This window comes from Thalassophryne amazonica, chromosome 18, assembly GCF_902500255.1.
Source record: "Thalassophryne amazonica chromosome 18, fThaAma1.1, whole genome shotgun sequence".
Classification (NCBI taxonomy): Eukaryota; Metazoa; Chordata; class Actinopteri; order Batrachoidiformes; family Batrachoididae; genus Thalassophryne; species Thalassophryne amazonica.
Window position 1 is genome coordinate 26,296,649 of NC_047120.1, and position 72,089 is coordinate 26,368,737.

The window sequence follows — 72,089 nt, forward strand, 5'->3', positions numbered from 1 at the left end:
GAATTGATGGTCCTCAACATTCTGGAAAAGGAAATCTCATAGAGCTTTTCACTGGTAGTGACGAGAAAGTTTGCCAAAACCCTGGATTATCTAACAGAAAAGCACTAGAGTCTTGTTTTTTAGATTAGAGATTAGATTGGATAGAATTTTATTAATCCCTTGGGAAGACTCCCTCAGGGAAATTGAGGTTCCAGCAGCATTGTATAGCATCACACAGGGTAAGAAGCACAGAGTATCAAAAATGAAAGTAAAAAGAAAACAGTTTGCAGTCTAAATACACAATATAAGGGTGATTCTTAGACTACGGGCACTTTTATGTCCCTTGATCACATTTTATGAAAAAAAGAAAAAAGGGGAAATTTCACACTTCTATAGTTATCTTTTCAATGAAAGTGTTTTACGAAATTTGTCCTAGTAGTCTATGATGACTTTTTCACCTTTTTTCAGCATCATTATATGCAAATATTGCCGTTTTGTGCTTGTCCCACACCCAGACTTATGATCTTCAATGATAAAAATGAATAGTAAACAAACGTTTTTTCTAATGTTTTAAAATATCTCTGAATAAAATATCAGTAAAATAATCAAAACATAATTGGGGTATTCAATGTCATACAACTGTTGTGATTTTTTTAAATGAAATGTAGTTGTCCCACACTATTGCCGTAATTTCCACCACAACAATAATGTCCCTTTAAAAAGTTTGTATGAAAGATTGTGTGGGTAGTTTCTATGGAGATAAACAGTAACATCAGAGCACATGTATATAGCACCAAATCACAACAAACAGTTGCCCCAAGGCGCTTTATATTGTAAGGCAATGGTGTGGTGGAAATTACATTTACAAGGCCAATAGTGCCCGTAGTTAAAGAATCACCCATAAATGCCAGAAATACTGCTTGCTACTGGTTTACTGGCTACTACTGTTCCTCTCATTCCCATCCTCTGTCTTCCTGTTCCTCCTCCTCCCCCTGAGTGAGGAGTTGTACAGTCTGATGGCCTGAGGGACGAAGGAGTTTTTCAGTCAGTTGGTCCTGCACTTGGGAAGGAGCAGTCTGTGGCTGAAGAGGCTCCTGTGGTTACCGACGACGGTGGACAGAGGATGGGCAGGGAGAGTTCCCATGGGATAAAAAAGCTTTTTAACCTACCACCCCTGGTTCTCAAGACCAGGCACCTAAGTGGCTCTACTCTACTCTTTTCTACTCCCCTATTTTACGCTTCCTTTTTAGATATACCTTTGTATACTGGCATAGTTCCACCTTATAATTGGAATATATTATATAAGAAATACCTTACTGAATTTTCATCCGCAGGAGTTTCCTGCAGATGTTAAATGTTAACAGCATAATATTCTTTTTCTCTTCACTTTCTGGAAAGTAATGACAAATTTGATACATTTTTGTTCATGTTTTGATTTGGAGTAGAATGTTCAGTGTTCTCTGTGCATTTGTGTGTCTGGAAATAAAAGCTATTATAAGGACTTTGAGTTTTACTCACTTTTTTAAAACAGTGGTGTCATTTTGAGCACAACTGTCTGTCTTTTGTCTGCATCAACAAACAGCCTATGAATTTAAAATGGAATGGGATCATAAAAAAGGTAGACAGGGAAGAGCGTAGTGTGGTTAAGTGGACAATGTAGTGTGGAAGTTGGGGAAAGACTGCTGGGATAGGCTGTGGCTCCCCGTGACCCGATCTTAGATAAGCAGTTGAAGATGAGTGAGTTGGGAAAAGTATTGAGTATACTGGATTATTAGTAGTGAATATATCATGCCATTGGCCTGTGGTTTCAAAAACTTTAATTGTTGTTTATTTCGGAAGTGAAGTGCCATGCCAATTTTCATAAAAGCATGAAATTTGGTATATGAGGTCTATTAGACAATAAACCGACCCTTTTATTTTTTTTAACTATATGGATTTGAATGACATGCGATTACACCAATCATGCTTGAACCCTCGTGCGCATGCGTGAGTTTTTTCACGCATGTCGGTGACGTCATTTCCCTGTGGGCAGGCCTTGAGTGAGATGTGGTCCCGCCCTCTCGGCTGAATTTCTTTGTTTCACATGCTGCTCGAGGCGGCGCGCGTTGCTTTATCAACATTTTTTCTGGACCTGTGAGGAATATCCGAGTGGACACTATTCGAGAAATTAAGCTGGTTTTCGGTGAAAAGTTTAACAGCTGATGAGAGATTATGGGGTGTTTCTGTCGGTGTAAGGACTTCCCCCGGAGCGGGACGTTGCGCAGCGCTTCCAGGCGCCGTCGTCGGCCTGTTTCGACCTAAAACATCCTAATTTAAGGCTTAATTCACCCAGGACGTCGTGAGAGAACAGAGAAGATTCAGAAGAGGCCGGCATGAGGACTTTATGTGGACATTCCACTTTAAGGACATTTTATAATGAAAGACGTACGCGCAAATTCGCCGAGTCGTTTCCGTGACGACTCGCCAAATCTGTGTGCGTCGCGACAGGAAAAACACCTCCGTGTTGAAAACCATTTGTAAAATTCAGGCGGCTTTTGATGGCTTTCAACAAGTGAGTAACTGAGAAATTGTTTAACAGCTTGGGCATGTTCCAACTTGCCCGTTAAGGTTTCCAACGGAGGTGTTTTTCCTGTCGCGACCCCCCGGGTCCAGCCCGACATGCGACTCTGCCCGCACGTTCTTTCATTACAAAATGTCCGTTAACAATGGAATGTCCAAATAAACTCCTCATGCGGACTTCTTCTGAAAGTTCTCTGTTCTCTGATGACTTACTGGGTCAACAGAGCCTGAAATGTGGAAGTTTTCAAATTGAAATGGCGAGACGCTGCCGCCTCGAAGCACAGATCGCCGTCAGGCGCCGTGGGCCGTCCTTACGGCGACACTACCAGACAAAAATCTTTCATCAGCCGTTAAAATTTTTACCGAAAACCAGCTGAATTTATCAAATGGTGTCCACTCAGTTGTGCCTTACAGTTTTTGAAAAAAATTTTATCAAACAAAGCAGCAGTCTCTGAGCCATTCCTAAACAATGAAAAACGACGAGAGGGTGGGCCACTCCTCACTCAAAGACTGCCCACAGGCGAATGACGTAACCGACAGGCGTGAAAAAACTCTCGCATGCCCACGGGGGTTCAAGCATGTCTGATGTAATCACACGTGATTCAAATCCATATGGTTTTTGAAAAAAATAATAAGGTCGGATACTTTTCTAATACACCTCGTACATATAGTTAAAGGTATTCCAAATAAAACTGGATGTGGGGCCACCATGAATTTTCAGTATGTCACCAATGACATCCAGTTTTCAAAATGAAAATAGAAAAATGCTCCAATCATATTGAAAAATTCACCACATTGTTGGTTGTGCTAATAGGATTAATAAATGGCATAGTTTTGACTGTGCTGAATGTTTGGACTCCAAAGTAAAGGTCAAACAAGGTTGACGTCCATTGGATTCTATGACATGTGACATATGTTAACGCATAATGTAATAACTAAGCACAACCCATGGTGCAAACTATTCCTTTTTAAAACCCTATTAACTAAAACAATTTGCATCACTTTTTACTAAAATTGGAGCAACTTTAACTTTTAACCTTTATATAAACTGAAAGTGACCTTTGTCATTCTTTTTTGTTGTTTTTACCCCATAAATCCATAATTTACATTCATAAATATTCCAAACTGTACCTTTTTGGAAAGAGAACACTGGACAAACTGCTGGACATTATAGATGATGCCAGTCACCCTCTGTACACTGTCATGGCCATGGAAAACATGATGAAATTTCACAATAGCACAATATCCAGATTTTCCTGTATTACAACCCCAATTCCAATGAAGTTGGGACGTTGTGTAAAATGTAAATAAAAACAGAATGCAATGCTTTGCAAATTCTCTTCAACCTATATTCAGTTGAATACACCACAAAGCCAAGATATTTAATGTTCAAACTGATAAACTTGATTGTTTTTGTACAAATATTTGCTTATTTTTAAATGGATGCCTGCAACACATTTCAAAAAAGCTGGGACAGTGGTATGTTTACCACTGTGTTACATCACCTTTCCTTCTAACAACACTCAATAAGCGTTTGGGAACTGAGGACACTAATTGTTGAAGCTTTGTAGGTGGAATTCCTTCCCGTTCTTGATGTACGACTTCAGTTGTTCAACAGTCCGGGGTCTCAGTTGTCATATTTTGCGCTTCATAATGCACCACATATTTTCAATGAGTGACAAGTCTGGACTGCAGGCAGGCCAGTCTAGTACCTGTACTCTTTTACTACGAAGCCAAGCTGTTGTAACGTGCAGAATGTGGCTTGGCATTGTCTTGCTGAAATAAGCAGGGACGTCCCTGAAAAAGACGTTGCTTGGATGGCAGCATGTGTTGCTCCAAAACCTGGATGTACCTTCCAGCATTGATGGTGCCATCACAGATGTGTAAGTTACCCATGCCATGGGCACTAACACACCCCATACCATCACAGATGTTGGCTTTTGAACTTTGCACTGGCAGCAATCTGGATGGTCTTTTTCCTCTTTTGTCCAGAGGACATGACGTCCATGATTTCCATAAACAATTTGAAACATGGACTCATCAGAACACAGCACACTTTTCCACTTTGTGTCTGTCCATTTCAATGAGCTAGGGCCCAGAGAAGGTGGTGGTGTTTCTGGATGTTGTTGATATATGGCTTTTGTTTTGCATGGTAGAGTTTTAACTTGTACTTGTAGATGCAGCGACAAACTGTTAACTGACAATGGTTTTCTGAAGTGTTCCTGAGCCCACGTGGTAAGATCCTTTACACAACAATGTCGGTTTTTAATGCAGTGCCTGCCACCTGACGGATGGAAGGTCACAGGCATTCAATGTTGGTTTTCGGCTTTGTCGCTTACGTGTAGAAAGTTCTCCAGAGTCTCTGAATCTTCTGATTATATTATGGACTGTAGATGATGGAATCTCTAAATTCCTTGCAATTAAACATTGAGAAACATTGTTCTTAAACTGTTGGACTATTTTTTCACGCAGTTGTTCACAAAGTGGTGATCCTCACCCCATCTTTGCTTGTGAACGGCTGAGACTTTTGGGGATGCTCCTTTTATACCTAATCATGACACTCACCAGTTTCCAATTAGGTGTTCTTTGAGCATTCATCAACTTTCCCAGTCTTTTGGTGGCCCGTCCAAACGTTTTTGAAATGTGCTACAGTCATCCATTTCAAAATGAGCAAATATTTGCACAAAAAGTTTATCAGTTTGAACATTAAATATCTTGTCTTTGTGGTGTATTCAATTGAATATAGGTTGAAGAGGATTTGCAAATCATTGTATTCTTTTATTTATTTACATTTTACACAACATCCCAACTTCATTGGTATTGGGGTTGTATGTTTGGGTATAGCTGTGCCAAATTTGAGGCTTTTATCACCAAATGCACATTTTTTAATGGAAAACAATTATTCCACCCCAAGAAAAGACAAAAGTCAAATCAGTGGAATACAAATAGACAATTTGTGTGTAGAATAGAGAATCAAAGAAGGCTCAGTATAATCTATCAGTCATAGTGATCTTTGACCCACCACCCTCTGATAATTTCCTTGTTTCTCATTTTCCTTTGAAGCCCAAAAGTGAAAATGGTATCTGCCTTGTTATTATTGTGTCATACCCACACAGTTTCCAGGGAATTCCCTTTGGCAACAGAATGTATCAAAGCTACAGGACTCCAGCCGGGCTTTCACATCATAACAATGAGGGGTTTCCCATAATGGACACCAGCATTCTGAAGAGTTTGATTTTAATTCTGCTAGAAAAAGGCTAATTATGCCAAATGTACATGGAATTATTTGCTATAACTTTGGTGAATGATCCTGTAAGTATCATTTGTTCTGTTTGTCAAGAAATTTGAGGAATTTGTCACTCAAAAGGGGTCAAAATGACGAAATTCTGTGATGCTTGAAGTGTCTGACATTTTGCAATCCAACTATGTGGACTGAGAACTGGAGTAAATAAACAGCCTGTGTGCACATTTTCACCTTTTTGATGCAAAGAAACAGTGGCTCTACTCAGAGTCCCTCCTGGACATTCAAGCTTCTCCCTTTGTCGCTGTGTGTTGGGTTTTCAAATTCACAGGGAACTTTCTTGGGACACAGACCTTGGACAATTTCAAAGCTGGTTAATCTTGACCTATTCTAAGAGATCAAAAGGTCACATTCTGTTTCCTATTTTTATGCTCATATGGCTGTGGGTATTTTAGCATTGCATTATATTTTTTCCCTCTATTCAGTAGAATTGCTAACTGGGTAAGGCTGATCTCCCACTGCAGATTTCTGGCCCCACATTTCCATCTCTATTCCCCCCCCCCAAAAAATGAAATTGGCCACAATTTATTACAATGACAGTCAAAATTTCTGTTTCATAGTATTGATATGGAGACTAACCGGATCATGTTGACTACACCCAAATACAAATGTGGCCCATGACAAGTCCACAAGATGGAGCCAAATGCACACAAATACTTCATGGGTGATTCTTTAACTATGGGCACTATTGGCCTTGTAAATGTAATTTCCGCCACACCATTGCCTTACAATATAAAGCGCCTTGGGGCAACTGTTTGTTGTGATTTGGCACTATATACATGTGCTCTGATGTCACTGTTTATCTCCATAGAAACTACCCAAACAATCTTTCATACAAACTGTTTAAAGGGACATTAGTGTTGTGGTGGAAATTACGGCAATAGTGTGGGACAACTACATTTTGTTTAAAAAAATAATAGTTGTATGACATTGAATACCCCAATTATGTTTTGATTATTTTACTGATATTTTATTCAGAGATATTTTAAAACATTAGAAAAAAACGTTTACCATTCATTTTTATCGTTGAAGATTAAAAGTCTGGGTGTGGGACAAGCACAAAACGGCAATATTTATATATAATGATGTTGAAAAAGTCATCATAGACTACTAGAACAAATTTAACACACTTTCATTGTAAAGATAACTATAAAAGTGTGAAATTTCCCCTTTTTTCTGTTTTTCATACAATATGATCAAAGGACATAAGTGCCCGTAGTTTAAGAATAACCCTGAAATGTTAACATATTAAAAGTGGCAAGAGTCCAACATGCTTTTTATGGGCTTTATAACCCCTGGCAAAAATTATGGAATCACCGGCCTCGGAGGATGTTCATTCAGTTGTTTAATTTTGTAGAAAAAAAAGCAGATCACAGACATGACAAAACTAAAGTCATTTCAAATGGCAACTTTTTGGCTTTAAGAAACACTATAAGAAATCAAGGAAAAAGATTGTGGCAGTCAGTAATGGTTACTTTTTTTAGACCAAGCAGAGGAAAAAAATATGGAATCGCCCTGTAAATTTTCATCTCCAAAACTAACACCTGCATCATATCAGATCTGCTCGTTAGTCTGCATCTAAAAAGGAGTGAACACACCTTGGAGAGCTGTTGCACCAAGTGGACTGACATGAATCATGGCTCCAACACGAGAGATGTCAATTGAAACAAAGGAGAGGATTATCAAACTATTAAAAGAGAGTAAATCATCACGCAATGTTGCAAAAGATGTTGGTTGTTCAGTCAGCTGTGTCTAAACTCTGGACCAAATACAAACATGGGAAGGTTGTTAAAGGCAAACATACTGGTAGACCAAGGAAGACATCAAAGCGTCAAGACAGAAAACTTAAAGCAATATGTCTCAAAAATCGAAGAATGTACAACAAAACAAATGAGGAACGAATGGGAGGAAAATGGAGTCATCTGTGACCGAACTGTAAGAAACCGCCTAAAGGAAATGGGATGTACATACAGAAAAGCTAAATGAAAGGCATCATTAACACCTAAACAGAAAAAAACAAGGTTACAATGGGTTAAGGAAAAGCAATTGTGGACTGTGGATGAAAGTCATCGAATCTGCATTGGGCAAGGTGATGATGCTGGAACTTTTGTTTGGTGCCGTTCCAATGAGATTTATAAAGATGACTGTATTATGTGGGGGCGCAAGTTAAAAGGGCGATCCAAGGCCCGACTGAACCCAGCCTAAAATAACTAGAAGCAGTTCCAAAGAAACAAATTTATTGATCCCCCTGTCGTGCTGTACATAAACGTCAAGATAAAATACATCTGGTGGTGGCTAAACAGGCGGCGCGCGCTCTCTGCGCCTGGACTGACCGGAGCCCGAACGTTCAAGACTCAGGATCTCCGCCGACACCCCCCCCCCCCCCCCCCAGGTGGCCTTTCCCGGACTATACTCAGTGAGGAGGAAAAAGGTGATATCCTTCAATATAAATATCAGAAAAATATTAGAGGCTTACTTATCAGCAACACGTTCAGTTTGATCTCAGCGTTATTTAAAAGAACAGCTGAATGAACATCCTCCGAGGCCGGTGATTCCATAATTTTTGCCAGGGGTTGTATGTTGCAGAGAAGAATCAGGCGTCTGCTCAGAGAACACTAGGTCCCCATCACTGTATGTCCAGTCATCTTTCCACACCGAGAACACACACACACTTGGGCGATTCTTAGACTACGGGCACTTATGTCCTTTGATCATACTGTATGAAAAACAGAAAAAGGGGAAATTTCACACTTTTATAGTTATCTTTACAATGAAAGTGTGTTAAGAAATTTGTTCTAGTATTCTGATGACTTTCACCTTTTTTCAGCATCATTATATGCAAATATTGCCGTTTTGTGCTTGTCCCACACCCAGACTTTTGATCTTCAATGATTTAAAAAAAAAAAAAAAAAAACCAAAACATTTTTTCCTAATGTTTTAAAATCTCTGAATAAAATATCAGTAAAATAATCAAAACATAATTGGGGTATTCAATGTCATACAACTGTTGTGATTTTTTTTTTTTTTTTTTTTTTTTTTAAACAAAATGTAGTTGTCCCACACTATTGCCATAATTTCCACCACAACACTGTAATGTCCCTAAACAGTTTGTATGAAAGATTGTTTGGGTAGTTTCTATGGAGATAGACAGTGACAGAGCACATGTATTTAGCACCAAATCACAAACAGTTGCCCCAAGGCGCTTTATATTGTAAGGCAATGGTGTGGTGGAAGTTACATTTACAAGGCCACTAGTGCCCGTAGTTAAAGAATCACCCTTATACAATGTCCACAGACCAGAGTGAAATTTTTTTTATGTTCACATTCTTTAAACAAAAACTCGTGCTTTTGTGTTCCTGACACAAACAGTACCCCATTTTTGTGATACTTGTTGCCATTTATAATCCTTGCCCTTCACCCAACCATAATGCAAGTGTCTACCCTCCCCTAATGAAAAGTACCCCATTTTCATTCCCCTGTCCCAAACCAATAGATTAGTGTACTTTATGTAATGCCATTGAGACTGATTATTTCTGCAATGGATGAGAATTTACACACCCCATTTTCATTATTTCAGAAGTAATGATGATGCAATGTTTAGTTATTTACAGACAGAATGAGGTTTGTTGAATTTTGACGTCATCCAGTACCAAAAGTACCAGCAAAGGGAAAGTAAGTTGACTGTTGTCACGGCCAACTACAGTGCAATAACGAGAGGGAAAAAACCAAATAGAGTACAACAATTTTTAATATGCAACATGGAAAAATACACATTGCTTCAGGTGTTCACATTAATGATTTATCATTTTTCTAAAAAAAAAAATCCGAACAGTCATCTGTCTCAACATAGACAGTAAACGACTGTGCAAAATCATAACTAACCTACTGCTGCCACCTTGTGTCCTTTAGGTGAACATCTTAGCAGATCAGTTTTGACCATCTATGATCACATTAATGTTGCATACAGAAAGTGAATTATAAAGTCACTGCCTCATAACATTTAACAGTGAACAATTTGGACATCCTTACTTTAGTTCAGGCAAACATTTTTTAAATGATTGGTTAAAAACATGGTGGTATAAACAGGAATAGTCCATCACTGCAGGTTATTAAAGTAATTCAAGCTTAAAACAGTAAAATAGCCTTAGCTATAAAATTTACATAACTCAAATAAAAGAGCCAGTTCACCCACTGCACAATAGTATGGATAAATAAGTTCACATTTACCGTCTACATCCAGCTGTGCAGATGGTTTTGATTCAAGTACTTCATGAGGAAACTTCTGAGGTTATCCTGAGTAATGAGACTCGTCAAGAAAAACTGATTTTATGCATAAAAGCAATTAAACTTCATTACTGCCACAGTCACTGAATCTTACAAAAAAAAAAAAAAAAAAAGTGCTCAACTACATTTCCATGAAAGATGTGAAAGTTAATAATTTAGTGCAAAACCTTTTAGGAGTTTTGATGTGAAATTATGAACCTAAAGAACAATGTGTTTTGAACCAAGAAAATACAGTGCAATCACATAAACACAAGAACGTGCTAAGTGACTTTTGGCAGTAGCATTTTGTCAACGTGAAGCTTTTCTCAGCAAATTCAGTGAAAAGGATCAACATTAAACCATGGTACTGGTCCCATTACTCAAATGGGTACTGAATGACAAAACCAAGGAATAATTACTAACCAACACTTCACATTACATTCATTTGTGTTTGGCAACAATTTACCATTAAAAAGAGTTTCACTGACAGTCTTTTCCTCTTTGTTAAAACAGTTTTTGTGTTCAATAATGAGCAGAGACTCATCCAGAGGGTTGAGCATCACCTGCAATGAAAGAAAGCAAACAATCATAGTCACACCCAGTGAGGTGGCTTCATGGAGCCAAAGGTTTATTTCCAGTTTCTATTAATAGTCGCTAAACATGACAGACTCACAACTTTGGGAAACCCACAATACAAGTTAATGGTTTGTCACAGAAACAAAGTTCATGAGGAATGGACTACATTTAACATGCCCCCTTTTTTTTTTTTTTTTTTTTTTTTTTTTAAATTAAGCCTTACAGATACGTCTGTGCATAGTTATTTCTAGTTAGAGTTGAAGTTATACTGCCAGTCTGTTAGGACAAACTGAGGCAAATTTCTTTCTCACGTGTCAACCTGTTCTGAATGACAAGTGCACCTCACACTTCGCCCATTTACAAAAGCAAAAAAAAAAAAAAAAAAAAAAAAAGAGGAAAAAAGAAAAACCACGCATTTCTAAACATCCTAGTATTATTTTGGATGTGCAGATTTTAGTTTGCACACAAACTAAAATAGTATCAGGGGCGTTAATAACTTTGACCCTGGTAGTTTGTGTGCGCTAACAGTCAAGTGCCTTTTGTTGGCTAACACCTGCAGTCCTTTGTTGTAGTTTAACAAGTCTTGGACGTGTCTCTTGAGCAATCCCAGCCCTGTTCTTTGGCGAATCTCAAACTCCTCCAGATTTAATGGTCCTCTGGCATGGACCTTGGTCCTCAGTTCACTCCACAGAGGTTCAACGGGATTCAAGTCAGGGCTTTGAGCAGGCAAGTCAGTAACTGTCACGTTGACCTTTTGGAGCTCATTCAACATAAGCGACATGTTTTGGGTTGTCATCGTGTTGGATGATAGTTAGGTTCTTCTGTTAAAAGCAGGCAACAGGCTGATTCTTATGTATTTTGACCTGAGTTCAAAAATTGTTGCATCTTTACCCTTTCACCTTTAATTTGCAGAAAACAAAATGGCCGCCATTTTGTCAAATCTCCCACAGGTTTACTTGCATTTGATTATAAACAAAAATGAAATTTGTATTCTTACATATTTTGACCTGCAGAATTCAAATATTGTTGTTAGCATGCCGTATCGCTACTCCTTCACTTCCAAATTTGCATAAGACAAAATGGGCACCTGGTTTTCCATGTTTTCTCAATGTTTGCTTGGTTTTTGCAAAAGAAAGGCAATGAAAACACTCATCTTTGTGTTATTTGAACTGCTGAGTTCATAGTTACTCATTTGCAAGATGCATCTAATCTCCATCCCTACTTAGACTGGCCTGTTGAAAAGTCTCTCCTATGGATTAAAAAAACAAAAACAAAATGCAATATTCATTCCTTGATGGCATGTGAGTGACTTTTGTATCCCACCATCACAGATGCTAAATAATACTATGTGAAAACCTAGATAACTGGCTCAGTACAGCACAAATAATGTATACAGCTTCAACACTGGAGGGCAAGAAGCCAAAATTCATACCAGTCAAAGATGTCATCCAAACCAATGCCCTGAATGATGAGGATGTCTTGCTACCTTCATGCAGTCACTGGAAGGGACTCAACTTCCTACTTAGCTGAACACAGTAAGGAGACTGCTCTGAAAGTATTCAGAGAGCACAAGAATTTCCACCAAATCCTGGACAGGACCTCCAAGGCAAATACTGAGAAGTTCATACGTCTTGTGTATAGCACTTCTGATGACACCACCGACAGTGCAAGGGTCACCCTGTTCAAGAGGAGAGTGAAGCAAGAGCTTTTTCCAAACAACAACAACTGATGCTGCACAGCATCACATCAAAAGGAGCGTCAGCCAACAACTTGGCTGCAAACACAAAGCATTTCCTCAAGTTCCCCCAGCAGTTGGCAGGGCTGGGAGCAGAGAGACAGTTAGTGCCAACTCTGCTCACATTACACCCCCATACCAGAGTCCTGCTTGCACATCTGACTGTTCCTCTCGTCCCTGCAAATGCCTTGCTAACTGCTGCAATGTGGATGCATCATAGACTGAGTAGGGATAAACCTTTGTGTTTTAGTATGTTTCTAAAAAATGTAGAAATTGATGTATAAGACTGTGAAGTCTTCATATTACTGTAGTTTAACCTCTTAAGCCTATTTCACCAAAATCACATACATTATGATTTACACTCAAAAATATAAACGCAACACTTTTGGTTTTGCTCCCATTTTGTATGAGATGAACGCAAAGATCTAAAACTTTTTCCACATACACAATATCACCATTTCCCTCAAATATTGTTCACAAACCAGTCTAAATCTGTGAGTGCAGTTTTATCACACAGCACAATGCCACAGATGTTGCAAGATTTGAGGGAGCGTGCAATTGGCATGCTGACAGCAGGAATGTCAACCAGAGCTGTTGCTCTTGTATTGAATGTTCATTTCTCTACCTTAAGCCATCTCCAAAGGCGTTTCAGAGAATTTGGCAGTACATCCAACCAGCCTCACAGCCACAGACCACATGTAACCACACCAGCCCAGGACCTCCACATCCAGCATGTTCACCTCCAAGATCGTCTGAGACCAGCCACTCGGACAGCTGCTGAAACAATCGGTTTGCATAACCAAAGAATTTCTGCACAAACTGTCAGAAACCGTCTCAGGGAAGCTCATCTGCATGCTCATCGTCCTCATCGGGGTCTCGACCTGACTCCAGTTTGTCTTTGTAACCGACTTGAGTGGGCAAATGCTCACATTCGCTGGCGTTTGGCATGTTGGAGAGGTGTTCTCTTCACGGATGAATCCCGGTTCACACTGTCCAGGGCAGATGGCAGACAGCATGTGTGGTGTCGTGTGGGTGAGCGGTTTTCTGATGTCAGTGTTGCGGATCGAGTGGCCCATGGTGGCGGTGGGGTTATGGTATGGGCAGGCGTCTGTTATGGACGAAGAACACAGGTGCATTTTATTGATGGCATTTTGAATGCACAGAGATACCGTGACGAGATCCTGAGGTCCATTGTTGTGCCACATCCAAGAACATCACCTCACGTTGCAGCAGGATAATGCACGGCCCCATGTTGCAAGGATCTGTACACAATTCTTGGAAGCTGAAAATGTCCCAGTTCTTGCATGGCCGGCATACTCACCGGACATGTCACCCATTGAGCATGTTTGGGATGCTCTGGACCGGCGTATACGACAGTGTGTACCAGTTCCTGCCAATATCCAGCAACTTCGCACAGCCATTGAAGAGGAGTGGACCAACATTCCACAGGCCACAAATGACAACCTGATCAACTCTATGCGAAGGAGATGTGTTGCACTGCATGAGGCAAATGGTGGTCACACCAGAAACTGACTGGTATCCCCCCCCAATAAAACAAAACTGCACCTTTCAGAGTGGCCTTTTATTGTGGGCAGTCTAAGGCACACCTGTGCACTAATCATGGTGTCTAATCAGCATCTTGATATGGCACACCTGTGAGGTGGGATGGATTATCTCAGCAAAGGAGAAGTGCTCACTATCACAGATTTAGACTGGTTTGTGAACAATATTTGAGGGAAATGGTGATTGTGTATGTGGAAAAAGTTTTAGATCTTTGAGTTCATCTCATACAAAATGGGAGCAAAACCAGAAGTGTTGCGTTTATATTTTTGTTGTGTATTTCTCAGCTTGTACAAGGTCAAAAATGCAAAAGTTTGGATCAGCTAAAAGACAGGTCCTAGTGGGTGTTGTGGATGCAAAAAAAAAAAAAAAATTGAAAGGAAATAATGCATCCCCCCCCCCCCCCCCCCAAAAAATGAATTCTAATTTATGTCTTTATTTTCTTGGTGTTTCAGCTGTAGTTAGTTGATATGTGACAAGTGGATACTTTTGTAAAGGAGACTTTGTTTGACATTTTGATGTCTAATAAGTGTATGTTGGTGTCAGCATTGGTTAATTATGAGTGTTCAAATGTTCCAAAACAGGGCAAGTCCCCAAATTTGGGGACTCTAGGGTTTAAAAGGTTAAGCAACCATACTATTACTAGATAGTTTGAAATGAAACATTTAATATCACTTTATTTTGCTAATTTTCTTAGTCAAAAAGATTACTTTTTACTGTAATACCATGCAGTCACTAAATTTTTTGGTAATTATGGGGTGAAGGAGTACGGCTACAGCTTTCCAACAATATTCAAGTTCAGCTGGTCAAATTAAATAGAAATAAGTTATATTATGCAAACAAGCAGACTTTTGAAAAGCTTCATGAAATGAGCGACCATTCAGTTTTATGCAAATTAGGGGAGAAGGAGTAAAGATACAACTTAATATTTGAGTTCAGCAGGTCAAGCGACAAAGTATGTCTCGTTTGCTTTTATAGTGTGTATATATATACACACATATATACACACACAATTGTGGAAATTGATGTAAATGGCAGCCATTTTGCTTCATGTAATTTAGGGGTGAAGATACTGCATGCCAACAGCAATTTTTGAACTTGGCAGGTCACAGTGTGTAGGTAGGAATAAGTCTGTTGATTCCATCTGAACAGATGGAAATCAGTGAAATCACCTGGTGGAGTGTTGCAATGAAAACTTTCACCCTCTTGGCCCTTTCTGGAATCAGGTTGAGACCTCTGCCTTAAATGACCTGAAATTAGAGCTACAACCCCAAACAGACCCAGTTATGCCTTCACTTACATGTACAGCTTCAAATCCCACTTTATTTATGCAGAAGAGTTTTAAGTAACATTTTATATTGATAATCAATTCCACTTACTGCAGACCTGTAGTAAAACCTGGCCTAGAGTAATACTGATTAAACATTATTAGTAGTAAAAATCATCTAAAAAATTGGAGCTTTACTTTAAGGGTGCTGTTGCATCCTCTTTCCATGTGAATAAACTCCTGGTTTGTGCAGAAAGAATTAAGACCTGGCACATTTATGAAAGTGCAACCCAACTGACAGGTAAAAAGGTTTTAATCCATGCCACCCTGAGAGACTTTAGGTATATTTGAAAAGGGGGGATTAAACTTTCTGCAAGTTTACAGCTCAGTTTTTCGCCATGCTAACACAGCCAGAGGATGTGCACAGACAGAAAAGAGCATAAATAGGTTTGTAAAACAGAGAGACAAAGAACTGTTTTACAACTCTAAGGTGCTGCACAAAACAGCAGATTAACTGCTTGTAATAGACTATATGGGGATGAGTATTGGCTTGAAGGTGCCTCTTCTGCAGAAGCACAGTTTTTCCTTGATTTGCAACCTTGCAGTCCATTCCTGTCCAGGGCTCGGGTGATGGTCTTCTTTGAGACCAATTCCTGACTTTGCTACATCATTCACTAGATGTTCTGGGGTCGGGTACATCACTAGTTTTCTTTCCAGAGTCTTTGTAATCTTTCACTTCCTACCTCTGCCAGACTTGCTCTGTACTGTGTGGCTCTTTGACTTTGTTGATACATCTCACTGAAGTTCTTCACTCTTTGAAACACGGTGATAACCTGCGTTGTGAGCATCAGTTCCTTTTCTCAAGGGACAGCTCAAACCCTTACTGAAGTTTTTAACACTATGTATTCTGGATGATCACCCTCAGCTTAAGCATGAATGCACAACAGAGGTTTGTTCTGTGGTTCAACAAAAAGGCCAGTTCTTAAGGGGGCTAATAATTTTGACCTTGATTTTTTGTTTGTGTGTGAAGTAAAACTAGAACATTTAGAAGTGTGTTGAAAATTCCTTCCGCCGTTATGAGTCATCAGGAGAGGACACATCCTCCCTGGTCCCCAGAAATCATAATACATAGTTCAGATGTGCCAACAAGGGTGACAATGACAGTATCTTGATCTTACTGTGACATTAGCTCCTGAACAGAAATTGTTGTGCCATGTACGTATAATTGAGTCATTTCAGGATTTCCAATAATTTGGTGTCAGTGTTTGTTTACCAGTTGTGGCGCAGGTACATCATGAAGCCAAAATGATACATTTGCACACTGATGTAAACTGAAGAACTGTCACACACTGGGGTATTTTTTGGAATTATGTGCCACTTGTTTTGTGGATTTGGTGCAAAACAATGTGGTTAAAGAAACATTCTGCACAAACGTGCAAGTTTAAAGTTGTCCTTCAAATAATTTATAGCACAAAGCACCTTCTTTCAGTTGCTCCCGTTAGGGAGCGCCACAGCAGGTCAACGGTTTCCATCTCACCCTGTCCTCTGTCACACCAGCCGCATGCATGTCTCAGCACATCTGTAAACCTCTTTGGTCTCCTCCTGCCTGGTGGCTCCATCCTCCTCCCTATATAACTTGGGTCCCTCCTCTGCACTTGTCCAAACCATCCGAGTCTCACCATGTGCTGTCCATTCTTATCATTCCCAAAGAGAATCAAACATCTTCAGCTCTGCCTCCTTTCTTTGTTAGTGTCACCATCTATAAGCTGTACAACATAGCTAGAGTCACTACAGTCTTGTAAACTTTCCTCTTCACTCTTGCAGATGTTTGGTCACAAATGGATCACTCCTGCCACCTTTCTCCACTCATTTACCTCTCTACCACACTCCATTACTCTGGATAACTGACCCCAAGTATTTAAACTCCCCTATGTTCATTCACTTGCACATACTGTCTTGCTCATATCAACTTTCACTCCTTCTCTTCAGAGCATGTCTCCAGGCTAGACTTAACCTGCTGTTACTACAGATCACAAGGTCATTGCAAATGTTAGTCTATGGAGACTCCTGTCTGAGCTCATCTGTCAGTCATTGCACACTAGTCTTTGACCCAATCCAGTGGTGTCCAAAGACATGCCAGAAAGGGACAAGATGGTGCATGCTTTGTTTGCAACCACTGACTCCACCAGGTGATGTCACTGATTGACAACTTTGGGCAGATGGGATGAGTTTGTCAGTGAAACCACCAGGTTAAGACAGTAGCATACATTTCCCCAGACAAACCATGGCTTGAAGCAGAACATACCAATTTTGATATAAAAAATATAAAATTGTTCACAGACTGGCATCTCCCTAAGTAAACCCTACGTACCGGCCTGGGCTCTGTTGTCAGGGTGCAGGACTACTTTGTGTCTCCAAAAAAAAAAAAAAAAAAAAAAAAAAAAAACAAAAAAAAAAAAACACACAACTGTAGGTCACAGCTGTCTCTGATCATGCCCCTGTTCTGTGGAATGATCTCCCTGCATATTAAAAAGAGTCACTGTTGAGAATTTCAAGTCCAGACTTAAGTGCCGCACTTATTTTCCCTTTTTGTATGGCTAGCATGTTACTATGCTTTTTACCCTTTAAAATTCATTTTATTAGGAAATGGAGCAGGCTGTGGCCTCAACTTTAAAGTCTGAGTCTTTTAGTGAAGCTTGGGGCTAGTGGCCAGCAAACCCCTTAGTATTTCTTGTTGCTTAATGCTGACAAATTATACTGTATTTGTTGGCTTTCCGATGCCTGATTTGTTTTTTCTACGTTTGAGGTGCGACTCCATCCAGAGATGGGTGTGGCGTCTACTTCTGCAACCCTCACGTCCTGTATATTTATTTTGTAATTTGTGCCGCTAGCGTGGCCCAAGCAGAGGCTCGCCCCTTTGAGTCTCGTCTGCTTTAGGTTTCTTCCTCAAATCAGAGGGAGTTTTTCCCCCCTTACCACTGTCACCTGTGTGCTAGCTCAGATTAGACCTTACTTGTGTGAAGTCCCTTGAACGCTGTTGTGATCTGGCGCGATATAAATTAAAATAAATTAACAGCTTTACAGCTCATGTTACTTACCTCTGTTGAGTGTCAGACTGCTGTTTGGCTACATTCAAAAATTCATGAAGGGCACTGCCCAAACATTCTCAGGATATAACTCTAGAGGCGTTGGCGGCTTTACGTCAATCACTACTTTGCGCTCCCGTAACACTTCCAGGCTGGACTCCGTCACATGGCTGCAGTGTTTCACCATCAGGGAACACAGTTTAGGACAGTACTCTGCCAGCCTCCTGTGAACACAGAAGAGTATCTTACAGGCAACAAGAGAAACAGTCACAGGTGAAGTTGTGCATGCAAGAGAATTTTACACCATATTAAACAGGTTACAGTGGTGGAGAAGACTAGAAAAGAGATACAGCCACACACGGGGGATGACACAGTACCTGATGGCCCGGTCACCAACCCTCCGGCAACCTGAAATGTTCAGCTTCTCCAGATTAATGCAGTTCTTGGCCATTTCTTCCACAGACTTGTCAGTGACATGGTCATTGTCTGCCACAGAGACAAATTTCAGGTTTGGACACTTCCTGGCCAGATAACAGATGGTATCATGATCGACCTGGCTGCAGGCGGTGAGGTCAAATGTCTGCAGATCCCTGCAATGGTCAATGAAAGTGCGCAGGCACAAGTTGTCCACCCAGTCACAGTAGGCCAGGCTGACGTACTGCAAACGCCCACAGTTCAAGGCCACGGCGATCAGGGTGTGGTGGGTGAGCTTAGTGCAGCCGGTCATCACCAGCCTGCGCAGGTGGTGATTCTGACTGATTACAGGCAGCACATCCCCATCAGTCAGCCAGTGGGAACAATTCTGGAGAGACAGGTTCTGGAGAACATGGTTGTCTTTTAATATGGAGCAAAATGCTTCCTTAGGAACTTTTGTTTTAGTCTGAAAAAGACAGCAGATGTTGGACTTAATGCAAATATGCAGTTAAAATATACTTGTGAAGAGTTATCACAAATAATACTGTAGTTAAGAGTTTTTAATATATATAATTACATCTGGCAAGCAATAAGAAAACAATCTTCATGATAATCACTTACCCGAGTCATCTCAAAAGTCTTGCACTTGGACAAACAAATCTGCATGAGTGTGTAGAAATCTGTGCTGACTCTCTGTAGTCTGACGAGCTGTTGCAGAGTAAAGTAGCAAAATACATGTGGAACTAAAACATCCTCCCACGGCAAATCCAGAAGGTAACAACTGCCCCCCCACCCCCCCCACCCAAAAAAAAAAAAAAAAAAAAAGTAAAGTTAAAATATTGCATGCATTAAACAACTAAAGTTTGCAACAAAATAAAACTGTCGTGTTGTCACAGAAACACATCATCAGTTAACCTACATTTCTTACTGACACTCTCAAGTTAAAACAATACTAACTATCTGCTGTCGTGTAGATATAATGTCTCATTAAAAGCACCTTTGCTCTGTCGCCTCCTCAACCGGTTGGTGTCTGCTGCGGAAAAATCTGAGTAGCCGCCGTGCCATAGCTGCCAAGGTGAACGTGAACACACCACGCCTCAGCGGAGTGAACTAATGCTGCGTTCAAGGCAATCGGACCTATTTATATCCTGATCATCACCGAGGCACAAGCAAAAAAAAAAAAAAAAAGCTAATTTAATACAGCTGAAGGTACGAGTGATTAACGGGTGATTCTTTAACTACGGGCACTATTGGCCTTGTAAATGTAATTTCCACCACAGCATTGCCTTACAATATAAAGCGCCTTGGGGCAACTGTTTGTTGTGATTTGGTGCTATATACATGTGCTCTGATGTCACTGTTTATCTCCATAGAAACTACCCAAACAATCTTTCATACAAACTGTTTAAAGGGACATTATAGTGTTGTGGTGGAAATTACAGCAATAGTGTGGGACAACTACATTTTGTTTAAAAAAAAATCACAACAGTTGTATGACAATGAATAGCCCAATTATGTTTTGATTATTTTACTGATATTTTATTGAGATATTTTCAAACATTAGAAAAAACGTTTCTTTACCATTCATTTTTATCATTGAAGATCAAAAGTCTGGCTGTGGGACAAGCACAAAACGGCAATATTTGCATATAATGATGCTGAAAAAAGGTGAAAAAGTCATCATAGACTACTAGAACAAATTTCTTAACACACTTTCATTGTAAAGATAACTATAAAAGTGTGAAATTTCCCCTTTTTTTCTGTTTTTCATACAGTATGATCAAAGGACATAATAAGTGCCCGTAGTCTAAGAATCACCCTAACATGTGAAGCAGCAGGACCTTCGTGGCCGGGACGACGGTGGGGGATCGAACCCACGCAGCTCGCACCAAAAGACCGTTCCTCTTCCAGGTCAGCCAAAAGGGAACACCCCGTTAGCCAAGGTAGCGGGAACGTCTTTTCAATTGGGACCCGGGACTTTCATCCCGCTACACATGTTTGACAACACAACCACCCGCTGGTCTACACTTTATTTTGTGTACAGGGGCGTAGCTACATTTTTCTGATGGGGAGTATGTTGTCAAATTTCCCAGCAGACAAAATGATGTTGATCTAAAGTTGATTTATGTTGAAGTCTAACATTGAATTAACGCAGAAAGTGGATTTGAAAATGGAATCAAAATAAAAATATAACGTTGGGGGGCAAGGGTGGTGGCCAAGCAGTAAAGTCCAGCCCCCTGCCCATTCTTGAAGTATTATGGAGTTGTGTTAGGTGTAAAACTTGTGCCAAATCAACATGCAAATCCACCTCGGATCTGCTATGGTGACCCCGGATGAAAACAAGGGAGAAGTTGAAGGGACTTACTGTGGAAATCTAACGTTGGATCAATGTAGATATTCACTGTAGCTATTCAATATAATCAAATTAATTTAATAAAATATTAAAATCAAGAAGTAACACATCTGCTGTTTTGTGTAAATAAATAAAAACTCTTCCCACAGGTTTTGAGAGAAATTAAAACTAAATAAAAGTACCAGTCAGAAACCTATGACCACTTTTTGACATGGTATAGTGTCATATTCTGACATTGTTACAAAATCAGGAGACTGACGTTGAAATGACTTCGGTATCACACTGTTTCACATCAAAATGTAATAATTTAGAAGAAGCAACAATGCTGATCAAGCATTGTGTCCACTGGAATAATTACTCTAACCATATTTTTTTCTTCATTTTTTTTAAACTTTGAAAGCTATTGTTTTACTTTGTTAGGAATTAATGTAACAGAAGGAAAAAAGAGAACATTTGACAGAGAAAAACTGAAAGGTGATCAATAATTTCTTTTTATTCTTGAATATTTTTAATAATTTGTGGCATTTAATTAAAAAATATATTTGTCATTAAATTTTAATGATTTAAACTCAAACCCCAATTTAACACTTTCATCTTTTGATAGAGAATAGAAGATAAATTTGCAACTTTGGATGATAATATGGATGGTTTATGGGCTGAATGATTACTGCAATATAAATAATCTTATAATAGTCACAATATAATAATTATTTTTTAAGTATAACCAAAATAATTGACTCTTTGGAGCATCCTGGAGTATAACCTGCATAAATTCTGATTGACTTGGAAGCTGCTTTCTGTTTTGTTTGTTTTTAATGCACATTGAATTTTTGTGAGATCAGAATCTGAGACGCTCACTCATTTTTATTCAAACAAGCCACTTTAAAATACATATTCTGATTCCAAACCTTGGCTCGTCTGGACATATTGCGGCAGACTGACATGGTCACTGTTTGGATTTAATTTAATTAATTCTAATTGGCTGATGACAAACACAGTTGTCTCATCTGCAGCCACTTAACCTGACGTGTGTTTGTTTCTTGTGTTTGCTCACTTTGTAGATGGATGTTCCAAATATTACAGAGTCACGGCCATACTCGGACTGATAATCTGTGATTTTGGGCATTTGCCCGGTGGGCCGCTGCACGTTTTCACGTGCGTGAGCCGGCCCTCCCATATTTATAGAGATTATGGAAATACAGTGTTCTTGAACCGCGCGCTGCTGTCAACACGAGGAAAGTCCGTGATCGGTGAAGCTACAGCATTTAATCGGCGCAGCTGCAGAACCACGTCCTGAATTTGTGTCAAAATAAAAGTTCTGTAGTGTTTCATACACGGCGCAGTCTTATTCTAGATTTCAGTTTTGTTTCCGTTTGATCACACAACGGTGACTTACATCGAGCACAATGATTGACATGACCAACAGCCAATGACATTTGGAGAAGCATACAGGTGGCCAATCAAATTGCAGGAAGAGCAGGCGGCCGCTCCCGCCCCTGCAGTGTTGCCAGATGTACGATAATTATCGTATTTGTACGATAGTTTTACCCTCTGTACGATGTACGATCAATAATGGGAAAAAATCCACAATGTACGATAATTTCAGTTGGTTGCCCAAACACGCAGCTCTCTCTGACACCCAAGAATCATTTTGCAGGTGTTGCACTCAGGCGGCATCAAAGACACAACACACACAGGGCTGCTGCTGGCTTTGGGCGACCGGGACAACGTCATTTGAAAGCCCGCCCCCTCTCATACAAAGTAATGAGTTCCCACCCAATCTGTGCAGGACAGGAAGATTCCCCAACCAACACCTTTTTTTTCGAAACTTTATTTCAACAAATGCAATAACAAACGAACAAAACACAAGAGCAAAGAGATATACAAGAAAAAAAAAAAAAAAAGTTCAAGTTCCTTATGGAGGTGTCAACATTTTTTCTGTGTTGAACAAAATCTGCACGTGGCCATGGCAACGGATGACGACAGCCACCTCGAGGTTGAATTCGACTCTTTCTAGTTTGGTAATTAACACATTTGTGTCCCTTCACAGAAAAAAAAAAATTTCTAGCAGTGCGTTCTAGTTTCCCCATTATTATAATTGCTGTTTAAAAATGTGACATAAAATTCTTTGGAAATAAAAAAAAAAACAAAAAAACAAAACGCTAAAATAGCTGCGTTTTATGCGTTTTGATTGTGTACGATCATTTCTCCCAAAATACGATAATTTTGAGGTTTTGGTACGATAGTTTCATATTTCATATCTGGCAACACAGCGCCCCTGTGAATGGACTGAGGCCTCGGCGCCTGGACTTCTCTGCGCTTCGCGCTCTCCCTGCTGCTCGGATTTATTCCCGAATGTTGCTCCTGGTGTGGAAACGAGGGTGAAAATTTAAGATAAAACGAATGAGTGATGTTTTTTTGGTTTGTTTTAGGGGTCAAAGCTGTGATCTTTATTGGGACAGCAGACCAGTTATAATGGTAATAGGGGAGGCCGGGGCTGTTTGTAACAGTGTTCAAAGCTGCAGTCATGCTGGCATTTTGATTTCACTTCACACATTATGAGGATCAGTTCACAGAAGCGAAATATTCTTTGGAGTATTCCACACTAAAACAAATTATTTGCTCAGTTTCAAAACAAAACAAAACCCTAAAATAGCAATTTGCATGTTTTTTAAAGAATTTCTAACTCAGCCACTGAGTTCACACAAGACACTTATAGTCAGACAAACCCAAGTTTAGCAACGCATTTAATTAAGTGGTTTTGTAAACTTAATTTGCTTTGTCCTCTACACTGTTAATTAATTTTAACCAATTTAATTTAAAGGTTTTGGTGTTATTAGTTAGTCAAATTATTCAATTTAAGTTTTCAAGCTTCTTTTTTGTCTCTATTCCATTCAGTAATGTTCATGCAAAATATTACCTTCATTTTCTCTGTCTCACTCACTCACTCACTCACTCACTCACTCACACACACACACACACACACACACACACACACACACACACACACACACACACACACACACACACACACACACACACACACACACACACACACACTTTGGAGACACAAAAGCTTTTTTCCACCTGTGTGCTTTTGCTTCCATTTTGCACTATGATCAAGGTGAAATGACAGTGAAAGTGTGTTTAGGTGTGTGTTCATGGTGTTTAGGTGTATAGTATTTGTTCATTGGGGGTTTGGTATGGACGGGTGGGTGTGCGTGTTTGGGGGTGGATTCGTCGGGCCAATAGTGTGCTGGTCCAGAGGAAAAATGCCAGGGCCAAAATTTGTTCCCAGTCCGACCCTGGTCACGGCAGTTTGGTTTCATGGTTACAGAAGTGCATCTCACCCAAAAGGGACATACTTGTTCCACCTTTTGCATTTCCCAGATACACTGATGGCTACTAAAGCAGGCTAACAAGTTTGAGAATCCTCAGTTTTGTGAAACGTCAAAGAAGTGAAAATGTGGAGTGAAACAAAATTGTAAGTGTATCATGCAATCTGCAATTCTGCCACTAGATGTCACTAAATGCTCCACACTGTAGCTTTAATCCTAAATTGATATTTGTTTTAATATTAAAAAATCTTATCAAAATACTTTTTCTGAGTCACATGAGCCCTCCTGATACTTACTGAGCATGAGCTGTGATGTGTGATTAGATTAGAATTTAATTGATTCCTTGGGAAGACTCCCTCAGGGAAAATGAGGTTCCAGCAGCATTGTTTAGCAGCACACAGGGTAAGAAGCACACAGAGTATCAAAAGTGCAAGTAAAAAACAGTTTGTAATATGAATACACAATATAAATACTTCTATAAATACGAATAAATAATTCTCCAGCTGGTTTACATCCTCAAGTGACACTACGAGCTAAACTAGAGCACTGAAGTGCAAACCTCTGCCAATACTAGTTTCCAGTTCCAAAAATTTTTACTTTGGTAAAAATTCTCAAACTCAAAGTCCTGTTAGAAGTAGCTTTTCTTAAGATAAAATATAATACAATATATAGATTAAAAGGACTTTTTAATGTTATACTCAAATAGCTGCTAAATCTACACTATGCATCAGATGTGGATCAAACTTAGTCTGTTCATTGAAAGTGCCAGTTTGCACCTCAGTGTCACAAATGAGAGTGATTGAGGCACTTTTGATTGATATATAATGCAAAATGTACACCAAATGGGATTTTCAATATTAAATTCTAATGTCCACAAATTCTACAATCCGGATTAGATCCAGATCAAACTTTGTGAGGTGATAGTGAGTACCAGTCTGCACCTCACTTTAAAATATGAGAGTGATTGGGGCATGTTTGATTAAGATACAGTGTAAAATATACATTAAACAGGGTTTTCAATGTTATAAACACCCACACAATCAGAGAGGAGCAGCAGCGTGGTGTCAGTGGCAGGTCTCTGTAAAACTGCTTCATTTATGTGTTTATATAAATAACATGCTTCTCAAAGACAAAGTCAGCTTTATTGTCAATTCTTCACATGTACCAGACATACAAAGCAATCGAAATTACGTTTCCCACCATCCCACGGTGAAATATTCCCGACAGTAAGGTAATCATTAAGACAAACCTACACTGAAAAAAATTGGAGTAATATTTACTTGAAAAAAAAAGTTTTTTCACTCAGAAATTCCAAGTAAATTTTACAATGGGAATTCTTAAATAATCTTACTTGCATATATTAGTGTTTCTAAAAGAATAACTCAAGTAACATTGACTAGCAATCATCAACTGAATATTTTCATTGAATTTTACTCTCTCTTTATTCATAATTTGGATCTGCATGTTGATTTGGCACAAATTCTACACTGGATGTGCTTCCTGACGCACCTCCACATTACATGGAGAAATGTGGCAGGGGTGGGGTTTGAACTGGGAACCTTTTGCACTGAAACCAAGTGCACTAATCGCTTGTCCACCACCCCTGCACTGAGTTTTAAGTCCCTTTGGCTGCCCTTGTTTTCACTTGGAGTTGCCACAGCAGATCTTGGATCATTAGTTCATGAATGTGTTCATTATAAAACAACCATTGATGCATCTTTTTTCTAAACAGAATTTCTTTTGTCTCACTGTCTGACAAATTTAAGTATTTTTAATAATCCATAGTAGGCAGAGGTGTGGACAAACGGTTAGTGCACTTGGTTTCAGTGCAAAAGGTTCCCGGTTCAAACCCACACCCCTGGCGCATTTCCATCAGGAAGTGCATCCAGTGTAGAATTTGTGCCAAATCAACATGCAGATGCAAATTGGATCTGCTAACAAGGGGAACAGCTGAATAGTTTTACTTTTTATGAATAAAGACAGAGTAAAACTCAGTGAAAATATTTAGTTTTAGTTGATGATTGCTAGTAAATGTTACTTGAGTTATCCTTTTAGATCAACTAATATATGCAAGTAAAATTTACTTAAGAATTCTCCTTTAAAAATTTACTAGTTTTTTTTTTTCAAGTAAATATCGCTTCAATTTCAGTTTTTTTCAGTGTATCTAGCATTCAAGTAAACAATATATAAGTAAGAAGGTGATGAAGACTCAAAATGAAGACACACAAAAAAATTTGCAATGAAGAACTAAAAGCACACTGTTCACGGTGATAAGTGGCAGCGAAAAATGAAATAGTGCAGAGACAGTCAAGGAAAATAGTGGCAGCTGAGGTATTTCTGTTTGACCCAAGTGTGCAAGTGGCATAGTCGTGCAAGTACAGTCAGATAATAGCAGCAGAAGTGTGTTCTCCTGGTTTTAAACAAAGTGTCGAAGTGGCATAAGAGTGCAAGACAGTTGTGTGGGTCAGAGGGTTTAGAAGTCCAGGATGTTATGGAAATGGGGGTGGAGAGGGTAGTGAGTTTAGCCTCCTAACATCCTGGTGGATAAAGCTGTTGGGGAGTCTGGAGGTGCGGGAGCGCAGGGTACAGTACTTCTTCCCAGAGTGCAGGAGGTTGAACAAATTGTGAGCGGGGTGGCTTGCATCATTGACAATTGTGATCGTCCTGCGGGTGAAACGGGTAGTGTATATGTCTTTCAGGGAGGAGAGTGGGGGCACCAATGATCCTTCCAGCTGTGTTCACTATGCGCTGCAGGGCTTTCCTGTTGTAGTCAGTGCAGCTCCGCCCCACACAGTGACAGCTGGTGATGCTCTCAATGGTGCCTCGGTAGAATGTGCTCATGATGGCTGGTGGAGCACTTGCCCGCTTGAGTTTTCTTAGGAAGCAGAGGCCCTGCTGGGCTTTCTTCGCCAGTGATGCGGTGTTGGTGGTCCAGGAGAGGTCTTCACTGATGTGCACCCCCAGGAATTTGGTGCTGCTCACTCTCTCCACCGCAGCCCCGTCAATGGTCAGTGGCAGGTGTTGGGTGTGACCTCTCCGGAAGTCAACAACAATCTCCTTGGTCTTTCTGACGTTCAGCAGGAGGTTGTTGCTTCTGCACCACGTGGTCAGAAGGTTGACATCCTTCCTATATTGAGTCTCGTCGCCCTTGGTGATGAGACCCACCAGGGTTGTGTTGTCAGCAAACTTCACAATGTAATTGTTGCTGTAGGATGTCGTGCAGTCATGTGTCAGCAAGGTTAAGAGCAGGGGGCTGAGCACACAGCCTTGGGGTGCCCCTGTGCTCAGTGTGATGCTGCTTGAAATGTTGTTGCCAACATGTACTACTTGAGGCCTCTGACTAAGGAAGTCCAGAAGTCAGTTGCAGAGGGAGGTACAGAATCCTAGTTTGTCGTGTTTGCAGATGAGTTGTTGCGGTATTATGGTGTTGAATGCAGAACTGAAGTCTGTGAACAGTATTGTCATATATGAGTCTTTTTTGTCCAAGTGGGTGAGGGCTGGGTGGAGTGCAGAGCAGATTGCATCCTCTGTAGATCGTTTGGCTCGGTAGAGCCAAAGACATCCTTAAACTCCTCTACGTAGTCCTTCAGCACACAACCAGGGATGGTGTCTGGACCTGTTGTCTTGCGGGTGTTGATAGCATGAGTGTCCTCTTCACGTTGGTGGCAGAGAGGCACAGGATCTGGTCGTGGGGAGGGGTCTTCTGTGGGTGTGTGATTTTTTTTTTTTTGTGTGTGTGTGTGTTTCAAAGCGTGCAAAGAAGCTTTTTCATTTTTTGAGCAGAGGGATGTTGCTCTCACAGCTCTGTGGCACAGGCTTGTAGTCCATGATGTCCTGAATGCACCACCATAGGCTCTGTGCATCCTTGCTGTCTTTCTCATATATTATATAAAAGCTAGCGAGAAATAAACACTTCTAAAACTGAGTTTTTGGAACCTAAAAAAAACCTCTGAAGTGATTTACAGTGGACATTAGCATGGTGATGTCGCAGGCTAGCTGCAAACCATTTTGTTTGTGTGTAACTGTAACCTCTTTGTCATATATTATGTAAAAGCTAGTGAGAAATAAACACTTTTATAACGGAAAATGGTGTTTTTGTAACCTGATAATACCTCTGGAATGATTTACAAGACATTTTGTGGATGTCAGTGTGCACGCTTACTTCTGCTGACTCAAAGCTAACTTCCTCTCTTGTCAAAAGCTCATAAACATAAATATTGTTTATGATTGATTGATCGAGGGCTTTATTGAACATGTACAAATTGTAAATTATATATATATATATATATATATATATATATATATATATATATATATATATATATATATATACACTTTGCACTGGAATACCAATTAAACAACTGCAAATTTTAAAGAAGACCATGCACATATGGCTGAGGGTTTTTTTTTTTAGCATTGCGTTATATTTATAAAAATTGAAAAATTGTTCACATTACCTGCAACATATCATTCAGTCATTTGTTTGCTGTAACTGGGAGGAAAAGATACAGGATGCTTTTCAAAATCTTCAGCTGTCACCACTTTGGCTGACGCTCACTCTGGATACACGTGTTGGACAAACGATCCCGCTGTGAGCTCACCTCTGGCAGGAACAATGAAGTCGGTCATGCTGAACATTTGCTGACTGAGTTTCGTCGGACAGAATGAGATGAGCCCACAGGATGGCTGAGTGAACGCTCACTCTGTGCTGACTTACAGTCCTGCGTGCATGCTGAAGTGAAGTCATGGCTCATAAATCAATCTACGATTTCTCTGCCGAGACTCTGGATGGGGTTTCTGTTCCACTCAGTAACTACAGGGGTAAGGTGCTTCTCATCGTCACTGTTGCCACCTTCTGAGGGTCAACAATCGTGGAGGTAATGCTCTGCAATATCATGACACTTTGTCCAACATAACATGTCACTTTTATTAAGGGTTGAGAGTAGAGGTTGACTGATATATCGGTTTGCTGATATCGGTTGATATGACACTTTTTAACAACATTGCTATCTGTGTTATTTTTGCAAATATGAAAACTTTTACTTTTACCAAATAAACAATGCAGAAAAACACTTTGACTGTTGGAATTGGTGGCATGACATAATTTGTCCAGCAGAGGGTGGTCTGACGGCATTGTTTAGAATGCTGTCAAGTATGACTGGGACCCTCATTACACTTTGGTTACATTAGCTGGAAGAGACAGTCAAAGTGATGAGCTGTCAGTCAGAAGAGTATTTAACAGCGACAAGAGATAAGCGGTCACTATCTTGCTAGCTAAGCAGATCCAAAATAAACGAGAAGTGTTAGGGCTGTGTTTTGGTAGGGTTGTTTTTGGGATTTGGCCCCTATGTTTTCCCCGGAGAGGTTAGGCATGGAGGCGTGATCGCCATTTTGGATGCGGGCAACTCAGTAGGCAGCACGCATCGACGCTCAATTAGTCTCGTCAAGAAACAAGTGGAATTTACTGGAAAGCTGTGCATGTTGGCAAAGCCACAAACAGAAGAAGGGAGACATTTCCTTCCATAAGTAAGTGGTTTTGGTTATTCTTGTCACTTTGTCTGTGACATTTGGTCGATAAACAGGTGTATGTTGCCTGCCATGTCTGTCAAGGACACGGACCATTAACTCTTATGTCTAGTTGATATTTTCCCCTGCTAGACCGATGTCTAGTTAAAATATTTGTCGCTAGTGATTAAAATTGTTAGACAAGACCAATGATTTTTTAATTTTGCGCCTTAATTTTGAGCCACTGCTCGCAGATTATAATGACCCGCGCTGTGCCGCTCACAGTCACACCCAAACACAGAGATACACACCCACACCACTGACTTCATGATTGAAACTTGGTCAATAAAGGATAGTTGTGTAAAAATATAATATATATATATGTATGTATTGGATTGTTGAGCCATGCTACGCTGAACACAGTGGCAGCAGGATGTCTCAGCAGGTGATTTATTGCAGCTAGAACAGATCAGATCTGTGTAATGTTCAACACTAATATTTGGGAATGTGTGGGTGCCAGAGTACGTTTAATACTTTCCTTACATAATTTAATGTAAATTAATTTCACTGGCTTGATAGCCAGGTCAGAATGACATTTTAACACGTATGTTACGACTGGAGGAGAAGACGTGGAGGAGAACCTCCACGTCAAAAGGAGCCAGCTGAGGTGGCTCGGGCATCTTTTTCTGATGCCCCCTGGACGCCTCGCTGGAGAGGTGTTCCAGGCACGTCCCATCGGGAGAAGGCCCTGGGGAAGACCCAGGACACGCTGGAGGGACTACATCTTGCAGCTGGCTTGGGAACACCTCAGGCTTCCCCTGGAGGAGCTGGGGGAGGTGTGCGTGGATCGGGAGGTCTGGGCGGCTTTGCTTGACCTGCTGCCCCCGCGACCTGACCTCGGATGAAGCGGAAGAAAATGGATGGATGGATGTTCCGACTGTTTTTCTGAGTGTGTTCACTCACATATCTGCATTGAATATGTATTAACATCCATCAATATTTTACCCGGTTAGGAGGTGTCATGTCGCTGTCCATGAGGGGACATTCATGTTCAGCTGGCAGCATTGGGAGTGCAGACTCTAGTACTCATTATTAAGCTCTGTGGTTTTCCCCCCACTCTCGTCCTTTTGGGCCCTCAGTGCTCCTGTTCAGTCTAGTGTGAGAGTGAGCATCTCTCTCACTCAGCCCTGCTCTGTTTCTCTCTATTCTGTTAGTCCCAGCCTGCTTCTTTTGTGCCACACTCCATCACCTCTTCTGTGTCTCTGTTTTCAGTTTCATTTATTTTCATTTATATAGCACCAAATCACAACACATTTGCCTCCAAGTGCTTCACACAAGTAAGGTCTAACCTTACCAACCCCCAGAGCAAGCACACAGGTGACAGTGGCAAGGAAAAACTCCCTCTAATGATTTGAGGAAGAAACCTCAAGCAGACCAGAGTCAAAGGGGTGACCCCCTGCTTGGGCCATGCTACCGACACAATTTACAAAACGAAATACAGGAAATTTTGGGAGTCCATGCCGGTGCACAGGACGGGAGGCCTGCATGTTTGGATGGAGCTGCATCTCAAACAGAGAAAAAAAAAAACAATCAGGCATCAGAAAAACAACACAGTATAATTTGTCAGCATAAAGCAGCAAGAAAAACAGAAGAAATACTAAGGTGCTCGCTGGCCATTAGCCCTAAGCTTCACTAAAAGAACCAGACTTTAGATAAAGTTGAGGCTGCGACCCACTCTCTTTCCTAATAAATGAATTTAAAAGGGTAAAAAGCATCGTAACATACTATGCCAGTATGCTAGCCATACGAAAGGGAAAATAAGTGCGTCTTAAGTCTGGACTTGAAAGTCTCTACAGAATCTGACTGTTTTATTGATGCAGGGAGATCATTCCACAGAACAGGGGCACGATAAGAGAAAGCTCTGTGACCCGCAGACTTTTTATTCACCCTAGGGACACAAAGTAGTCCTGCACCCTGACAATGCAGAGCACGGGCCGGTACGTAGGGTTTAAGTAGGTCAGCTAAATGGGGAGGAGCTAGTCCGTGAATAATTTTATAAGTTAATAACATAACTGTTGGGAAAGTGTAGTGACACGGACCCACAACAGGGGGCGTAAATGAACGGACAATGGAAGGAGTCAAATTATAACACTTTACTGGTGTGAATGTCACAACCAAACACAGCAGAATCAGAATGTGCAACAGTCAATTAATAAAAGGGGTCGTGTGGGCAGGCTCGACGATAGGAGACGCCCGTCTGGAAACGAACCGGAACCACACGATTTCCACCGCCACCTGAACCCGAGGAATACTGGAGCCGCCAAGTTCCGGAGTCCCCAGGTGGCCACTTTCCCGGAGTGTCGGATCTGGTACTGCTGGCAGAAAGCAAAAGACAGTCAAAGGGTGGGTGTGTGAACACCCAGTAACAATGGTGGGAATGCCACCTCCACCTCTCACTCAGCGCGTTGCAGCGGTCTCAGCCGAAAAGGAGCGCCGTCTTGCACAGCCTCCTCAAAAACGACCGGTTCTCCTGCAAACACTCACAATAATAGATTTATCGATCTCACAAAAGGGGCTGAGAGTATTACCTCCAGATGAAGATGATATCTCGGCAGTTTGGTGGAGGTGTCTTCCTGCTTTTATACCAGATGTGTTGATTAGTGACAGCTGTCACGGATGATGGGTGACAGCTGTCACCACGGCTTGTTCCTGAGGCGGCAGCGCCCTCTCGTGCCTGAAGCCCGCACTTCAGGCAGGGCGCCTTCTGGTGGTGGGCCAGCAGTACCTCCTCTTCTGGCAGCCCACACAACAATAACCTTAAAATCTGATCTCACTGGGACAGGAAGCCAGTGAAGAGATGCTAAAATGGGTGTAATGGGGTGTAATGTGGTCAAACGTTCTGCTTCCTGTCAAAAGTCTGGCAGCAGCATTTTTAACCAGTTGGAGACCCTTAATGCTGGACTGCGGTAAGCCAGAAAATACAACATTGCAGGAATCCAATCTAGGAGAAACAAATGCATGAATCAGGGTCTCAGCATCAGCCATAGACAGGATGGGATGAATCTTCACTGTATTTTGCAGGTGGAAGAAAGCAGTCCTCGTAATATCTCTAATGTGGAGGTCAAAGGATAATGTAGGATCAAAAATTACCCCAAGGTTCCTCAGTTTGTCAGTATGATGTATGATACACGAGCCAAGGCTAAATGTTAGCTGGTCAAATTCATTTTCAATGATGCAAGGCAATCGTCTAAGGATTTTATGTGGATAAGATTATCAGCAGTTATGGGCATGTATAATGGAGTATCATCAGCATAGCAATGAAAACACTGCAATATGTGCCCAAGGGGTGCTATATAAAGGGAGAAAAGCAGTGGGCCTAAGACAGACCCCTGTGCAATCCCAAATGTTCTGTTCTGTTCTTGTCACTGCCCCGGTCTGTTCTCACTTCAGCCTTTGTCTTATTATTATCTGTCTCCTCACTTTTTCCTCTGTTTTGTCATCTTGTATGTGTTTTCTGACTCTCTCTCCTCCACTGGTGTTTAGTTCTAATCCTGCATGTTTTAGTCTCTGTCCTGACCTTCTAGCCCCCTTTGCTGTTTTGTTACATTCCTGCAGATTTTGAGTTAATGGTCTACACCTGCTTGGATCTGCAGCTGTCTGTGATTGAGTGTGTTATCTATAGACTCTGCTCAGTCTTAGTTGTGGTTGGTTTGAGTAATGTTGTGGTGCCCTGTCCTTGGGTATTCCAGTATCTGCAAGTTGTAAGTACTCAGCCTGGTTTAGCATTTTGATTCCTACAGTGAATTTTTTGTCCGTTCCTGTCCTCCAACCATCTCCACGATTGGCGGATTGCACGCCTCCTCTTACTCCGGTGGTTTCCATAGCACCTCAACACCAGCTACTCATTTCTGGTCTGCATCCTCGCCGGATTCCAACTGTGGCTTGGGTGGCGCCAGGAAGAAGAGGAACAAGCGCTGATTTATGTCCTGTGATGACGGTCATCAGCCAGCAGTTGCCACAGTGGCCATTCTCCTACCAGCAACTGAGCAGAGCAAAGAGGGCTCAGCTGTTCTCTCACCCAAGCTGTCTTTAAGCCTCTGGGGGGGGGGGGGCTTTGCTAACCCACATTGATGTTTCTTGCGGGTCACTTGGTGAGCACATCCGGTCAATGGAGAAGGTGAGGAACGTGCACACTAGTAACATCGATGTCCCTGAGGGGAACTCTCTTTCCACCCCTGCTGATATCACTGAGGAACTACCCACCTAATCTCCTGAGGATCACCCTGAGGGGATGTCACTGACCTCCTGTGACGGCGTCCAGGAAGAACCACCATGTCTGTCATCTCCTGACTGTGGGGTGGGTGCAGGACAGTCTAATCCCTGTATTGAATGTTTCAGATCAAAAGGAGGATGCACGGGTGCAAACTATCTCCAGCAGATGTAGCAGAGAGATTCCAAGTCCTGGTCCCTGATGGTGCTTTAGAGGGGGTCTCCAAACCCCTCAACTGCACAATATTTAAATGTGGGGGCTGGGCTGGTTAACATCTGTCCAACATCTTGCAGGCCGGAGAGTGAAAGGGTCTTTAGTTTGGGTAAAGGAGGCAACACCGGGGGTCAATGATCTCATCTCCTGATAACGCAATTCAGGAGACTGCAGCCTCTTTCCCCAAGAAGTCCTCACTCGTGGGCCACCTGTCGATTCGAATCCTAGTAGAGCCACGGACCCGAAAGCCAACAATGACAATGTGGTCTAGTAGCATAGGCTCCAGTGAGTTGGGGCTTGACGGTGGCTACCAATCAGAGTGAAGGCACCCTGACTTATGTTGGTTCTTTGTTGGTTGTATTTACAGTTATTTACAATAAAGTTCATGTTTAAACTGTAAAACCTCAAGTCTCAGATTATTTTGTCATAGGAGTTTGATAATAAAATGTTCAGAACTAGAAGCACTCGGAGAGCGCAAACCTCCGCCAAGGCCATAGGGTCACTGACGTCACATGGAATACCCTTTGGCAAAGAGACTTATTCCACGTCGTTTCACGCATCTACCGTCATGTTTCAGATTCAGTAGTTAGATATTGAGCAAATGTATTTATAAAGAGAAACTGCATGAACTACACAAGTTTTTTTATTTTCTAATAATAAGTTTATTCAATGAGGAGAAACAAATGCTAAATTATTGTTGTGTCATAGCTTAATTTTTGTTCAGCCTTTGTGACCCGTCTTCATGAAGTTAGATACAAAAATGTTGAAATTGGCCCTATCCTGCAACGATAAAGAATCCTTAAAAAATTACTGGATCCGGATCATTACCAAAATTTAATGACTTCTAATTTAGGCCAAGATACACCCCTGGTAAAAATTTCATTGAAATAAGTTGAGGATTTTTTGAGTAATCCTGCTAACATCCAACCAACCAACAAACAAACGGACGCCACCGAAAACATAACCTCCTTGGTGGAGGAAATAATGTGGGCTGGGGTGTTTGGCTGGCTTGGTTTTTGTTTTCTGTTTCTCCCACCAGGTGGTATGCATTCAGGACTGAGTGCTGAGCATTAGGACCTCACCCTGAACACCTGAGGCTTGTTTTCACATGCAGGTCATTAGGACTCACAGCTGTGGTGTATTTTGTCTTAATCAGAGATTGCTGCATTTAAACTTTGAATGCACAGTGTGTGATTGCCAGAGACGCGACCTTGTGAGTAGACGTGTGAGATCGACGTCAGGAGAACAATCTCACCATCATGGACGCAGAGACCGCTCCAGGTTTGACGCCACAGTCTGTGAAGGAGGATTGGGTGAGGTCTCACGCTCTTCAGCACACTTCCTGAGGTAATTCGGTTTTTGGTGACTTTTATGAAGTAATGACAGTGGACTTGGTGTCCCTCACACCTTGTGTTAGTGAGCTGTCACGTTATGCTAATTGTCTAATCAGCTTCTGCTGCAGTGGAGATTTGAACTGAGTTGTTCCGTGCCTGCAGGGTAAGAAGCTGATGTATAGATTTAAGCCAGGAAGTGTTTGCTGATTGCGTGCACCTTTGAGTTGTGTCTCTCTGTGTGGAGTTGGACTCACCTCATGCTTTCTTTCTTCACAGACTTGGTTTGTCGCGGCCACCTGGGGGGTGTCGGCGGGGTCCCTGGGTCCGAACTGCTGTGGCTCCGGACCGTTTGCGCTGTTGAGAGCGCGCCGTGTTTCCACCTCACCAGACCGCGGACTTTTTGGTTGTTTAGCACTGCACACTGTTATGTTTATTAAACTCTGTTATCCTTTGAACCGTGCTCTGCTTATTTTATGCTGGGTCCTTTCAAACGCTGGTTCGGTGCTCCGACCGCGTCCGAAACATAACAAATAAACTATTTTGAATGTATATTTTGGTATTGTAAACTTTTTACTCACAAATATTGGGTTTGTATCAACACACATAAACACCAGTGGGTCTCAAGCTGCGAACTGTGTGTTTTATGTATAAAATATACTCGTATATGTATTTTTTCCCGTAGTACCACCGACTGAATGCACTGATGGAAATGTTTGGTGACCTCAACTTCACTGTGTTGGGATTCTCCTGTAACCAGTTTGGTCTTCAAGCACCTGGTGGGTATAACGAAGCCTTTGATTCAGGGCAGATAAGATAATTTGTGTATCAATTCTAGAACCTACCGCCTTATTTTTCACTCAACTGAAATACTGGAGCACAAACTTCTTAGATGATCTGCGTGGACAGTTAACCCATATAATTAGTTATTTGTAATAAAATGCTCAGAATTGACAGAGATGGTTCTTCACTGCAATTAGCAGCCATGACATGAGCTGTCAATCAAAACAACCACCCCCCCTAATTATCCATAACTTTATGACTTAAAACATCTTCAACAATGTTATTAAAAAGATCCCTCACCCTGCTTACAAATGTCATGAAGGAGGCAACTGAGCTATAGAGACCAAAAGTGGTTTTAGTACCAGCTATAAACATGTTTATTTATGCTCTAAAGTTGCCCATTTTAACATGGGCTTCTATGGGAATCTGTCTCTCTCTGAAGCCAGCTTCAAGCGGTCAGTCAAGGAACGTGACAAAATCCAGGCCGATGTGGGACCAGGGGCGATGAGGCACAGGCAGCGGCTGGAGTAGTCCTGATGCCCTGCGATGGTCAGCCTTGCCCCTGGTGCAGGTGGTGCAGGCCTGGATATAATCCCGGACGTCGGCCTCTAGGGACGCCCACCAGAAGCGCTGCCGGACAACTGCCATGGTTCTTCGCACCCCTGGATGACAGGAGAGCTTGGAGCCATGACAGAAGTCCAGGACTGCAGCCCTAGCTTCTGGTGGGACGTATAGTTTGTTCTTCGGCCCAGTTCCGGGGTCTGGGCTTCGTGCCAGGGCCTCCCGGATGGTTCTCTCTACGTCCCAGGTGAGGGTGGCCACGATAGTGGACTCCAGGATGATGGGTTCCGGTGGATCCGACAACTCCGCTTTGACTTCATCTTCATGTACCCGGGACAAGGCATCCGATCTCTGGTTTTTGGTCCCGGGACGGTAGGTGATCCGGAAGTCAAAACGGCCGAAGAACAGTGACCAGCGGGCTTGCCTGGGGTTCAGCCGCTTGGCGGTCCTGATATATTCCAGGTTCCGGTGGTCAGTGAAAACCGTGAATGGCACGGACGTTCCCTCCAACAGATGTCTCCACTCTTCAAGAGCCTCGTTCACCGCAAGGAGTTCTTGATTGCCGACGTCATAGTTCCATTCGGCCGGGGTAAACCTGCGGGAAAAATAGGCACAAGGGTGAAGGACCTTATCGGTCTTCCCGCTCTGGGAAAGCACAGCTCCTATCCCTGAGTCCGAGGCGTCCACTTCAACCACTAACTGGCGACTAGGATCGGGCTGCACCAGAACGGGTGCAGACGAGAAGCGCCGTTTCAACTCCTTGAACGCGGCATCGCAACGATCCGAGCAGGTGAAGGGGACTTTTGGTGAGGTCAGGGCTGTCAGGGGGCTAACTACCTGACTGTAGCCCTTAATGAACCTCCTGTAGAAATTTGCAAAGCCGAGGAACTGTTGCAGCTTCCTACGGCTAGTGGGTTGGGGCCAGTCTCTCACCGCCGCAACCTTGGCCGGATCAGGAGCGACGGAGTTGGGGGAGATGATAAACCCCAGGAAGGACAAAGATGTGCGGTGAAACTCACACTTCTCGCCCTTCACAAACAGCCGGTTCTCCAACAACCACTGCAGGACCTGACGTACATGCCGGACATGAGTCTCAGGATCCGGAGAAAAGACGAGTATATCGTCTAGATATACGAAGACGAATCGGTGCAGGAAATCCCGCAAGACATCATTAACTAATGCTTGGAATGTCGCGGGGGAGTTTGTGAGGCCGAACGGCATGACCAGGTACTCAAAGTGACCTAATGGGGTGTTGAATGCCGTCTTCCATTCGTCTCCCTTCCGGATCCGAACCAGGTGATACGCATTTCTAAGATCCAGCTTAGTAAAGATTTTGGCTCCATGCAGGGGGGTGAACACGGAATCTAATAATGGCAACGGATATCGGTTGCGAACCGTAATCTCATTCAGCCCCCTGTAATCAATACATGGACGAAGTCCGCCATCTTTCTTGCCCACAAAAAAGAAACCTGCCGCCATCGGGGAGGTGGAGTTCCGGATCAGCCCGGCAGCTAATGAGTCCCGGATGTAGGTCTCCATTGATTCGCGCTCAGGTCGTGAGAGGTTGTACAGCCTGCTGGACGGGAACTCAGCGCCTGGAACCAAATCAATGGCACAATCGTACGGACGGTGCGGGGGAAGGGTGAGTGCCAGATCCTTGCTGAAGACGTCAGCAAGATCGTGGTACTCAACCGGCACTGCCGTCAGATTGGGAGGGACTTTGACCTCCTCCTTAGCCTGGGAACCGGGAGGAACCGAGGATCCTAAACACACCCGATGGCAGGTTTCGCTCCACTGAACCACCACCCCAGACGGCCAATCGATCCAGGGATTGTGCTTTAACATCCATGGGATGCCCAAAATCACGGGGGAGGTAGAAGGAGTTACAAAAAACTCAATCTCCTCCCGGTGGTTTCCAGACACCACCAGAGTTACTGGTTGTGTCTTGTGTGTGAGTAAAGGGAGGAGGGTGCCATCTAGTGCCCGCACCTGCAATGGCGAAGGAAGCGCCACCAGAGGGAGCCCTACCTCCTTTGCCCATCCGCTGTCTAGCAGATTCCCTTCTGACCCCGTGTCCACCAGTGCTCGGGCTTGAAGGGTTAAATCCCCGCTCAGGATTGTGACTGGGAGTCGTGTGGCAATTTGTGTGTGTCTCACTTGAATGTCTTGACCCCCCCCTTAGCCCAGTCTCTAAGGGCGAGTGTTGACGTCTTGGCCGTTTGGGGCAGTCTCTCTGTGTGTGCTCTGTTGAGCTGCAGAGAAAACACTCTCCACGGATCAGCCTCCCCATTTTGGCCCTGTGCGTTTCCCTAACAACGTCAACAGGGGGAGCTGTTGCCCCACAAAGCGCTGCGGCTGTGGAGCGTGGGGAGGGCGGCCCCTTTTCGAACCCGGAAGGGAGAGGGGCGGCGCGTATCCGGTCACGTCCTTCGCCTCGCTCCCGACGGCGTTCCTCTAACCGATTGTCTAATCGTATAACGAGATCAATAAGCCCGTCCAAATCCCGCTGTTCGTCCTTAGCCACCAGGTGCTCCTTCAGGACCAACGATAGTCCGTTTACGAAGGCGGCGCGGAGGGCAGTGCTATTCCAGCCGGACCTCGCAGCCGCGATGCGGAAGTCGACTGCATAAGCAGCTGCGCTCCGGCGCCCCTGTCTCATTGACAGCAGCACGGCTGAAGCGGTCTCTCCTCTATTTGGGTGATTGAACACTGTTCTGAACTCCCTCACAAACCCATCATATGTCAGAAGGAGCCGTGAATTTTGCTCCCAGAGCGCTGTAGCCCAAGCGCGTGCCTTGCCGCGAAGCAGATTAATCACATAAACTATCTTACTAGCATCAGTCGCGTACATGACGGGACGTTGTGCGAAGACGAGCGAACACTGCATAAGAAAGTCCGCGCATGTCTCCACACAACCCCCGTACGGTTCTGGAGGGCTTATGTATGCTTCAGGGGAAGGTGGGAGGGGTCGTTGAACGACCTGTGGAACGTCACTATTGCGCACAGGATCGACAGGAGGGAGAGCCGCAGCAGCGCCCTGAGGGCGCGCTTCCACCTGCGCGGCGAGAGCCTCCACCCTGCAGTTAAGGAGGACATTCTGCTCGGTCATCAGATCCAGCCGAGCCGTAAAAGCGGTGAGGATTCGCTGCAACTCACCGATCATTCCTCCTGCAGACGCCTGTGCGCCCTGCTCTTCCATTGGCCGTTCAACGGCCGGTCGACGCCCCTCGGGGTCCATGACGTTGGCCGAGATATCCTGTTGGGAAAGTGTAGGTACACGGACCCACAACAGGGGGCGCAAATGAACGGACAATGGATGAGGTCAAATAACAACACTTTACTGTTGTGAATGGGCACAACAAATACAATCAGATTACAATAGACAAAGCCAAATCACAAAAGGTGTCGTGTGGGCAGGCTCGAAGATAGGAGACGTCTGTCCAAAGCAGAACCAGAACCACACGATTTCCTCCGCCACCAGACCCCGGGAATACTGGAGCCGCCAAGTCCCGAACTCCCAGGTGGCCACTGCCTTCGCGTGTCGGACCTGGTAGTGCTGGCGAGGAACAAAAGAACAATTAAATGTGGGTGCGTCTGCACCCAGGAATCCGCACGGCAGGAAAACTACCTCCACCACTCATTGGAAAAGGAGTCAGCTAAACAACTCCCAAAAGTCACACTGTTAACCAGTCAGCTGAGCACGTTACCTTCCAGGTAGAACGATATCTCGGCAAAGAGGTGGAGGCGTCGTCCTGCTGATATTCCCCTGCTGATCAGATGATGGGTAACAGCTGTTGCAGGTGATGCGTGACAGCTGTCACCCTGGCTGCTCCTGTGAGGCGACTGCGCCCTCTCGTGCCTGAAGCCCGCACTTCAGGCAGGGTGCCCTCTCGTGGTGGGCCAGCAGTACCTCCTCTTCTGGCGGCCCACACAACAACTGCAACTTTTTCCCTTTGCCAGGAGACTTCATTTTGGACAGCAGGTGCTTACCACTTACTGTTACCCAGTTATCTTGATTCCAGGGTTTGACCATTGGTAAACTTGATGCTTCCTGGCCTATTCTATAACCTATGTTTGGCAAATGTGGTGGACATTGGATAAAAAAATGTAACGTTAACCTTTTCCCCCGATGACCTTTAACTTTACAAAGTGGAGTCAGTGTAGAAGGACACAGCATCTTTGGTGGAACTGGCCAAAGCACCTCAAAGGATTCATGGAACAAATACAAAATGGTACCATACATGAAAATAGGAACAAAAACAAAAGTGTTGCATTTCAATTTTTTGGAGTATACTTTAATGTTTTTTTTTTCAGAGCTGAATCATGAGACCCTAAATATTCTGAAATATGTCAGGCCTGGAGGGGGGTTTGTCCCAAACTTCCCAGTCTTTGGGAGAGTCGAAGTGAACGGATTAAATGAAGAGCCTCTGTTCACCTATCTAAAGGTACTGTTCACAACATTGAATTTGTTAATATGTTACCTTAATGGCATAAAGTATCTGATTGGTCAACCCACACATGCAGGAGTCTTTGCCATTTGTCAACACTCTTATTGGCGACATAAAGAAATTCTACTGGTCTCCAATTAGCGTCAACGACATTCGATGGAACTTTGAGAAGTTCCTAATTACCTCTGATGGCGTCCCCTTCAGAAGGTAAGTCCGCAGATCGATGTTTGAAATGCCATATACCCAACTTTGTGACATCACAGAAGTGTTACGTGCTCTTTTTGACACAGGTACGAACTTCAGTGCCCCATGGAGAAGGTGGAGAAGGACATTGCACAACTTGTCTAAAGGATCTTCTTTAATTTCTTGCCGGTGGCAGAGTGACGATCCCCCAGTAAATGCCCACGTGCACCTGAGCTGGATCTGATGACACAGGGAGCAGCGCTCAGAGCTTTGGTGCATTCACTCTGACAGAAAGCTCCCTGAAGCCACTGGAGACGTTTTTATCATCATATTATCTCTTTAACAACACTCCAAAATAAATGTGAAGAAATCATTCTGCTTTGAGCCGTGGTGTGATGAAAACATGTCTTCTTGCCTTTCTGGGTGTTGGGACTTGGTTCTGGGGGCTTACTGGTGTTTTTATGGGTGACAGTTTGTTTTTTCCTCGCACCAATTTAAGCATTTTACATGTTTCAGGAGCTGAGTGTCTATTCCAGAATGCATTTGCACAAACAGATGATTTACTGTATTTGGTGGTAGTATTCGGTCTATTGAGATATCCTATAATCCTTTGCGCGCCAACATTATACTACCAAAATGTCATTTTTTATGCTTTTCATCACGTTAATAAGAGACTGCATGCATGGGACCCTGAAAACTTGGTAAAACAAATGTGTGGAATTTAATAAACGCAAACGGAATTTCAGACATTTTATATATATTACTCTGGAACAAAGAGGACAAAAAGTGTTGTAAAGGACAATAAGCAGGACGTTAAAGAGCAAACTTCACTTTCTCCCAGAACGACATGAACAGGAAGCAATCGCAGCTCACAGCAATTCCCACTGAAAATAACGGAAAAACAACCTTAGCTTCTGGCAGGTTTACATAAAACAAACACAATAACAACATCTAAAAACCCAGATAATATATTCATGAGAGTTTTAGGCACAATATACACAGTTTTATGCTATATTGCGGTCTGATCAGACCGTCTCAAAGCATTTCTCAATGTTACTGACATCTTACAGCGCGGCGATCTCTCTGAAGTTTTGCAGGATTTGAAACCTCAATAGGGCAAATTGGTTAGAGCCCCGTCACACCTCGTACGAATGAACACGAGCCACGCCGAATCAGGCGGAATGTCAAATAAAATGAAATTCGTGCCACATCTGGGAGGGAATAAAGGTGCCCTGACACTTGCACACACTTTGTTGTGATGATTCCACCCGCTGTGTTCCCAGCTGGATGCCGTGCTTTGTTCCACTGGATGCTGCCGCGTTGTGCCCTGGACAGTGCGTATCGTGGTGCGTATATAAAATAATTATTTCGTAGGAGATTAATTTTTTTTTCTCCGAGTTGGCTGTTTAAAACGCCTCTAATCGCTTTCAGAATCACAGAGGATCGCTCCAGCAGCAGATCTCTCTCATGCGCTGAAAGAGGTGGAGAACGCATTTGGAACAGTCTAAAAAGGTAATTATTATATCACCCAAGGACGTAATAAAATCACCTGCGTTTATTTGTCTGTCTGTCTGTATGTATGTATGTCTGCCTGTTAGCAGGATTACGTCAAAACTACAGCACAGATTTTGACGAAATTTTCACCACAGATAGATATTAGGCAAAGGACGATTCCATTAAATTTTGGAGTTGATCCAGATCCGGATCCTGGATCAAGTTTCACTTTATATACGCTTTGAAGGATTACTATTAGCAGGATTACGTCAAAACTACTGCATGGATTTTGACAAAATTTTCACAACAGATAGATAATAGGGCATGGAAGACTCCTTTAAATTTTGGAGGTGATTCTGGATCAAGATTTCACTTTATATACGTTTAAAAAAAATTACGTCAAAACTACTTCATGGATTCTCACCAAATTTTTACCACAGATAGATATTAATGCATGGAAGACTCCACTGAATTTTGGAGGTGAATCAGATCTGGATCTAGATCCTGGATTAACATTCACTTTATATAGTCTTTGAAGGATTACGTCAAATCTACTTCAAGAATTCTCACCAAATTTTCACCAGGGATACATATTAGTCCATGGAAGACTCCATTAAAATTTGGAGGTGATCTGGATCAAGTTTCACTCTTTAAACTTTGAAGAATTACGTCAAAACTACTTCACAGATTCTCACCAAATTTTCACCACAGATAGATATTGTGGCATGGAAGACTCCACTTAATTTTGGAGGTGATCCAGATCTGGATTCTGGATCAAGTTTCACATTATTTCAGCTTTGAAGGATTACATCAAAACTACTTCAAGGAGTCTCACCACATTTTCACCACGGACGCATATTAGGCCATGGAAGACTCCATTAAATGTTGATCTGGATCCGGATTCTGGATCAAGATTTCACTTTATATAGGTTTTGAAGTATTATGTCAAAACTACTTCAGATTCTCACCATGGACGCATATTACACCATGGAAAACTCCATTAAATTTTGGAGGTGATTCAGATCTGAATCCAGATTCTTGATCACGATTTCCATTTACATACTCTTTGAAGGATTACGTCAAAACTACTTCACAGAGTCTCACCAAATTTTCACCACAGATACATATTAGGCCATGAAAGACTCCGGATTCTGGATCAAAATTACACTTTATATACAACCCCAATTCCAATGAAGTTGGGACGTTGTGCAAAAAATGTAAATAAAAACAGAATACGATTGGCAAATCCTCTTCAACCTATATTCAATTGAATACACCACAAACACAAGATATTTAATGTTCAAACTGATAAACTTTATTGTATTTCTGTAAATATTTACTCATTTTGAAATGGATGCCTGCAATACATTTCAAAAAAACTGGGACAGTGGTATGTGTTACACACTGTTACATCACCTTTCCTTCTAACAACACTCAATAAGCGTTTGGGAACTGAGGACACCAATTGTTGAAGCTTTGTAGGTGGAATTCTTTCCCATTCTTGCTTGCTGTATGATGTCAGTTGTTCAACAATCTGGGGTCTCCATTGTCATATTTTACACTTCATAATGTGCCACACATTTTCAATGAGCGACAGGTCTGGACTGCAGGCAGGCCAGTCTAGTAACTGCACTCTTTTACTACGAAGCCATGCTGTTATAACGTGCAGAATGTGGTTTGGCATTGTCTTGCTGAAATAAGCAGGGATGTCCCTGAAAAAGACATTGCTTGGATGGCAGCATGTGTTGCTCCAAAACCTGGATGTACCTTTCAGGATTGATGGTGCCATCACAGATGTGTAAGTTGCCCATGCCATGGGCACTAACACACCCCCATACATATCATCACAGATGCTGGCTTTTAAACTTTGTGCTGGTAACAAACACTGGAAATTTATGCATAAAAACAAATTTTAAAGTCTACTGCTGCCAATACATCTTAAAAAAGAGAGAAAAGTGTTGGGTTTTGTGCTAAGTGGACCCCAAAGCAGAGACAGAGCCAGGTAGTTCAACAGTTTATTTACAGCAGGTGGTGGTGACGGAGGCTGGCTGGAGGTAGGTCGTGGGAGGCAGCAGTGGCACCGGACACATCTGGAGATGAAAAGGCACAGGTAAGTATTGGCTCAGGTAAGTATTAGCTTTGGTAGGCAGCAAGCAAAGAGAGAGTTATACTAATGACAGTCACTGAATACTCTGGCGCTGGAGTCATGGCAGGGCGGGGTCTTATACCCCCACAGATTGAGAGACATCAGGTGTGCCCACTTAGCCGCAGAACTCAGCCACGCCCCGTCACCACCCACCAGCTCTGCACAGAGAAAACACAAAGGGAGGGGCAAACAGGCACAGACAACACAAACCCTAACAGTACCCCCCCCCTCAAGGGATGCCCCTTGGCGGTCCACCAGGCTTAAAAGGATAGCAGGCATAGAAGTCCTGAAGGAGGGAAGGGTCCAAAATGAGGGCCCTAGAGACCCAGGAGCGGTCTTCAGGGCCGTAACCCTCCCAGTCAACTAAATACTGGAACCCACAGCCCCGACGCCGAACATCCAGCAGCCGCTTGACAGTATAGGCTGGATGATTGTTGACCAATAGGGGAGGCGGCGGGGAATCCGTTGGAGGGCTCAGAGGACTAGTATTGACCGGTTTCAGGAGGGAAACATGGAAGGCCGGATGTACATTCAAAGAGGCAGGCAGCTCGAGTTTGACCACTGTGGGATTAATAATCATGTCAGTTTCATAAGGTCCAATGTACCTGGGAGACAACTTAGATTCCATCGGAAGTGGGAGATCACGAGTAGAAAGCCAGACTCTCTGACCAGGCTCATATTCAGGAGCGGTGCGGTGCCTATCCGCAAGCCTTTGGTTCCTTTCCGCAGTGCGACAGAGGGCCGCTCTGACCTCATGCCACACCCGCCGAGCTCGCTGAAGATACCACTGGATAGAAGGAACGAAGAAGTTGGAAGCCATTAGCAGCCATGAAGGGAGACATACCGGTGGCAGAGGAGACGAGAGAATTGTGCGAGTATTCTATCCAGGGGAGATAAGTGGACCAGGAACAGGGATGATGCGCTGCCACACATCGGATAGCCGCTTCCAGGTCCTTATTTGCCCTCTCAGTCTGGCCATTGGTTTGGGGATGATACCCAGATGACAAGCTGGCAGAAATCTCGAGAGCACGGCAGAAGGCCTTCCACACCTGGGAAGAGAACTGTGGGCCTCTGCCCGAAACAATGTCATGAGGAATGCCATGGAGTTTGAACACATGTTGAATTAGCAGGTTAGCGGTCTCAAATGCTGAAGGTAATTTGGGCAAAGGGACAAAGTGTACTGATTTAGAGAAATGATCAACTATTGTCAGAATTACCTTCAGAAGGTCGGTAGGCCGGTAACGAAATCCACTGCAATGTGGGACCATGGACGGTGTGGTATAGTGTTTTGAAACAAGGTTCGGTCAGATCGGCACACAGAAATGATCACACAGACTGCACTTTGCTAGAACAAACAGGCGTATATTTATTCCCCACAAAAGCAGTTACATCAAGCAGAAGTGGTTGCAGCGCATGAAACATCTCTTTCTCTCTTACCGTGACGCCTTTAAGGTGGAGAGCCAACACCTTCGGCAGAGTGCGCTTGTCAACCGGCTGGGCGTTCGTACGAAACCCACAGCAGACTCTATCGGAGCATGGCTCTGCCTCCTCTTTTCTAGTGTGTGCGCAAAGGGAGGGTGAGTGGCCATTTCAAACTCCCTGGCGCACATAATTTCTTTAATCAACAGGCATCAAAAAGGTATTTCCTCTTGCAAAAACATCTCTTCAGCGCAGTCGTCAATAGCAACACAATAGCAACAAAAACAAAGTTGTGAATAATAACAAGTACCTCCAGCTCTTCACTCCCAGTTCAGACTGACCCCAGCATGCTAAAACAAAGTTGAATAATCAGTGTAACAAGTACATCCAGCTCTTCACTCCCAGTTCAGACTGACCCCAGCATGCTAAAACAAAGTTGAATAACAAGTACATTCTCAGGGTTACTTTAAGACAGGTGCAAAACAGCACAATAACATTTTTATTATACATATAGGAAGTGGGCGAAGCAGGCCAGCAGCAGCACGGTGGGAAGACTTGCTGCGGGCACAGACTGAGCAGGCAGCGACAAACTCTTTAGTGTCCGAGGACATTGAAGGCCATCAGAAGCGCTGATGAACAAGCATGAGTGTGCGATGGAAGCCTGGATAACAAGCAATCTTAGATGAGTGACTCCACTGAAGGACCTCTGACCTAGCAGACGGAGGAACAAACAAACGGTCTGGGGGACACATGTCAGGAACTGGATGGTTAGTCAAGGCTTCTTTGACAGTTTTCTCCACATCCCAAGTGGCCGCACCAACTATACAAGAAAGTGGCAAAAAGTGTCAGTAGTAACATCCACCGGTGAAGAAAACTGCCTTGACAGAGCATCAGGTTTGATGTTCCTAGAACCAGGACGGTAAGTAAGAGTTAGATTGAATCATCCCAGAAACACCGCCCAACAGGCTTGACGGGAATTCAAACTGCGAGCAGAGCGGAGATAAGACAAGTTTTTATGATCAGTCCATACCACCAAGGGATGTGTTGAACCCTCCAGCCAGTGTCTCCATTCCTTCAGGGCCTCGACGACTGCCAGTAGCTTCCTATTGCCAATATCATAGTTCTTCTCAGCGGGGCTCAGTTGGCGGGAGTAGAAGGCACAGGGGTGAAGACTTTGGTCACAGGAAGAGCACTGAGAGAGGACAGCTCCTATGCCAGAATCAGAAGCATCCACTTCTACAATAAACTGGGCTGTGGGATCTGGGTGTGAAAGGACAGGAGCAGAACAAAAGTCTTTTTAACTTATCAAATGCTGTCTCTGCTTCTATTGACCACTCAAAAGGAACCTTGACCGAAGTTAATCTGGTAAGTGGAGAAGCAACTCTGCTGTAATCCCGGATAAAGCATCTGTAGAAGTTCACAAACCCTAGGAACCTCTGTAGTTGCTTCCTAATGGTGGGTGTAGGCCTCTCTGATACAGCTTTGATTTTAGCAGGATCGGTTTTAATCTGGTCCTTCTCAAAGAACCCAAGAAAACTACCAGAAGTCACATGAAAGTCACACTTCTCAGCTTTTACATAAAGTCTGTTCTCAAGTAAACATTGCAACACAAGTCTAACATGCTCTTCAATGGTACTAGAGAAAATCAAAATGTCATCAAGATATACAAACAAATCTGTTCTACATATTGTGTAAAACATTGTTGATAAGTGCCTGAAAAACTGCTGGGGCATTAGTCAGTCCAAATGGCATTACCAAATACTCAAAATGACCCATAGGGGTATTAAACGCCGTCTTCCACCCATCCCCCTCTTTGATGCAGATAAAATGATAGGCATTACGCAGGTCCAATTTGGTGAATATAGTGGCATCATGGAGGGAGTTGAAAGCGGAGTCGATGAGTGGAAGAGAATATTTGTTCTTCACAGTTATATCATTCAAACCCCTGAAATCAACACATGGCCGAAGAGTGTAATCCTTCTTTTCAACAAAAAAAGAAACCAGCCCCGACAGGAGAGGAATATGGGCAAATAAGACCAGCAGCTAGTAACTCAGATATGTAGGTTTCCATAGCCTCCCTCTCAGGCTTGGAAAGATTGTAAAGTTTGCAGGTTGGTAAGGGTGCCCCTGGGATCAAATCAATGCAACAGTCATAAGGCCTATGAGGTGGAAGAGCTAGGGCTCGGTCCTTAGAAAATACTTCCTGTAGGTCGTGATATTCTTCTGGCACCAGGGAAAGATCTATTGGCTTGGGAATGAATGGTGTGCGGGGACAAGTGGTAGACTTAGCAGAATGTAGACAGTGACTATGACAAAACAGGCTCCAATTAATAATGGACTGTTTAGACCAGTCTATGTGAGGATTGTGGAGCTTGAGCCAAGGGACACCAAGGACTAGTGGAGCAGAGGGGGAACTGACAATGTACAAGGAAATAGTCTCATGGTGGTTACCAGAAAGCAGTAGTGACAACTGGATGGTTTGATGAGTAACGCTGGCCAGAAGCCTTCCATCTAAAGCGTATATGTTCTTGGGTTCAGGTAGAGGCTCAGAGGGGATTTTACACTGAGAAACAAAAACACAGTCAATGAAGTTGTCATCAGCTCCTGAATCCACCAGTGCTAACAGGGGAAACGAGTCATTAGAGTGAGACAAAGTACCTTGAAGTTTAATACGTTGTGTGGAGGGACTTGACGGGGTATGGCTCACCAGCGCCCCTCCTTTGGCTGATGAGCCTGGTCTTTTGGCAGTGTGGTGCAGTTGGCCACAAAGTGTCCTCCCTGGCCGTAGTAGATGCAGAGTTTGAGATGCTGTTGACGCTGGCACTCCTCAGGACTGAGTCTCATCCTACCAAGCTGCATAGGTTCCTCGGCCAAGGGTTCAGAGGATCCAGGAGTAGCACAGGCAGGAGCTGGTGGCGTAGACTGGTGGGGAGGCTGGGGTTAAGGTCCAGCAGGTGGCGTGGCTCTTCTAGCTGTTCTTTCCCTACGCCTCTCTGCTAGCCGGTTATCCAAACGAATGGCTAAGGAAATCAGGTCTTCTAAGGAAGAGGTCTCGTCTCGAGCAGCTAGCTGGTTCTTGATCTCCTCACTCAAACCCCGGAAAAATACCCCTTGTAAAGCTTTCTCATCCCACCCAGTTTCAGCAGCTAAAATGCAAAAATCAATGGAATAGTTTGTAACTGAACCAGTACCCTGGCAAAGTGAAAGGAGTCTACTACTAGCCTCTTTACCCTGAAGGGGGTGGTCAAAGACCCTACGCATCTCAGTAGCAAAAGAATCCAGGGTGTTACAGACAGTAGAATTACTATTAGCTAATGCTACAGCCCAAGCAGAAGCCTTCCCAGACAGTAAACTCATAATAAAAGCTAATTTAGCTCTATCAGAGGCATAAGTTAGCGGTTGTTGGTCAAAGACAAGCATGCACTGGTGTAACAACTGACTGCATAATCCTTTTTAACCATTTTTCTAGAAAATGGTGCAATTTGGTCCCCCAGACCCCCAACTCAATATTGCTCCCCCAACTTTAAAAAGGGTTCTGACTCCCAGGTGTGATCTAAGGTATACATAATTTAGATCTGGTTTGACTACACATTAGAAATTTGGTGTTTGTGTTAATAAAAAAGAACATAACAGTGGGGGAGTCTTCAATATGGCTAGTACGTAGGGCCCAGAATTTGGTGCTACGTCCCTGCACACAAATCCACTATATCGTAGCTGCCTGGTGCCATGAAGAGCTGTTCGTATGAAAAGCTGGACAAATTTCTGATGTGATTTTTCGCTAGATTGAGGAAATACATGAAGTTGGTGCACGGCATCACGGACTACATTAGAGTTATTTTTGAACCATCTAAATTTTTTTCCAAGTTCACTGAGAAGACTTTTGGACTCCTATTTAAAGTTTGTGTTGGGTTGTTGACGTTGAAGCACACCAAAATGTAAGTCCCTTTTCTGTTTTGGAGTGGCTATACGCCCAACCGTTGGGTCAATAAAGTAAATACGCAAGCATATATGCCCAACCACAACCGTCCAATGAGCTTGCTTGTAAGCTCACTTCCGATTTCAACGTTTTCATCCATTGCGGTGTTTTTGCAGTGATTAAAGATGGCACCAATAAATGTGTCAAACATACGCCGCAATGGAGCCTTAAAAAGTGGTGTGAAAAACGTAGTTTAGATGCACAAAATGTGTCAAATACACGATCATGGTTGGGCGAATAAGATAAGACATTATATTTATCTGCCCAACGATTGGGCGTATAGCCTTCGCCTTTCTGTTTATAAAATATCGTCGCCTCGTTGAATGGCACGTTCCATCTTTCACCTCATGAAATATTCATACCATTGAACTCAAACGTTCATTATTTGTATAATGTTTTTCACATTTTTTATTTATTTGAGATATATTCAAACAATGGAACATTCCTGAGCATTTTACATTACTTCATAGCAAATTATTAGGTTCATCCTTATGCAACTTGCCAATCTGCAGATCTCCTCACTGAATTTTTAATGAGTTGAACACAATTTTCTATCGGATATCTGGGTGTTATACACGATGGAAAAACAATTCCCATCTGGCAAGAACTGTTCCACTACAAAAAGTAGTAAGAAGGTGTTTAAAAGCTCATTTTACTTCAGTCTCATAACTGGTTTTCTAATAATAATAATAATAATACATTTGATTTGTAATGCACTTTACATTCATGGACTCTCAAAGTGCTAAGTGCTTCTATGCACTTTATTTCTTTTATTATTATTTCTTTTGTGACTAAAGCTTCATCGTGATGCCGATGTGCATTATTTTTACAACCCAGTCTCATGGCAGTTTTTTGAGATGGCCTTACGAAAAATCAATTCGTGATATAGTCATGAAAATGGGGTGTGAATTCATTTAAGAAGGGGGAGGATTATAAGCTGTCACAAAAAGCACCCTATTTTAATTTTGTTTAAAATTTAAGCTTTCATTGTGAGGTGGGGGCTTCACATAAGCCTGTTGGTGTTTCTGCCACTCACTGCACTCTGTGTCTCTCTCTGTATTTGTGGTACCTTTTAAAATGTGCAAAATGAAACAGAGCTCATGCAGAGGTCATCAGAAGAACAAAAATAAAGAAATAATTTAAAAAAGCTACACAGTGTAATTTTCAGGGTACTCTGCGACAAAATATCTTAAGTTGAAAATCCCTGAACTTTTCAGTGTCTTAAAACGGTTGATGTTGCTCACCTGTGTGTGAGCGTCTGTGACAGACTGCGCCTCGGCTACAGTCGGTACTACCTGGGCAGCATCCTCAAAAAATTCCAGTAAAACACAATGAATTGTGGTATGAAGTCGTCACCATCCTCAATATCTATGCCACGCTCCTGGAACACTTCCAGGCTCAACTCAGTCACGTTCATTGTAGCGCAATTTGAGGCAGCACTCTGCCAGAGTCCTGTGAGTACAGCAGAGCAGCTTACAGGCAGCAAGAAAAAAAAAACAGTCACAGGTGAAAAGGTGTGTGTGTGTGTGTGGACAAGTTGGCACAGGATGTGACTCCAAACTGATCAGATTACAGGTGAAAGATGTGATGTGACACGCATGGTACCTGATGGCCTGGTCACCAACCATTTATGCAACCAAAAATGTCCAGCATATCCAGATTCCTGCAGTTCTTGGCCAGTTCTTCCACAGACTCATCAGTGATGTTGCCATTGGCTGCTAGAGAGACAGATTTCAGGTTCTGATGCTTCCTGGCCAGAAAACAAATGGTATCATGGTCAACCTCCCTGCAGGCAGTGAGTGTTGGGAAAGTGTAGTGACACGGACCCACAACAGGGGGCACAAATGAACGGTCAATAGATGAGCCAAAAAGTAACAATTTAATGTTGTGAATGTGCACAACGAACATACAGACAATCGCAGAATATCATAACAGTCAATACACAGAGGTGACGTGTGGGCAGGCTCGAGGATAGAAGACGTCTGTGCTGAGAAGAGCCGGAACCACACGATTTCCGCCGCCCCAGAACCTGGTGAATACTGGAGCCGCCAAGTCCCGAATTCCCAGGTGATCACCGTCCCCGACTGTCGGATCTGGTACTGCTGGCGAAGAACAAAGACAGTCAAGTGTGGGTGTGTGTACACCCAGTAACAACAACGGTGGGAATGCCACCTCCACCTCTCATTCAATATGTTGCAGCGGTCTCAGCTGAAAAGGAGCGCCGTCTTGCACAGCCTCCTCACAAACGACCGGTTCTCCTGCAAATTCTCACAATAACAGAGTTACAAATCTCACAAAAAGGCTGAGAGTATTACCTCCTATGAAGTATGATATCTCAGCAACGAGGTGGAGATGACGTCTGGTCTTTATGGAGTGAGATGATGTTGAGTAGATGGGTGACAGCTGTCAAGAGGTAATGAGCGACAGCTGTCACCCCCGGCTGTGTCCATGGCGGCAGCGCCCTCTCGTGCCTGAAGCCCGCACTTCAGGCAGGGCACCCTCTGGTGGTGGGCCAGCAGTACCTCCTCTTCTGGCGGCCCACACAACAGGACCCCCCCCTCAACGGGCGCCTCCTGGCGCCCGACCAGGTTTGTCGGGGTGTCGGCGGTAGAAGTCGGCCAGGAGGGCCGGATCCAGGATGAAGCTCCTCTTCACCCAGGAGCGTTCTTCGGGTCCATACCCCTCCCAGTCCACCAAGTACTGGAACCCCCGACCCATCCGACGGACGTCCAGGAGCCAGCGCACCGTCCAAGCCGGCTCCCCGTCGATGATCCGAGCAGGAGGCGGCGCCGGTCCGGGAGCACAGAGGGGTGAGGTGTGGTGAGGTTTGATGCAGGACACGTGGAAAACCGGATGGATCCGCAGTGAAGCCGGGAGTTGGAGCTTCACTGCGGCAGGACTGAGGACTTTGAGGATCCTGAAGGGGCCAATGTACCTGTCCTGAAGTTTTGGGGAGTCCACCTGGAGGGGGATGTCCGTCGTGGAAAGCCACACCTCCTGCCCGGGCTGGTAAGCAGGGGCCGGGGATCGCCGGCGGTCTGCATGGGTCTTCGCCCTCGTCTGGGCCTTCAACAAGGCAGAACGGGTGGAGCGCCACACCCGACGGCACTTCCGCAGGTGGGCCTGGACCGAGGGCACACCGACCTCTCCCTCCACCACGGGAAACAACGGGGGCTGATACCCCAAACACAACTCAAATGGGGAGAGGCCGGTGGCTGAAGACACCTGGCTGTTATGCGCATACTCGATCCAGGCCAGATGGTTACTCCAGGCCGTCGGGTGCGCGGATGTGAGGCAGCGGAGGGTCTGTTCCAAGTCCTGGTTGGCCCGCTCTGCCTGTCCGTTCATCTGTGGATGGTACCCGGACGAGAGGCTCACGGTGGCCCCCAGTTCCCTGCAGAAGCTCCTCCAGACGTGTGAGGAGAACTGGGGACCACGATCAGAGACGATGTCGGAGGGTATCCCATGCAGACGGACGACGTGGTGGACCAGGACGTCTGCTGTCTCCTGGGCTGTTGGGAGCTTCGGGAGGGCCACGAAGTGGGCTGCCTTGGAGAATTGGTCCACTATCGTGAAGATGGTGGTGTTGCCCTGGGACGGCGGGAGGCCCGTGACAAAATCCAGGCCGATGTGGGACCAGGGGCGATGAGGCACCGGCAGCGGCTGGAGGAGTCCTTGGGCCTTCTTATGTACTGCCTTGCCCCTGGCACAGGTGGTGCAGGCCTGGATATATTCCCGGACGTCGGCCTCCATAGACGCCCACCAGAAGCGCTGCCGGACAACTGCCACGGTCCTTCACACCCCTGGATGACAGGAGAGCTTGGAACCGTGACAGAAGTCCAAGACTGCAGCTCTGGCCTCTGGTGGGACGTACTGACGGTTCTTCGGACCGGTTCCAGGGTCCGGGCTCCGTGCCAGGGCCTCCGGGATGGTCTTCTCCACGTCCCAGGTGAGGGTGGCCACGATAGTGGACTCCGGAATGATGGGCTCCGGTGGATCCGACAGCTCTGTTTTGACTTCGTCTTCGTGTACCCGGGACAAGGCATCCGATCTCTGGTTCTTGGTCCCGGGGCGATAGGTGATCCGGAAGTCGAAACGCCCGAAGAACAGTGACCAGCGGGCTTGCCTGGGGTTCAGCCGCTTGGCGGTCCTGATATACTCCAGGTTCCGATGGTCAGTGAAAACCGTGAATGGCACAGACGCTCCCTCCAACAGGTGTCTCCACTCCTCAAGAGCCTCTTTCACCGCAAGGAGTTCTCGATTGCCGACGTCATAGTTCCGTTCAGCCGGGGTCAACCTGCGGGAAAAGTAGGCACACGGGTGAAGAACCTTATCGGTCTCTCCGCTCTGGGACAGCACGGCTCCTATCCCTGAGTCAGAGGCGTCCACTTCAACCATGAACTGGCGGCTAGGGTCGGGCTGCACCAAAACTGGCGCAGTAGAGAACCGTTGTTTCAACTCCTTGAACGCGGCTTCGCACTGATCCGACCAGGTGAAGGGGACTTTTGGAGAGGTCAGGGCTGTCAGGGGGCTAACTCCCTGACTGTAGCCCTTAATGAACCTCCTATAGAAATTAGCAAAGCCGAGGAACTGTTGCAGCTTCCTACGGCTTGTTGGTTGGGGCCAATCTCTCACCGCCGCAACCTTGGCCGGATCAGGGGCGACGGAGTTGGAGGAGATTATAAACCCCAGGAAGGACAAAGACGCGCGGTGAAACTCGCACTTCTCGCCCTTCACAAACAGTCGGTTCTCTAACAACCGCTGCAGGACCTGACGTACATGCTGGACATGGGTCTCATGATCCGGAGAAAAGATGAGAATATCGTCCAGATATACGAAGACGAATCGGTGCAGGAAGTCCCGCAAGACGTCGTTAACCAAGGCTTGGAACGTCGCGGGGGCGTTGGTGAGGCCAAACGGCATGACCAGGTACTCAAAGTGACCTAATAGGGTGTTAAATGCCGTCTTCCATTCGTCTCCCTTCCGGATCCGAACCAGGTGATACGCATTCCTAAGATCCAGCTTAGTAAAGATTTTGGCTCCATGCAGGGGGGTGAACACGGAATCTAACAATGGCAAATGGGTATCGGTTGCGAACCGTAATCTCATTCAGCCCCCTGTAATCAATACATGGACGAAGTCCGCCATCTTTCTTGCCCACAAAAAAGAAACCTGCCCCCATCGGGGAGGTGGAGTTCCGGATCAGCCCGGCAGCTAATGAGTCCCGGATGTAGGTCTCCATTGATTCGCGCTCAGGTCGTGAGAGGTTGTACAGCCTGCTGGACGGGAACTCAGCGCCTGGAACCAAATCAATGGCACAATCGTACGGACGGTGCGGGGGAAGGGTGAGTGCCAGATCCTTGCGGAAGACGTCAGCAAGATCGTGGTACTCAACCGGCACTGCCGTCAGATTGGGAGGGACTTTGACCTCCTCCTTAGCCTGTGAACCGGGAGGAACCGAGGATCCTAAACACCCCCGATGGCAGGTTTTGCTCCACTGAACCACCACCCCAGACGGCCAATCAATCCGGGGATTGTGCTTCAACATCCATGGGATGCCCAAAATCACGGGGGAGGTAGAAGGAGTCACAAAAAACTCAATCTCCTCCCGATGGTTTCCAGACACTACCAGAGTTACTGGTTGTGTCTTGTGTGTGAGTAAAGGGAGGAGGGTGCCATCTAGTGCCCGCACCTGCAATAATGAAGGAAGCACCACCAGAGGGAGCCCTACCTCCCTTGCCCATCTGCTGTCTAGCAGATTCCCTTCTGAACCCGTGTCCACCAGTGCTCGGGCTTGAAGGGTTAAATCCCCGCTCAGGATTGTGACTGGGAGTCGTGTGGCAATTTGTGTGTGTCTCACTTGAATGGTTTGACCCCTCCTTAGCCCAGTCTCTAAGGGCGGTTGTTGTCGTTTTGGCCATTTGGGGCAGTTTCTCTGTGTGTGCTCAGTTGAGCTGCAGAGAAAACACTCTCCACGGATCAGCCTCCCCATTTTGGCCCTGTGCGTTTCCCTAACAACGTCAGCAGGGGGAGCTGTTGCCCCACAAAGCGCTGCAGCTGTGGAGCGTGGGGAGGGCGGCGCCTTATCGAACCCGGAAGGGAGAGGGGTGGCGCGTATCCGGTCACGTCCTTCGCCTCGCTCCCGACGGCGTTCCTCCAACCGATTGTCTAACCGTATAACGAGATCGATAAGCCCATCTAAATCCCGCGGTTCCTCCTTAGCTACCAGCTGCTCCTTCAGAACCAACGACAGTCCGTTTACGAAGGCGGCGCGGAGCGCAACGTTATTCCAGCCGGACCTCGCAGCCGCGATGCGGAAGTTGACTGCATAAGCGGCTGCGCTCTCGCGTCCCTGTCTCATTGACAGCAGCACAGATGAAGCGGTCTCTCCTCTGTTAGGGTGATCAAACACTGTTCTGAACTCCCCCACAAACCCAGTGTATGCTGATAACAACCGTGAGTTCTGTTCCCAGAGCGCCGTAGCCCAGGCGCGTGCTTTACCCCGAAGCAGAGCAATCACATAAGCTATTTTACTAGCATCTGACACGTACATGACGGGACGTTGTGCGAAGACGAGCGAACACTGCATAAGAAAGTCCGCGCACGTCTCCACACAACCTCCGTACGGCTCAGGAGGGCTTATGTATGCTTCAGGGGATGGTGGGAGCGGTTGTTGAACCACCACTGGAACGTTTATATCCTGCACAGGGTCGGCAGGAGGACGAGCTGCAGCAGCGCCCTGAGCGCTCGCTGCCATCTGTGCGGAGAGAGCCTCCACCCTGCGGTTCAGGAAGATGTTTTGCTCAGTCATTTGATCCAACCGAGCCGTAAAGGCGGTGAGAATCACGTCTCCTACAGACGCCTGCGCTCCCTGCTCTCCCATTGGTTGTTCAACAGCCGGGTGACGCCCCTCGGAGTCCATGACGCTGGCCGAGATATCCTGTTGGGAAAGTGTAGTGACACGGACCCACAACAAGGGGCGCAAATGAACGGTCAATAGATGAGCCAAAAAGTAACAATTTAATGTTGTGAATGTGCACAACGAACATACAGACAATCACAGAATATCATAACAGTCAATACACAGAGGTGACGTGTGGGCAGGCTCGAGGATAGAAGACGTCTCTCCTGAGAAGAGCCGGAACCACACGATTTCCGCCGCCCCAGAACCTGGTGAATACTGGAGCCGCCAAGTCCCGAATTCCCAGGTGATCACCGTCCCCAACTGTCGGATCTGGTACTGCTGGCGAAGAACAACGACAGTCAAGTGTGGGTGTGTGTACACCCAGTAACAACAACGGTGGGAATGCCACCTCCACCTCTCATTCAATATGTTGCAGCGGTCTCAGCTGAAAAGGAGCGCCGTCTTGCACAGCCTCCTCACAAACGACCGGTTCTCCTGCAAATTCTCACAATAACAGAGTTACAAATCTCACAAAAAGGCTGAGAGTATTACCTCCTATGAAGTATGATATCTCGGCAACGAGGTGGAGATGACGTCTGGTCTTTATGGAGTGAGATGATGTTGAGTAGATGGGTGACAGCTGTCAAGAGGTAATGAGCGACAGCTGTCACCCCCGGCTGTGTCCATGGCGGCAGCGCCCTCTCGTGCCTGAAGCCCGCACTTCAGGCAGGGCGCCCTCTGGTGGTGGGCCAGCAGTACCTCCTCTTCTGGCGGCCCACACAACAGTGAGGTCAAGTACCAGCAGATCCCTGCAGCTCATCAAGCTGTGTGTAATAAATGTTGTCATTGCAGGGAAAACTAACTCTTCTGTAGCTAGTTAAGTGGTGTTTTATTCTTTTAGTGCAACTACATATTTAAAAAAACACCATTTCTGTGTTATCCATCCACTTTTGTTCATGATATGATACCAATACACACACACACACACACACATATATATATATATATATATATATATATAGCTTGCTGATGATTCCACAAAACTTGTAAAACTTTGATTAAAGAATGATAATTTTTAGATTTGAGTATTGAGATATAAGTGAGAATAGAAGGGAAGTGTCAAAGTAATAAAAGAAAGAAAAAACATAAATCAAATAGCTAATCATAGCATGTATAGATTAGGAGGGATCAATCTTACTTTATCCGAAGAACAAAAATAAGTAAATAAGAGAATCAGCTCAGTTATTACTTGAAATTGTTGATGTTCTAATAAGCTATGTGCGGTCTGCATAAGTTGGGAGTGGTAAGATGGCCGCCACCTTGCTTCAGCGGATTGTACGGAATCCGAGGTTCGACCTCGGATTCAGGAGGAGCAGTGTGGTTTTCGTCCTGGACCAGCTCTACACGCTCCATCGGGTGCTCAAGGGTTCATGGGAGTTCGCCCAACCAGTACACGTGTTTTGTGGATCTGGAGAAGGCATTCGACCGTGTCCCTCGGGGCACCCTGTGGGGGGTGCTCCGGGAGTACGGGGTCCAGGGTCCTTTGCTAAGGGCTATCCAGTCCCTGTACGACCGCAGAAGGAGCTTGGTTCACATTGCCGGTAGTAAGTCAAACCTGTTTCCAGTGCACGTTGGCCTCCGCCAGGGCTGCCCTTTGTCACCAGTTCTGTTCATTATCTTTATGGACAGAATTTCTAGGCGCAGCCAGGGTGTAGAGGGGTCTGGTTGGGAAACCACAGAATCTCGTCTCTGCTGTTTGCAGACGATGTGGTTCTGTTGGCTTCATCAAATCAGGACCTTCAGCGTGCACTGGGGCGGTTTGCAGCCGAGTGTGAAGCGTCCAGGATGAAAATCAGCACCTCCAAATCCGAGGCCATGGTTCTAGACCGGAAAAATGTGCCTTGCCCTCTTCAGGTCGGTGGGGTGTCCTTGCCTCAAGTGGAGGAGTTTAAGTATCTCGGGGTCTTGTTCACGAGTGAGGGACGGATGGAGCGTGAGATCGATAGACAGATTGGTGCAGCATCTGCAGTGATGCGGTCGCTGTATCGGACAATTGTGGTGAAGAGAGAGCCGAGTAGGGGGCAAAGCTCTTGATTTACAGATTGATCTACGTTCCGATCCTCACCTATGGTCATGAGATTTGGCTCATGACCGAAAGAACGAGATTGCGAGTACAAGCGGCCGAGATGAGTTTCCTACGCAGGGTGGTTGGGCGCTCCCTTAGAGATAGGGTGAGGAGCTCAGTCACTTGGGAGGAACTCGGAGTCGATCCGCTGTTCCTCCACGTCGAAAGGAGTCAGTTGAGGTGGCTCAGGCATCTTTTCCGGATGCCCCCTGGACGCCTGCTGGAGAGGTGTTCCAGGCATGTCCCATCGTGAGGAGGCTCCGGGAAGACTCAGGACACGCTGGAGGGACTACGCCTCTCGGCTGGCTTGGGAATGCCTTGAGGTTCCCCCGGAGGAGCTGGGGGGAGGTGTGTGTGGATCGGGCGGCTTTGCTTGAGCTGCTGCCCCAGTGACCCGACTCCGGATAAAGCGGAAGAAAATGGATGGATGGATGGCTGGATTGTATGGAGTGTGTGGGCCAATGAGTGATCCAGCAATATATACAGATCAGTGGATATAAACTAGCTCACTAGCTGCTGTCGCACAAATATAACGCGTCTCTTTAAAGAAAAAACAAAACACACCTTTGTTCTGTCGCTTTCTCACTCGGTTGGTGTCTGCTCCAAATTACGCTGAAGTATTTTTTTCAACCAAAGTTTTTGTTTATTATTAACAAAAACTATATATTTTTTAATTTTTCAAAAATATTTATTTACAACGATATATGATACACAACAAGTGAGACAGTAATAAATGCTTCAATAACATTACCAAAAGCAGGCCACACAAATAAAAAAAGTAACGTGCAATACAACCAAAGAGAGAGAGAAGAAAAAAAACCTATAGTATTCCAAATATTATACAAGGGGTTATGCATTTGTAGAAAGTTTGCTCAATATATCATAAATTATTTCATAACTATTTGATTTAACACATTTTAGGGATTTTAGATACATTTCAAATTCTATTAAAAAACTTTGGGGTGGGGGGTGATTTGAGTAGTCTTTGTTTGTGTATAAAGAATTTGGCTAGACAGAGGACTAAGTTGTAACACAGTTCAATGTCCTTATTTTGAAGAAGGGGTCCAAAGCTTACAGTGTCTCTTGAAATGGGGCTTGGGTGTTGTGAAAAGTGTAGGAACATGGACCCACAACAGGGGGCGCAAATGAACGGACAATGGAATAAGCCGAAAATATAACAATTTAATGTTGTGAATGTGCACAATAGAGCAACAGACAACACAATTGAGATCAACAGTCAAATTAGTCACAGTGATGTGTGGGCAGGCTCGAGGATAGAAGACGCCCGTCCAGAAAAGAGCCAGATCCCATACGCCTTCCACTTCCACCGGATCTGAAGCAACCCTGGAGCCACCAAGCGCTGGGTCCCCAGGTGGCCACTGCCTCCGGCTGTCAGATCGGGTACTGCTGGCAAGAAGAACAGACAGGTGATGGTGGGTGCGTGAACACCCAGCAAACAGTTCAGTATAAAGGTGGAAAGCACCTCCACCTCTCAATCACAATGTTTACGTGCAGATCCTGTCGGCAAAGTACATCGCCTCCAACCGAGGAGCGGAGCATGCCAACTCCCCACACGCGACTACTCCATACAAACAGGTACATCTGCAACAATACTAGTATACACAGAAGCAAAGACGTTACTAATGTGTTACTTCAGCCTGAGTTGTTTACCTGATCGGTAGACGATTTCTCGGCAGTGAGGTGAAGATGCTGCCCGGCTCTTATGGAGATGTGATTGATGATGATGAGTGACAGCTGGTGTTATTGATGGGTGACAGCTGCCACTCCCGGTTGCTCCGGCGCCCTCTCGTGCCTGAAGCCCGCACTTCAGGCAGGGCGCCCTCTGGTGGTGGGCCAGCAGTACCTCCTCTTCAGCGGCCCACACAACAGGACCCCCCCCTCAACGGGCGTCCGGATGACGGGTGTAGAAGTCGGCCAGGAGGGCCAGGTCCAGGATGAAGCTCCTCTTCACCCAGGAGCGCTCTTCGGGTCCATAACCCTCCCAGTCCACCAGATACTGGAAACCCCGGCCCTTCCGACGGTTGTCCAGGAGCCAGCGAACTGTCCACGCGGGCTCCCCGTCGATAATCCAGGCAGGAGGCGGCGCCGGTCCGGGGGTACAGAGGGAAGAGGTGTGGTGAGGCTTAATCCGGGAGATATGGAAGACAGGATGTATCCGCAGTGAAGCTGGCAGCTTCAGCTTCACTGCGGCCGGACTGAGGACTTTCAGGATGGGGAATGGTCCAATAAATCTGTCCTTGAGTTTTTGGGATTCCACTTGGAGAGGGATGTCCTTCGTCGATAACCAAACCTCCTGCCCGGGCTGGTAGGCAGGGGCCGGGGATCACCGGTGGTCTGCATGGGCCTTGGCCCTCGTCCGGGCTTTGAGCAGGGCAGAGCGGGCAGAGCGCCACACCCGACGGCACCTCCTCAGATGGGCCTGGACCGAGGGCACCCCGACCTCTCCCTCCACAAGCAGAAAAAATGGGGGCTGGTACCCCAAACACACCTCAAATGGGGAGAGGCCGGTGGCAGATGAAACTTGGCTATTGTGTGCGTACTCGATCCAGGCCAGATGGTTGCTCCAGGCCGTCGGGTGCGCCGAGGTCACACAGCGAAGGGCCTGCTCCAATTCCTGGTTGGCCCGCTCTACCTGTCCAATGGTCTGGGGATGGTACCCGGACGAGAGGCTCACGGTGGCCCCCAGTTCCCTACAGAAACTCCTCCAGACTTGAGAGGAGAACTGGGGACCATGGTCAGACACGACATCGGATGGTATCCCATGCAGACGTACGACGTGGTGGACCAGGAGGTCTGCAGTCTCCTGGGCCATTGGGAGCTTCGGGAGGGCCACGAAGTGAGCCGCCTTGGAGAACCGGTCCACTATCGTGAGGATGGTGGTCATGCCCTGGGATGGCGGGAGGCCCGTGACGAAGTCCAGGCCGATGTGGGACCAGGGGCGGTGGTGCACAGGTAACGGCTGGAGGAGACCCTGTGCCCGTTGGTGGTCTGCCTTTCCCCTGGCACAGGTGGTGCAGGCCTGGACATACTCCCGGACGTCGGCTTCCATAGACGCCCACCAGAAGCGCTGCCGGACCACTGCCACGGTTCTTCGCACCCCTGGGTGACAAGAGAGCTTGGAACCGTGACAGAAGTCCAGGACCGCAGCTCTGGCCTCTGGTGGGACATAGAGTTTGTTCCTCGGGCCGGTCCCCGGGTCCGGGTTCCGTGCCAGGGCCTCCCAGACGGTCTTCTCCACGTCCCAGGTGAGGGCTGCCACGATAGTGGACTCGGGGATGATGGGTTCCGGTGGATCTGACAGTTCGACTTTGACCTCCTCTTCATGGACCCGGGACAGGGCGTCAGAGCGCTGGTTTTTGGTCCCGGGGCGGTAGGTAATCTGGAAGTCAAAACGCCCGAAGAACAGTAACCAGCGGGCTTGCCTGGGGTTCAGACGCTTCGCGGTCCGGATGTACTCCAGGTTCCGATGGTCCGTGAAAACCGTGAAGGGCTCTGTAGCTCCCTCCAACAGGTGTCTCCACTCCTCAAGAGCCTCTTTCACCGCAAGGAGTTCCCGATTGCCGACGTCATAGTTCCGCTCTGGCGGGGTCAACCTACTGGAAAAATAGGCACAAGGATGGAGAACCTTATCGGACTCCCCGCTCTGGGACAGCACGGCTCCTATCCCTGAGTCAGAGGCATCCACTTCAACAACAAACTGGCGATTGGGATCGGGCTGCAGCACAATGGGTGCAGACCAGAACCGACGTTTCAACTCCCTAAACGCGGCTTCGCACCGATCCGACCAGGTGAAGGGGACTTTAGTGGAGGTCAGGGCCATCAGGGGGCTAACTACCTGGCTATAGCCCTTAATGAACCTCCTGTAGAAATTTGCGAAGCCGAGGAACTGTTGCAGCTTCCTACGGCTTGTCGGTTGGGGCCAATCCCTCACCGCCGCAACCTTGGCTGGATCGGGTGCGACAGAGTTGGAGGAGATGATGAACCCCAGGAAGGACAAAGAAGTGCGGTGGAACTCGCACTTCTCGCCCTTCACAAACAGCCGGTTCTCCAACAACCGCTGCAGGACCTGACGTACATGCTGGACATGGGTCTCAGGATCCCGGGAGAAGATGAGGATGTCGGCCAGGTATACGAAGACGAACCAGTGCAGGAAGTCCCGCAAGACGTCATTAACCAATGCCTGGACCGTCGCGGGCGCATTGGTGAGGCCAAACGGCATGACCAGGTACTCAAAGTGACCTAACGGGGTGTTGAATGCCGTCTTCCACTCCTCTCCCTTCCGGATCCGAACCAGGTGATACGCATTTCTAAGATCCAATTTGGTGAAAATTTGGGCTCCATGCAGGGGTGTGAACACAGAATCTAACAGAGGCAGCGGGTATCGATTACGAACCGTGACTTTGTTCAGCCCTCTGTAGTCTATGCATGGACGGAGTCCACCGTCCTTTTTGCCCACAAAAAAGAAACCTGCATCCATCGGGGAGGTGGAGTTCCGGATCAACCCAGCAGCTAAGCAGTCCCGGATGTAGGTGTCCATTGATTCACGCTCAGGACGAGAGAGGTTATACAGCCTGCTGGACGGGTACTCAGCGCCTGGGATCAAATCAATGGCACAATCGTACGGACGGTGCGGGGGAAGAGTGAGTGCCAGATCTTTGCTGAAGACGTCAGCAAGATCATGGTACTCCTCAGGCACCGCTGACAGATTGGGGGGGACTTTAACCTCCTCATTAGCTGTCACACCGGGTGGAACCGAGGATCCTAAACATTCCCGATGGCAGGTGTCGCTCCACTGCGTCACTACCCCAGACGGCCAATCAATCCAGGGATTGTGCTTTAACATCCATGGAAATCCCAAAATCATTCGGGAGGTAGAAGGTGTTATATAAAACACAATCTCCTCCCTGTGATTTCCAGACACCTCCAATGTCACTGGTTGTGTCTGGTGTGTGATTAATGGGAGAAGGGTGCCATCTACTGCCTGTACCTTCAATGGGGAAGGTAGAGCCACTAGAGGGAGCCCTACCTCCCTGGCCCATCTGCTGTCCAGCAGATTCCCTTCAGACCCCGTGTCCACCAGTGCTGGAGTGTGAAGGGTAAGATCCCCACAAAGGATCGTCACTGGGATGCGTGCTGATCTATGGGCTTTCCCCGCGTGGATGTTATGGCCCACCCTTAACCCAGTCTCTAAGGGCGGGCGTTGAAGTTTAACCGTTTGGGGCAGTTTCTTTGTATGTGCTCATTAGAGCCACAGAAAAAACACTCCCCGCGAGCCAGCCTCCGTTGTCTGTCATGTGATTTTACTTTGGCCCTGCTCGTGTCCATAGCTTCATCAGCAGGGGGAGCTGTGGCTCCACGGAGCTCTCTGACTGTGGAGCGTGGGGACGGCGGCACCCTTTCGGACCAGCTAGGAAGAGGGACGGCTCGTGCCCGGCCACACCCTTCGCCCCGCTCCCGACGGTGTTCTTCTAACCGGTTGTCCAACCGTATAACCAGGTCGACAAGTCCATCAAAATCCCGCGGCTCATCCTTAGCCAGCAGGTGCTCCTTCAGGACCGGAGACAGTCCGTTTACGAAGGCGGTGCGGAGTGCAACGTTATTCCAGCCGGACTTCGCAGCCGCGATGCGGAAGTCAACTGCATACTCGGTTGCACTCCGACATCCCTGTCTCATAGACAGCAGCACGGTCGAAGCGGTCTCACCTCTATTGGGATGATCAAACACTTGTTTAAACTCCCTCACAAACCCAGTATATGTTGTTAGGAGCCGTGAATTTTGCTCCCAGAGCGCCATAGCCCAGGCGCGTGCCTCTCCTCGAAGCAAATTAATGACATAAGCCACCCGGCTAGCATCTGACGCGTACATGACGGGACGTTGTGCAAAGACGAGTGAACACTGCATTAAGAAGTCTGCGCACGTCTTGACACAACCCCAGTATGGTTCCGGTGGGCTTATGTATGCTTCAGGGGATTGGGGGGTTCGTTGAATCACCACTGGAATGTCTGTATTTTGTGCTCGGTCGGCTGGACGAGGTGCTGCAGCAGCGTCCTGAGTGTGCGCTTCCACCTGGGCGGTGAGAGCCTCCATCCTCCGATTGAGTATGACGTTCTGCTCGGTTACTAAATCCAACCGAGCAGTGAAGGCGGTTAAGATGTGCTGCAGCTCACCTAACACGCCTCCTGCCGATGCCTGTGCACCCTGTGTTTCCATTGGCGGTTCAAGCGATGGTTGACGCCCCTCGGGATCCATGACACTGGCCGAGAAATCCTGTTGTGAAAAGTGTAGGAACATGGACCCACAACAGGGGGCGCAAATGAACGGACAATGGAATAAGCCGAAAATATAACAGTTTAATGTTATGAATGTGCACAACAGAGCAACAGACAACACAATTGAGATCAACAGTCAAATTAGTCACAGTGATGTGTGGGCAGGCTCGAGGATAGAAGACGCCCATCCAAAAAAGAGCCGGATCCCACACGCCTTCCACTTCCACCGGATCTGAAGCAACCCTGGAGCCACCAAGCGCTGGGTCCCCAGGTGGCCACTGCCTCCGGCTGTCAGATCGGGTACTGCTGGCAGGAAGAACAGACAGGTGATGCTGGGTGTGTGAACACCCAGCAAACAGTTCAGTATAAAGGTGGAAAGCACCTCCACCTCTCAATCACAATGTTTACGTGCAGATCCTGTCGGCAAAGTACATCGCCTCCAACCGAGGAGCGGAGCATGCCAACTCCCCACACACGACTACTCCGTACAAACAGGTACGTCTGCAACAATACTAGTATACACAGACGCAAAGACGTTACTAATGTGTTACTTCAGCCTGAGTTGTTTACCTGATCGGTAGACGATTTCTCGGCAGTGAGGTGAAGATGCTGCCCGGCTCTTATGGAGATGTGATTGATGATGATGAGTGACAGCTGGTGTTATTGATGGGTGACAGCTGCCACTCCCGGTTGCTCCGGCGCCCTCTCGTGCCTGAAGCCCGCACTTCAGGCAGGGCGCCCTCTGGTGGTGGGCCAGCGGTACCTCCTCTTCAGCGGCCCACACAACATTGGGGTCGTAATTTCACTTTGTATCCAGTCCTGCAAGTGATTTCAAAACATTTGCGTTTTGATGCATTCAAAAAATATATGCTCTGTTGTTTCTATATTCATTTCACAGAAAGTACATTTATTGTCATCTATATTAAATCGTCCTTTAGAAGGGTAAATAGCATTCATAATTTTAAAGGGAGTCTCTTTGACTTTTGGTAGAATAGGCATTTTTAAATATAATGTTCGTAATCTCGCAATTGATTTTTTTTGTCAAATTTATAAAGAATGTCGTTCTTTTTTATTATTCCAGGGAATATGCTCTCAGTGAAACAATGTCTAATGAACTGATTAGTGCATTTCTTATCAGTGAGAGAGATCCCCTGGATTAATATGGAGCCCAGTTGTCGATTAATAGGTTGGTATAGCATTATATTTTTGGTTTGAAAAATAAATTCTTTAGGTAGAGCTTTTACAAGTTCTTTATGAATAGGAGGGTTGAAATTATATTTCGAACAGAACTGTTCATAATTTAGCAGCTCACCATTTGTATTCATCAAGTATACAAGAGACCATATATTCCTATTCATCCATTCTTCATCAAACAGTGACTTATTTCTATGACGTTCTATTTCTAAAATTTTAACGGCTGATGAGAGATTTTGGTCTGGTAGTGTCGCCGTAAGGACGGCCCATGGTGCCTGACGGCGATCTGCGCTTCGAGGCGGCAGCGTCTCGCCATTTCAAGTTGAAAACTTCCACATTTCAGGCTCTGTTGACCCAGTAAGTCATCAGAGAACAGAGAACTTTCAGAAGAAGTCGGCATGAGGAGTTTATTCGGACGTTCCATTGTTAACGGACATTTTGTAATGAAAGAACGTGCGGGATGAGTCGCATGTCGGGCCGGACCCGACCGCTGGGGGTCGTGACAGGAAAAATACCTCCGTTGGAAACCTTAACGGGCAAGTTGGAACATGCCCAAGCTGTTAAACAATTTCTCAGTTACTCACTTGTTGAAAGCCATCAAAAGCCGCCTGAATTTTACAAATGGTTTTCAACACGGAGGTGTTTTTCCTGTCGCGGCACACACAGATTCGTCAAGTCGTCACAGAAAGGACTCGGCAAATTTGCGCGCACGTCTTTCATTACAAAATGTCCTTAAACAGTGGAATGTCCGCATAAAGTCCTCATGCCGGCCTCTTCTGAATCTTCTCTGTTCTCTCACGACGTCCTGGGTGAATTAAGCCTTAAATTAGGATAATTTCAGCTTGAAACAGGCCGACGACGGCGCCTGGAAGCGCTGCGCGACATCCTGCTCCGTGGGAAGTCCTTACAGCGACAGAAACACCCCATAATCTCTCATCAGCCGTTAAACTTTTCACCGAAAACCAGCTGAATTTCTCGAATAGTGTCCACTCGGATATTCCTCACAGGTCCAGAAAAAATTTTGATAAAGCAACGCGCGCCATCTCGAGCAGCGTGTGAAACAAAGGAATTCAGCCGAGAGGGCGGGACCACATCTCACTCAAGGCCTGCCCACAGGGAAATGACGTCACCGACACGCGTGAAAAAACTCACATGCGCACGAGGGTTCAAGCATGATTGGTGTAATCGCACGTTAGTTTTATAAGATACCTCGTATAACGATTGTTCCATATAATAGTACAGTGTGGTGAGTAATTATGCACAAACAACAATTTCCAATATAACACTTGCTTGTGGAACCCCGATAATTTGATGGGCAGTTTGTTAATATTATAGTCTGATAAAAGTAATATTTTTAATCCACCCACCTTGTTAAATATGAAGCATGGGATACAATACCAGAACAAATCAGATTTGCTCAGGTTTTAACCAATTAATTTTTAGAGTATCAATCAATCAATCAATTTTATTTATATAGCGCCAAATCACAACAAACAGTTGCCCCAAGGCGCTTTATATTGTAAGGCAAGGCCATACAATAATTACGGAAAAACCCCAACGGTCAAAACGACCCCCTGTGAGCAAGCACTTGGCGACAGTGGGAAGGAAAAACTCCCTTTTAACAGGAAGAAACCTCCAGCAGAACCAGGCTCAGGGAGGGGCAGTCTTCTGCTGGGACTGGTTGGGGCTGAGGGAGAGAACCAGGAAAAAGACATGCTGTGGAGGGGAGCAGAGATCAATCACTAATGATTAAATGCAGAGTGGTGCATACAGAGCAAAAAGAGAAAGAAACACTCAGTGCATCATGGGAACCCCCCAGCAGTCTAAGTCTATAGCAGCATAACTAAGGGATGGTTCAGGGTCACCTGATCCAGCCCTAACTATAAGCTTTAGCAAAAAGGAAAGTTTTAAGCCTAATCTTAAAAGTAGAGAGGGTGTCTGTCTCCCTGATCTGAATTGGGAGCTGGTTCCACAGGAGAGGAGCCTGAAAGCTGAAGGCTCTGCCTCCCATTCTACTCTTACAAACCCTAGGAACTACAAGTAAGCCTGCAGTCTGAGAGCGAAGCGCTCTATTGGGGTGATATGGTACTATGAGGTCCCTAAGATAAGATGGGACCTGATTATTCAAAACCTTATAAGTAAGAAGAAGAATTTTAAATTCTATTCTAGAATTAACAGGAAGCCAATGAAGAGAGGCCAATATGGGTGAGATATGCTCTCTCCTTCTAGTCCCCGTCAGTACTCTAGCTGCAGCATTTTGAATTAACTGAAGGCTTTTCAGGGAACTTTTAGGACAACCTGATAATAATGAATTACAATAGTCCAGCCTAGAGGAAATAAATGCATGAATTAGTTTTTCAGCATCACTCTGAGACAAGACCTTTCTAATTTTAGAAATATTGCGCAAATGCAAAAAAGCAGTCCTACATATTTGTTTAATATGCGCATTGAAGGACATATCCTGATCAAAAATGACTCCAAGATTTCTCACAGTATTACTAGAGGCAGTGGTGGCTGGTGAAAAACAGTCTTAGTGGGGCTGCTGTGCCAATAGATTCCCTTGCCTTGTCCAGTACAGGCATTCAAGAGAACAGTCGGAAAATTACTACAATTCCACAATAATCATTTCATGTCCTTCTCAAAATCAGCAGTTTTACAGATAAAGTTAACCATTTACAGCTATATTAGGCCCCATTTCTACTTTGGAAAGGAACAGTATCAAATACAACACTCAAGTTCTTGAGCAAAGAACATTTCACTGTTTGACACCAATTACACACTTAGTACACCAAACTGTACTGAACTGCCATCATCTTCAGACAAACAGATCCTGGGGTTCACAATGACACCCCCTTAACAAAATAGAAAATATCACAATGTTCACACCACCTTCCGAGAGAGAGAGAGAGAGAGAGAAAATGTTTGTGTGTGTGTGTGTGTGTGTGTGTGAGAGAAAGAACATGTTCGTGTGTGTGAGAGAGAGAGAGAGATTTTGTGTGTTTGTGTGTGTGTGTGTGTGTGTGAGAGCGAGGGAAAATTAAGGTAATATTTTGCATGAACATTACTGAGTGGAATGGAGGCAAACTAAAGAAGCTTGGAAAACTTAAATAACTTGACTAACTAATAACACCAAAACCTTTAAATTAAATTGGTTAAAATTAATTAACAGTGTAGAGGACAAAGCAAATTAAGTTTACAAAACCACTTAATTAAATGCATTGCTAAACTTGGGTTTGTCTGACTATAAGTGTCTTGTGTGAACTCAGTGGCTGAGTTAGAATTTCTTTAAAAAACATGCAAATTGCTATTTTAGGGTTTTGTTTTGTTTTTAAACTGAGCAAATAATTTGTTTTAGAGTGTGGAATACTCCAAAGAATATTTCACTTCTGTAGACTGATCCTCATAACGTGTAAAGTGAAATCAAAATACCAGCATGACTGCAGCTTTGAACACTGTTACAAACAGCCCCACCCTCCCCTATTACCATTATAACTGGTCTGCTGTCCCAATAAAGATCACAGCTTTGACCCCCTAAAACAAACAAACAAACAAACAACGTCACTCATTCGTTTTATCTTAAGTTTTCACCCTCGTTTCCACACCAGGAGCAACATTCGGGAATAAATCTGAGCAGCTCGTCAGCTCACCTGAAGAGGTGGATTCGCTCCTTTTCATCCGCGTAGATCAGCAGCCTCCGTGACGTGTGAGCGCTGACAGTGTGAATGAAGCCTGACACGGTTTATAACGAGTCAGACAAACGTCTCTCCTCCAACTGGGATGTGCAATTGTCATTAAACCACGAGAAAGATCTGATGTGCGCACCTCCATGTGCCTCCAAAAGGATCCCCGCCAAACTTTGGTGTCATTGATTTAATTCGTTTTTGTCCCGTTTTAAACCTCGGAAGACATAACGAGCAGGAGTCCCATAGTTCTTCAACTTACTCCAGCAAAACACACAGAGACAAAATAAAAATAAATAAATATAACCCAAACGTCGTCGCTCTTCCTGCCTGACTGACAGCTGCAGCGTCACGTGTATCAATGACTGTAATCTAACGTTCCCGCATTTTTGTAGCAAGGGCTAAAATTACGGCGCCCCAAAGCCATTAATTTTGGCAATGTTGATTTGCCAAATATTTATTAATTTTCCCTAGCAACTACATACAATTGGTTATTTCACTGCACTTCAAGGGCGCTTTGAATGACGGCCCAAGACGAGGAATGATACGTTCTCTGCTTCTGTCGGTGGAAATGCACTGTTGAATGAAAGTCAGTTGGAGGAAGTGTTGTTTTAATCATTCAAATTACATGTAGGCACATACTATTAAGTAAAACTGACATTGATAATACTTTTTAAATATATATATATATTATGACTTTTCCCCTCCACATCTAGGAGGGCAGCGCCCGAGCGCCCCCTATGGGCCAGCCGCCACTGACTAGAGGTCAGGGTAATGCCATCCAGAGTAAGGATCTGGTTAATACCAGACATAGTGATCAATACTGGTTTCATGATCAAACATACATGGTCCGCATCAGGAACCTCATCATTTTCTATCAGAAGCAACACCCATCATTAGATTTTGAATAAAATTTTACAGTTTATCATAAGATATTTTACAGATTTTTTTTCTATTTTAAGCCGCACAACCTTTTTTGAATTTTAACTCATCAGGTCATAACCAGTTTGGCTCATAAACTCTGAAATCATGACCACAGCTCACACTAACCTATTTCAGTTTCATTACAAAAAAGAAAAATTTCCACAATTTGTGGCTTTCATGAGGTAAAATGTAACATACTTCAATAAAACCTC

General features: G+C 44.9%; 2 protein-coding genes across 2 annotated transcripts; one reads left to right on the plus strand and one right to left on the minus strand.

Annotated features, from left to right (window-relative positions):
* Positions 1-18,372: 18,372 nt before the first annotated feature.
* On the minus strand, positions 18,373-19,805 carry LOC117530558 (F-box/LRR-repeat protein 15-like). The gene is made up of 4 exons (XM_034193450.1): positions 19,738-19,805; positions 19,362-19,521; positions 18,704-19,206; positions 18,373-18,550 (listed from the first exon to the last, which is right to left on the minus strand). Exons 1-4 carry the CDS (start codon positions 19,803-19,805, stop codon positions 18,373-18,375), a joined length of 909 nt encoding a protein of 302 aa, XP_034049341.1.
* A 9,289-nt stretch (positions 19,806-29,094) lies between these two features.
* On the plus strand, positions 29,095-42,101 carry gpx9 (glutathione peroxidase 9). Its single transcript, XM_034193792.1, has 5 exons — positions 29,095-29,308; positions 36,436-36,529; positions 41,409-41,539; positions 41,619-41,749; positions 41,833-42,101. Exons 1-5 carry the CDS (start codon positions 29,177-29,179, stop codon positions 41,888-41,890), a joined length of 546 nt encoding a protein of 181 aa, XP_034049683.1. The 5' UTR covers positions 29,095-29,176; the 3' UTR covers positions 41,891-42,101.
* The last annotated feature ends 29,988 nt before the right edge of the window (positions 42,102-72,089 follow it).

Excerpts from the sequence above, each read along its gene's own strand:
- LOC117530558 (XM_034193450.1), bottom strand. The coding sequence starts at position 19,805 with ATGGCACGGCGGCTACTCAGATTTTTCCGCAGCAGACACCAACCGGTT. Across the intron at positions 19,522-19,737 it reads GAGGAGGCGACAGAGCAAAG|TTGTTACCTTCTGGATTTGC; the intron begins GTGCTTTTAATG and ends GTGGGGGGGCAG. Across the intron at positions 19,207-19,361 it reads AGACTTTTGAGATGACTCGG|ACTAAAACAAAAGTTCCTAA; the intron begins GTAAGTGATTAT and ends TGTCTTTTTCAG.